At 37.0% G+C, this 60,948-nt stretch overlaps 2 protein-coding genes and 1 pseudogene across 7 annotated transcripts; all 3 read right to left on the reverse strand.

Annotated features, from left to right (window-relative positions):
- Nucleotides 1–18,668: 18,668 nt before the first annotated feature.
- Nucleotides 18,669–23,453, reverse strand: LOC147543777 (uncharacterized). Its single transcript, XM_086635507.1, has 5 exons — nt 22,746–23,453; nt 22,619–22,682; nt 22,350–22,450; nt 19,787–21,353; nt 18,669–19,282 (listed from the first exon to the last, which is right to left on the reverse strand). The coding sequence occupies exons 1-5, from the start codon at nt 23,451–23,453 to the stop codon at nt 18,669–18,671; spliced, it is 3,054 nt and encodes a 1,017-aa protein (XP_086491633.1).
- Nucleotides 23,454–36,424: 12,971 nt separating this feature from the next.
- On the reverse strand, nt 36,425–37,336 carry LOC147543778 (abscisic acid receptor PYL2 pseudogene; annotated as a pseudogene).
- A 12,606-nt stretch (nt 37,337–49,942) lies between these two features.
- Nucleotides 49,943–57,688, reverse strand: ABCC8 (multidrug resistance-associated protein 6). Of its 6 annotated transcripts, none has more exons than XM_086637642.1 (13): nt 57,492–57,684; nt 57,068–57,442; nt 54,205–56,156; nt 53,793–54,113; nt 53,598–53,684; nt 52,895–53,515; nt 52,628–52,792; nt 52,234–52,528; nt 51,543–51,757; nt 51,137–51,442; nt 50,966–51,029; nt 50,626–50,865; nt 49,943–50,374 (listed from the first exon to the last, which is right to left on the reverse strand). In XM_086637642.1, the coding sequence occupies exons 2-13, from the start codon at nt 57,090–57,092 to the stop codon at nt 50,247–50,249; spliced, it is 4,419 nt and encodes a 1,472-aa protein (XP_086493768.1). In that variant the 5' UTR covers nt 57,093–57,442; nt 57,492–57,684; the 3' UTR covers nt 49,943–50,246. The 6 variants fall into 6 exon arrangements, with proteins under 6 accessions (XP_086493768.1, XP_086493771.1, XP_086493772.1 ...); XM_086637645.1 differs by having other exon boundaries at nt 54,205–55,958; nt 56,098–56,156; nt 57,068–57,595; XM_086637646.1 differs by lacking the exon at nt 57,492–57,684 and having other exon boundaries at nt 54,205–55,867; nt 56,017–56,156; nt 57,068–57,142.
- Between the last annotated feature and the right edge of the window lie 3,260 nt (nt 57,689–60,948).

A 60,948-nucleotide genomic window follows, 5' to 3' on the forward strand; every position in this document is an offset into this window, starting at 1 on the left:
GTTTGAGAAATATAGCTGACCAATTTAACAGGGTCAAACGGTCTGCACAACAGGAATAACGCCCACGCCCAACTAGATGGTCCAGGGTCAAAGGGGTGCCCCAAACAGTAACATATATAGGCCCAAGAACATGAAATTAAGATGGGCCCAGAAAGTTATAGGAAACAAGTGTCAAAGGACAGACCCAAGATTGTCTTTGAGTGGACACATGTTGAGATGAGAAAATTCCATTCACTATAAGACATGCCAACTATAGAAGAAAGGGAAGGTTTGGGATTGACATGTGCGGCGGCCACCGGAACCCTCGTCATTCCCTCTTTTAGGCCGGAAAAGCGATGTTGAGGACTTCCTGATCTTGGGTTCAAAAGACAATGAGAGGAAGTACACATGGCTTTAAGCTCAAAGTGAAACATACAATCCAAGAAATCACCAACACAAAGAGAAATTGGCAGGAGATGATTATTGCTATCTGAAACTTTGAGCTCGGCGGCGAGAAAACCATGAAGGTAGAATTCAAACAAATCTAAAATTAAATACTGATTAAACACTGATCTACTACCATCCTACTAAGATTAAGAAATAAACCTTCTGAAAACACAAAACAAGAAGATGAAGATGTACCTAATATAAAGAAAGTAGGAAGCACTCTTTTAACTCTAATACTCTAGATCTTGAAATAAACAGACTTATTAAGGTGGTGGTGAGAGATAATAAGTAGTAGAGATGAGAACAAGAAAAACCTAGTAGAAACCCTTTTAAAGGCAAGCCAAGCCATTTCCTCCGATCAAAGATCGAGGCATAGAATAACTTCTAAAAAACTAACATGGAACAGACACAAGAAACATGAAATTTTTGGTAGCTACAAAGGATTCTTGAGAAAGATTAGACAGAATCTCTCCCAAGATGCTTGCTTCCACCTTTTTTTTACTTCAAATTTGATTTTCCAATCCTAGATCTACTTTTTCTCTGTAGAAGTTAGAGAGAGAAAATCCTCTCAATCAAATAATTCCTTGTGTCCATTTTGAGCATGAAAGTGAGTTTTTCGTCCATGATTCGTAAGTAACAAGTGGTAAGTTCAAGATGGCAGTTTTGCCTCTCCAGCAAAATGAATCAAAATATAATTTTTGAATTCCTAGTCCAAAAATCTACACCTAACCACACATTTAGTCCACCTTAATATTAATATAGGATTTTAAGCCAAAATAATAATTATAATGGATATTTAGTCCAAATTGACCCATCTCTATAGAAAAAACAGATCTCTATCATTTCTATTTAATCATAGTACTCATTATAACCTTTTATATAAGAAAAAACTCACTTTTGAAAATCAATCTCCAAAATTCTCTTTCTTTTTTTTCTCAGATTTTTTCGATTGATTTCAAACTTACTGTCTGTTTCGCAATATACACGTTATTTAGTATCAATTACGTATATTTCTACAACAAAACACATTTAGTATAGTTAAAGTATGTCTAGATGTCAAAGTTACAGTGTTTTTCTGTTTATTGATTCTTGTTTTGTTTCATAAATAACGTGTTATTATTGTTAAAGTTTCATACTGTATTTCATGTTTTTTATATGTGTCATACATAACACATTATGTATCAACAATGTTTCTTCCAAAATGGAAAAGGACTAAATTTCCTAATTTCTGAGAAAATTGGACCTGAATGCCTGTTTGAATTTTATTTTGAGCCTAAAATCCGTGGACCGAAAAATATAACACGACTCACTTATTATTTGTCTTCTTCCAAATTTCAAAAAAGAAGTTGATTGACTTGGGCCTGCATGTTTCACATCTCTGTATACGCATAAACTAAACTTTAATGAAACCCTGAAAGATCTTTGTTGCCTGATCGCTGACATGGGAGACGACACGATTCTCCTAAGCACCTTGAGCTCATGACAAGATTTTCAATGAGCGTTTTTGCACATTATACTTTGTATTATAACTGCGAAAAGATTAGGAATTACAATTGAAATCAGATTTCCAATAAACAACAAACTTTATTTCATTTATATTTTATAAATGGATTTAACAGGTCTTTGACAAATTTTGTTTTGTTGAACTTAGGTCTTTAACAATTTATTGGGGTGATGTGTGTTAACTCATTTGACACAGGCCAAATGGAGTAAGGTTCTTACTGAATCATGTGTCACGGCTAAAGAGATGTCCTACTAATCCTTGACCCCCGAGGCTAGCAATCTGGCGCGAGGCAGCGGTACGATGTCAACCCTAAGTGTATAGCAAGATGAATCTATTATAGAAGTGAGCAACTGAACCAAACCAAGTTGAACTGAACCGATCGGTTTTTGGGCCAAACAGATTCCTATTTTAGTAATAAATTCTAAATTATCTTTATTATCTTAAGTTAATAACAATTTAATAAAGTTTAAAGTATTTAGTAGAATCGCCACTTATTGGTTCGATTTCGGGTCAAGCTAAAATCGAAAAAAACCGACTGTCGCTCACCCCTACTAAAAAGCAGCACAAGAGGACCGCTCGCCAAACTTCAACAGTCACTTATGCAGTAGGGTACCGACAACCCTAATGCCGTGGGAGCAACCAAACAATGAACTACTTTGTTTGGAACCGTCGAGGACTCGAGAATAACCCGACAAAGAATCCTCTAAATCAGTTCCTCGGTGCTATTAAACCAGACCTGATTTTCTTATCGGAAACTTGCCATACTACTATATCTTCTTTACCTTCATTTAGTAAATTTAATCTTGTACATTATTTTCAAGTCCCGTTGGGCCGTTCCCGTTGGGGATCTTCTTCTATTGTGGTCGAATACTTTAACTATCACTATTCACCATTACCCAACCAAATCTGATTCACACTACTATTCTTACTAACACTGACCCTAAGGCCTGTATTTGGAGCTTCATCTCTCTAATAGTTATATTAGGCTCAGCTTCCCTAGTTATTCAGATCGATGCAGGCACAATTCTTGTCGAGGTATGTAACTAAATGAACTCATGTCAACATCTAGTACCAATAGATGTTTGGTAATATGTGCTATCTAAATCAGAGGCTTCTTGTGACAAACCATAAATTACATAATGAAATCTTTAGAGGTTATATTGTGCATTTTTCCTACATCTCGGATTTTGTGTCTGAGTGAGTTCTCACTTTGCCATGGTATGCAGATTTTTTTCCCTTTTTGTTTCTATGATTTTGTGATTCTACTATTCTAGTAGGGACAAAACAAATGTCTTAAAAACTCAGAAGATGTGAAATTTATAGTTAGCTAGACATGCATGCTTGAGTGAATATAGTAGAGTTTCTTAGGGAGAGATCTGGGCCTCAGGCCTCTAGGTCCAGCCCGCTTGGTATTCTCTCCCTCCCATAAGTTTAATATGGGCCTTCATTTGTAATTTCTAATCTTTTCTTTGTTATTAGTATTATATAACTTTCTCTTACCGGTAAAACCTTATCTTAAGAGCCAACAATCCTTGGTTGGAGTGGTAAAACCTTATGAGCCAACAATCTTTGGTTGGAGTGGTAACAGGTAATGTCTTCCATCCTAGAGGTCAAGGGTTCGAGGCACGATGAACAATTCAAAAAAAAAACCTTATCTTAAGTAGCATATAAAATTTCGAAGTCGATGTCGTACTTAGATATTTAGATGTCTTAATTGCACGTCTTAACCTAATACCTAGTCTTATCTCTATACACGTATTACCTAAAAGCAAGAAACTTACATATCCACTGACATGAAGATGATGAATGATCTAGTTCATTCTAGTATTGTGTAGAAGACGCGGTTGTTAATTTAGAAGATGAATAATACTGTATCAACATGACTAATGGTGACACTCCTATGTCAATAATCCTCATGTATATCAAAAATACACCAAGGTATAAGAATCGACCACGTGTATAACTCTTTCATTAATCATATTAATTATTAAATAATTTTATAATAATATTATTTTAATTTAATTAAACAAAACAATAAGAGCCAGGTGTCTTTTCTTCTTCTTCACCATTATTATAAACTTGAAAGCTTAGCTTTCTCAAATTTCAATCCTTTGAGATACTTTGGATTCGACGGTGGTTGATGACTTACGTAGATTAAACTATTTGCATGGCTAACATAGATTACTATTTAAATCTTGTCTCCATCTTCACATTCCTAGATCTCATATCACTTTTTAAAACCCTAATCATCTACAAGATAATAAAAACAATTTCAGAATTATTCAATGTTGTTGGAGAAATACTCAATAAATAAATATTTATCAATTTTTAAATAAGATTATCTATTTATTAAGTTTGTATACATGAACAGTGAGTCAACTTATAAAGGTGTACTTATATGTAGGTGAATACTTGTTTATTAGTCCATGCATTCACATGCAAATTTAAACCCTAGATTTTGGATTAGTGATTACCCAAAAGAGGAAGAAAGATTTGGTCCTTTTTTTAGTTTAATAATAAACCCTAATTAGAAATCTTACTTAAGCAAGATAGATTTGCCTCCATGACTCCGAACATAGGGACATGACCCTGAGATTATGATTATGGATTTAATTTATTAATCTAATCGATAAATTTTAGCATTACGTGTACTTACCCTAATTAATCAATGTGGTCCTAAACTAAGTAATTAAGAATTAGTGGCATATTAATTCAAAGTCGGCATTTCTCCAACCCCCAATGTCTGGATGATAAAATCGGATTAAGTGCACGTTAATCATCAATTTGATCCAAGCTTTATGTGTGTATATGTACGTGCTGTTTTGCATATTCATTTCGTCATATATTTGACTCAATTTATGGTCCTTTGATGTCCCTAAACGTTTTTCAAGGACCGTAAGACAATTTGAAGTTTGGTTAATATTGTCAAATGGTCGGTATAACATGCCAAAACTCATTAGTACAGTCAACATAATGTCGAGATTATGGTCAAACAAAATTTTAGAAAATCCACTTGTTATCAATACTAAGGATTGGTTTATGTCAAACAATGTAAATTTGAAGGCCCAACTTTCAAATCGATTTGATGTTTTTGAGAAGGCTAATCACATGTTATTGTGTTTTGAATCTGTAACCATGAACAAAAATTTTAAGTTTCTAGTTATCTGCCGATACTATAGTTTTTCTACAAGCTGATATTGAACAAGTCCGAGCTGTAAATGTAATTCTCCATCGCTTTGAAGCTTTAACAGGTCTCCGCATCAACAGAGACAAGACTTCAGTTATAGGTGTTAATACGGAACCTGAATTGCTAGAAGAAATCAAAGGCATTATTCATTGTCGTCAAGAGACCCTTCCTTTCTCTTACTTGGGTCTTCCTCTTGGGAAATCTCCCAAATGCAAGTCTTTCTGGGATCCGGTCATTGATAAAATTCAAAAGAGATTGGCTACGTGGAAATGCAAATACTTATCTAAAGGAGGGCGAATGGTTCTTATCAAAAGTACATTAACAGCCATTCCGATATACTATCTCTCGTTATTCTTGATGCCAGTCTCTATCAGTAAGAAGGTTGATCGTATTATCAGGAACTTTTTATGGGGAACAACTGCAAATAAAAGAAAATATCACTGGGTAGCTTGGTCTAAAATCAACATCAGCAAGAAATCAGGTGGACTTGGTATTAAAAACTTGGCATTGATGAACAAAGCACTTATTGGCAAATGGGTTTGGAGGTATGGACAAGAACCTCATAGCTTTTGGAGGAAGATAATTGATGAAAAATATAAGGGAGGTGCTGCTCCGTGGTTCCCAAGCGACCAAATAACATCCAAAAATGCTGGCCCTTGGAGAAGAATATCTTCCCTGACCCCTATTATCATGAAGAAAACCAAACTAGAGATCAATAGAGGTCGTCAGCTTAGCTTTTGGTTGGACGACTGGACGGGCAGAGGGTCTTTTAAGTCTAGATTTCCTACTCTATGGAGAGCTACCAAGAAGAAATTTGCATCTATAGAGGATAATTTGGGTGGCGCTTTCGTCGATGATTCATGGAATCTTCATTTTTCTCGGCCAATTAGAACATCAGAGATTAATCCCCTTACTTCTCTCCTTGAGTCCACAACGGAAGCTTCATCTTCCCTCAATTCCTCGATTGACTCACGTAAGTGGCTCCCTTCGAACCATGGTTTCTCGGTCAAATCTTTATATTTAGAGCTACAACATCAAGTTGCATCCTCACAACAACCAGTTGCAAGTTGGATTTGGAACAAATGTATTCCTTCGAAAGTCTCTTTTCTTCTCTGGGCTATCATCCATAAAGCTGCTCCAACGATGGACAAGATTATTCGAAGAGGCTTTATAACTCCAAACAGATGCTCTTTGTGCAAGTCCAATTGTGAATCATCTGATCACCTATTCCTTAATTGCACCTTCACTTCTAAGATTTGGCAAGCTTTAATCCCCTCTCATGATACAAACAGTAGCACTCAATCAATCTCCAACTTCTTGATAGAATGGAAACCAAAGAAAGTAACAGATAGAAAATCCTTCCTCCATCTTTGTACCCCTCCGCCAATCATTTGGGTCATATGGTTAGAGCGTAATTATAGAGTTATGGAGATAGAAAGTGACAGAAAAGCTACACGGGATAATATCATCATTCAAGCTAAGAGCCTAATTCACTATTGGGCAACCAATCAACTATGGAGCAAGTCGACCCCTTTTAGCCAATACATTAGGAATTGGGATGCTTTATCTAGGCTATAAGCCTAATGTATCTATATTTTCTTGTCTTTTGTCTGTGTATTGGATGGTTAGCCATCTAGGCTTCTGCCATTGCATTGTTTTTTCATTAATGATACTATTTTATCTTCTCCAAAAAAAAAAAGTTTCTAGTACACTATAAAAACTGCACAGCACAAAACAATTGAATCAAAAGAAAAAGAAAAATTAGAATTTGTATTGTGCATTTGTAAATGTTCAATAAATTTTTGCAACAAAAGAAATGTTTAATGAATTTTCATATGTCCTTTGCATTTGAGAGTTTTTTTACTTGTCTTTAAATTTGATTATGTCAACGGTTAAGTACATTCGAAAATGTCCCATGCAATATTGAAAATGCAACGTACACAAAAAATTTGCCAGATGATATTTGCAATATTTACAAATCATGTTTTGCTCGCTACAAAGAAAATTATTTTTATCTCCAAATAAAACTAGTATATACAGATATCACTTAAGGAACTAAAAAAAAAATTAAGGGACCAAACTAAACATAATTTTTTTCATTCATCTTCAAACTCCACCGCTAATAACTACAAGCATGAGCCCAACCACCACCAAACACGACCAAAACTCAATCACTATTTAAATTAGTCATTGTTGTCATTTTAACGGCAAAGGTCATTATCGATGAAGTTGCATTAATAGAAGAGGTTGATACTGAAGAAACTCGAAGAGTCCAACTACTAAAAATTCTTTGACCCAAATAACAAAATTTTGAGTGAACACATGTTTCAAAATGTAAAATAAACTTTTTATTGCTATTCTTAAAAATGAAAACTGATTTCTAAGTCAAAGTCGTTATCTTTATTTTTAGGGTTATTTCCCTAATGGCCCCCTACTTTGTGACCAGCTTCCCGCCTAGCCCCCTACTTTACAAGAAATACCCATATGGCCCCCTAAAACCGTTAACTTTAACTTTCCGTCACTCTCTCTCCTCCATCTCTTTTTCTCTCTCTGCCATGTCACGCCACCTCATCTAGTAGGCCACCTCATCACCATCTCCGGCAGAGGTCGCCGGCCGGCCAAATTTCCGGCCGGCGACCTTCAAACTAAAATTTTTTTTTTTTTTTTTTTTCTCTCTTCCTCTCTCTCTCTAAAATTACTCCGGCGAAGGGAGACCTTCGCCGGAGTGGTCTGTTCTTCAATGAACAGACCGAGATCTGTTCTTCAATGAACAGACCAGGTCTGTTCTTGAAGAACAGACCGAGATCTGTTCTTGAAGAACAGACCGAGATCTGTTCTTCAATGAACAGACCAGGTCTGTTCTTGAAGAACAGACCGAGATCTGTTCTTGAAGAACAGACCGAGATCTGTTCTTGAAGAACAGACCGAGATCTGTTCTTCAATGAACAGACCAGGTCTGTTCTTGAAGAACAGACCGAGATCTGTTCTTGAAGAACAGACCTGGGTCTGTTCATTGAAGAACAGACCACTCCGGCGAAGGTCTCCCTTCGCCGGAGTAATTTTAGAGAGAGAGAGAGGAAGAGAGAAAAAAAAAAAAAAAAAAATTTTCTTTTTTTTAGTTTGAAGGTCGTCGGCCGGAAATTTGGCCGGCCGGCGACCTCTGCCGGAGATGGTGATGAGGTGGCCTACTAGATGAGGTGGCGTGACATGGCAGAGAGAGAAAAAGAGATGGAGGAGAGAGAGTGACGGAAAGTTAAAGTTAACGGTTTTAGGGGGCCATATGGGTATTTCTTGTAAAGTAGGGGGCCAGGCGGGAAGCTGGTCACAAAGTAGGGGGCCATTAGGGAAATAACCCTTATTTTTATCACAAACTCAGGTTCTTGCCAAACAGAGATGCTTTCGATGATGGAATTTTCAACCACTTTTTTATCCTAAAATTTAGTCTAATGTTTATCATTTTTTCACAAAAAAAAATCTGTTGATAGACAAATGTTTTTAGGATTTTTGAGTTTAAGGTCCAAAAATAGGGGGGGTAATTAGTCATATATCCACTCCTAAATCAATAAATAAAATAAAACCAAAATAAACCGAAAATGTAAAATAAGTCCAAAAATTCACTATTAGGTGGGCCCCATGCATCAATCCTTTAATTTTCTCTCAATTTTGCCCTTTCATAAATATTTTTTAACCATTGGTAAACTAAAGGTTTATAATTGTTGAGTTAATACAATTATTCTTTCTATAAATTTTATGAAAGAATATTTATGGTGGATATTCAATGTTCATCTTTATTTCCAAAACTTATATTTTTCTAAAGTAACCTACCAAATCAATGGATATTTACCTAAAACTAGTTTCTCTCTCCCAAACACGAGTTTCTCTTTCTGTAACTATATGTTCTTTGAATTCAAGAAAATATATTATTTCCAAAACTGATATTTGTCTAAATTAACCTACCAATTCAATGAATATTTACCTAAAACGAGATGCTCTCTCCCAAAAACGATTTTCTCTCTCTGTAACTCTATGTTCTTTGAACTTCAAGAAAGTATGAATTTGTGATTTGTTTTTTATCTCTACCTCGATCCAATTAAACATCTACAAATTCTTTTGTGAGGTTAAAAAGCAAACTATTTTGCGAGCATCTTACTGATTCTACTAGCATCTGATGAATGAATTGGACAAAGTAGTTTAAAAAGCAAATACTATTTAGCCAACATCTTATTGATTCTAATAGCAATTTTTACATTCTATTAGCATCGGTTGAATAAATTTGAATATAGTAGTTTAAAAAGCAAGAATATTTTGCTAGCATCTTATGAATTTGTTACAATAGGTTAACAAATACTTTTTAGTAATTTTATGAAAAAATATTTATGGTGGATATTTAATGTAAATATTTATTTCTAAAACTTATATTTTTCTAAAGTAACCTACCAAATCAATAGATATTTACCTAAAACTAGTTCTCTCTCTCCCAAACACAAGTTTCTCTTTCTGTAACTATATGTTCTTTGAATTCAAGAAAATATATTATTTCCAAAACTGATATTTGTCTAAATTAACCTACCAATTCAATGAATATTTACCTAAAACGAGATGCTCTCTCCCAAAAACGATTTTCTCTCTCTGTAACTCTATGTTCTTTGAACTTCAAGAAAGTATGAATTTGTGATTTGCTTTTTATCTCTACCTCGATCTAATTAAACATCTACAAATTCTTTTGTGAGGTTAAAAAGCAAACTATTTTGCTAACATCTTACTGATTCTACTAGCATATTTTATGAATTTGTGATTTGCTTTTTATCTCTACCTCGATCTAATTAAACATCTACAAATTCTTTTGTGAGGTTAAAAAGCAAACTATTTTGCTAACATCTTACTGATTCTACTAGCATATTTTACATTCTACTAGCATCTGATGAATGAATTTGATAAAGTAGTTTAAAAAGCAAATACTATTTAGCTAGCATCTTATTGATTCTAATAGCAACTTTAACATTCTATTAGCATCAGTTGAATAAATTTGAATACAATAGTTTAAAAAGCAAGAATATTTTGCTAGCATCTTATGAATTTGTTACAATAGGTTAACAAATACTTTTTAGTAATTAAAATATATTATGTGAAATTGTTTTTGTTACATTTTCAGTATTTTACTAGCATTTTCTTGATTCTGTTACCATCTGATATGAATTTGTTACAATAGGTTGATTCTAATAAAATTTTATGCTGGTAGAATCTTATCAAGTCTAACAACATTTTTAACATTTTATTTTAACGTTTGTTTTTTCTTACTCTTCACTACTGTAGATGATGAATGAAACCATCAATCGATTCTCTCTCTCTCCCACTCGATGCTTTCACATTTTTCACTCGGTTTATTTGGGCGTCAATGATGAATGAAATCAAAACCTAGTTCATATATTAGAAAGTGACGATGCTCTCTCTCTTCGGTTTGCTTTTGCCCAATTCTAATAGAAATATAAAAGAAAGTATTCTGCTAAACGGTAAAGGCAACTATTTTTCCGGAAGGAAAGTTTGTTTTTGAGGAAATCATTTAATGAATCTCTAAATATTATGGTATATATTATTTTAGGTTATTTTTTTAACTTAGGATAGGTTAGGCAGTAAAAGAGAATGAGAGGATAGACATGTAATTTACTTTGAGTGGATTTATTTTCTATTTCAGATTATCTTTGGTCTCTAGACTCATTGATCATGCGATTTTGGACTTAAAACACATCCCCCGATGTTTTTATACATGAAAATTCTTGCATTTACAAAACAATGGAATTTTCAAACACTACTTATGACTCAAACGTATATAACTTACAAATTCTTGCATTTACAAAACGACTAGAAAATACTAGAAAAAATTGAAAAAAATCAGCCTCAAATAAAAAAAAATATACGACAACTAAAAACAGACTAATTTTCGACAATACGGACCAATTTTTTTTTATCTTCTACAACGTTTATCGACCAAAAAATGTACCTTCCTTAGTCGATCTCTCATCCTTTTCACGAGATAAAACTCTACATCTTAAAAAACTCATAAAATCCTAGCTAAAACAAGCAAATTCTACCTATATAGAATCCTTAATTTCATTTGTGTTGAATGACAGAATTTTCAAGAGAAACCAAAAATACCTAGATGGAACGATCATGATCTTTGAAAAACACACTGACAACGAAAAATCTATTTCCATAACTATAAATAAAATAGAAAAACTATTCTCATTAGTATTGTACTAGGGTATATCCCGTGCCCTAGTGTCATGTCCCTTTTTGTCAAGCCTTGTTGGTATTGCCAAGGGACATGTCTTTTACTTTTATGCATTATAATAAGTGTAGCATATGCCTTGCGCTAGGCCGGCATATGTCTTGAGCGTACATAGTAAGGTGCCTTGTATATAGGTAGCTTCCTTAGATAGCTTCTCTTGGCACGGAGACGTAGATGTCTTTATTTCCAACAAAGGAGTATGCTTGGTTGAAAGCATTGATGTTTCCTTGTGAGAATAGGTGAAACATATATTTTGCACTATGTAGGGGAGTGGATGGTAAACTTTGAGTGGAAGACCCCTACCTTCCAAATAGTGGGCAACCGAAGAGTCATAAGCTTCCCTAGCCTTTTGGAAGCTTCTTTAATCATATGTTTGTCTTTCCTTGTAAGCTCTCATTATTCATCAATATAATCTTGTTGCCTTCTTTTGTAGCTATCGTTGGTTGTTTGGAATATTACTTTGTTGGCTGACTTGTACCGAGAGCGCGCACAAGTGTCGCACGACGCCTATCGAGAGAAAAAGGCCGTGACAATTGGTATCAGAGCATAGGATGGCATCCCCAAGAACTACGAAAGAACGGTTGGAAGCTTTGGAGGAACGGGCCGCGCGCTTGGAGGAAGTGATCGTAGGCGTCCCGTTGCTCGCAGAGAAGCTAGACGGATTGGAAGGTCGACACAATGGTGTGGACATGACGGTGGAAGCTATGGGAGCATCCCTGGAGGATGTACAAGTGCAACTTAGCGACCTTCGAGAAGAGCAAGGTAGCATAATCGACGAGTTGAAAGCACAGGTGAATGTGTTGATGAGGATTCTAAGTACCCAAGACCGAGCCGGAGCGGCAGAAGCGCATCCTCCTCGAGTGCGAGTACCCGATCCAAGATCCTATGGAGGAGCCAGAGATGGCAAGGAGCTCGAGAACTTCTTGTTTGACATGGAGCAATACTTTCATGCCGTGCGATCCGAAGATGAAGACACCAAAGTCTCGATGGCCACGATGTACTTGACGGGGGATGCTAAACTATGGTGGCGCACACGATATGAAGAGATACAAGCCGGACGTGTCGTCATAGATTCTTGGGAGGTTTGAAAAGAGATCTCAAGGCTAAATTCCTTCCAGAGAATGTGGAGTATATGGCAAGAAAGAAGCTACGGAAGCTCCAGCACACAGGTACCATTCGGGAATATGTGAAGCAGTTCTCAGCGCTCATGCTCGATATAAAAGATATGTTAGAGAAGGATAAGCTCTTCTGTTTTCTTGAAGGCCTAAAGCCATGGGCACAGACAGAGCTCCAAAGGCAAAGGGTGCAAGACTTGGCCAAAGCGCAGGCCGCCGCTGAGAGACTCACAGATTTCGCAACGAATGACCAACAGAGGAAAAAGCCTACAGGCACTGGAGGAAAGCCCAATCCTGGAAGGGGAAAAGGCCATGGTGGTGAGCGGAAACCTTACCCCAACCGGGATGGCACAGGGTCGAAGACGGGCGCTACATCAAGAGCCAAAGCACCTTTGAAGTGCTTCCTTTGTAGTGGCCCCAATCACATACGTGATTGTCCATCTCGAGCCGCGCTCAATGTATTGAAGGTGTCTTTTGGCAGCAAAGAGGACAAGGAGAGTATGCATGATCCACAGGAAGATGTGGATAACGATGATGATGATTCAAAGATGGGTGCGCTCCAGGTACTCAATGCTCTTGCGGGCCAATCAAGTGAGAAGCCTAAGGCCTCAAGGGTGCTGATGTATGTTGAATGTAAGATTAATGGCAAGACTACCAAGGTGATGGTAGACTCTGGAGCTAGCAATAACTTTGTAGATGCTGTGGAGGCTAAGCGGTTGGGTCTAAAGCTTCATAAGGATCCAAGCCGCATGCAGGCCGTTAATTCGGCACCAAAACCAGGAGATGGGGTAGCTCGAGATGTACCCCTCGAGATTGGCAAGTGGTCTGGTAAGACTAACTTTACTTGTGTACCTTTGGATGATTTTCAGGTCATCATTAGACTAGACTTCATGATGGAGCACAAAATGGTGCCGATGCCGTACTTGGGTAGCATATGTTTCCTTGGAGACAAGCCGTGCATGCTGCCAGTAGTTGCCGAGAAGAGTCGAGGCGACAAGATGATTTCAGCGATGCAGCTACAGAAGAGGCTAAGGAAGGGAGAGTTGACATACTTGGCAGCCTTGAAGATGGAGACTACAGGAGTAGACGCAGAACTTGTACCTGCCAAGATCCAGACCATCCTGAAGGAGTTCAGGGATGTTATGCCAGCAAAGCGTTCAAAGTCTCTACCCCCACGACGTGTTGTTGATCATCAAATAGAGATTATTCCAGGAGTCAAGCCACCTGCAAAAGCTCCCTACAGGATGGCTCCACCCGAGTTGGCCGAATTGAGAAAACAACTCGATGAGCTATTGGAGGCGGGATTATCCGAACTTCCAAAGCTCCTTATGGTGCTCCAGTGTTGTTCCAGAAGAAGCACGATGGTAGCTTGCGGCTGTGCGTGGATTTTCGGGCTTTGAACAAGGTGACTGTGAAGAACAAATACCCGATTCCACTTATAGCGGACTTGTTTGATCAGCTCAGTTCGGCAAAGTACTTTTCGAAGTTAGACTTGCGCTCTGGGTATTATCAAGTCCGTGTTGCAGAAGGTGACGAGCCAAATACCACGTGCGTAACGCGATATGGGGCGTTCGAGTACTTGGTGATGCCTTTTGGCTTAACCAACGCACCTGCCACGTTTTGTACGTTGATGAATCAGATCTTCCATGAGTTTCTCGACAAGTTCGTGGTGGTGTATCTTGATGATATTGTTGTGTATAGCCACAGTTTGGAAGATCATGCAAAGCACTTGAGAGAAGTGTTTAGGGTCCTAAAGGAGAACCAGCTATATGTGAAGGAGGAGAAGGTGAAAGCCATCCAAGAGTGGAAGATGCCAAATTCAGTGTCGGAGCTCATATCGTTTCTCGGACTTACGAATTACTATCGCAAGTTCATCAGGAGATATTCAGCCAGAGCGGCACCTTTGACAGATTTATTGAAGAAGGACAGGCCCTGGGTTTGGTCGAAGGAATGTCAAGAAGCATTCGAGGATATGAAGAAGCATGTTGCTAACGATCCCGTATTGGCATTGCCCGACACTTCCAAGCCTTTTGAAGTTCACACCGATGCATCTGATTTTGCACTTGGTGGGGTGCTAGTGCAAGATGGTCACCCAGTTGCATACGAGAGCCGCAAGCTTTCCGAAATAGAGCGGTGTTATATAGCTCAGGAGAAAGAGTTATTAGCTATTATTCATTGCGTAAGGGTCTGGAGGCATTATTTGTTGGGGTCGAAATTTCTGGTGAAGACCGACAATGTTGCAGCCTCACACTTCATGACTCAGAAAAAGCTCACTTCCAAGCAGCCTCGCTGGCAGGAGTCATTGGCCGAGTTCGATTTTGATATGGAGTACCAACCAGGAAGGATGAACAATGTTGCTGATGCACTGAGCAGGAAGGCGGAGTTGCCCGCCTTGGTTACCACGGGACAGAGGAGCAGGTCCCAGTTGAAGACCATCATTATCGACAAGATTCGTGAACGGTTGCAGAGTGATAAAGAAGCCAAGATCTTGGTCGATATGGTGAAGGAAGGGCGTTCCACAAGGTTCAGAATCAAAGAGGATCTGTTATATACCACAGGTGGACGTCTCTATGTGCCTCACTCTGCGGAGCTGAGGCGGGAGCTTATCAAGGAATGTATGATACGGTCTGGGCAGGCCACCCTGGCTACCGACGTACATGTGCGTTACTTGAGACAACATATTACTGGCCGAACATGAGGAAGCAAGTTGAAGAGTACGTGCAGACTTGCCTCATTTGTCAGCAGGACAAGGTGATGCGGAAGAAACCTTTGGGACTTTTGGAGCCATTGCCGGTGGTGCAACGTCCATGGGAGAGTGTATTTATGGATTTCATTAGTGGCTTGCCAAAAATGGGGGAGTATTGATGGGCCTAAAAGGTTACCCTAAAAGGTTACCCTAAAAGGTCTCTACCCGCAAGTATACGGGAGTCAAGTAATAGTTCCGGTAAGACCGGTTCGTTCCTCAGAGACTAAGTTAAACTAAATTCTAACCTTAAAACTATTGAGATTTTCAAAAGTGGTTTGATGAAGGTAAAATAAAAATAAAATATAAAACTCGAAAAATAAATAAATAAAGAAATAAGTCGGTATTCAGAAAAAGGGAACCTAGGGTTTTCGAATCCGTCTTCCTAATAATTCTAACGACAAATTAATTTTGATCTAATTAGAGAGTTCTTTAGATAACTCAGGTTTTAGTCCATGAACGGTCTAAAAACCCAGAAGATTTTATCGTTAAATTGGTAAAAACTTTAATAAATTATCGGGAAAATAATTATTATGACTTCATCTAAAACCCTAGATATAAAAGACTTAACTACTCATGCTAGAAACGATAAATATTTGAAGTAATATAAGAAAAAGAAGAAAGAAACTTACTTTTCTGTGATTTTCCCACCAAACAGAGCCTAAGGAATTGATTTCCTTCTGTTTTTCTCGGAAATTTGCCAAACGCACCCTCTGGGAAAACGATTTTCTCGTCTTCCTGGAAATGGTTTCCCTCTGGGAAATTTATTTTCTCATCTTCTTCAACCTTCTCTCTCTCTCTAAACTTTCTGTTTCTTTCTCACTCTTTCTGTAATCTCTCTCTCTCTTTAATCTCCCTCTCTCTCACTAAGAAGTAGAAAATAACAAGAGAAATCAAAAAATCAAGAAAAAATCAAACTAATTTCTTAAAACCGAGTTTCTGTCTCTCTACAATAGCTCTCTGTCTCTCTCTCTAACTTTCTCTCTTTCTCTGTAATCTCTCTCCCTTTCTCACTAAGAAGCTAAGATTAACAAAGAGAAATAAAAAAATCAAGAAAAACTAAGTTGATAAAGCTCTCAGTTTCTCTCTCTCTCTCTCTCTCTACTTTTTTCCTTTTCTGTTCTGTTCTATATATCCCATTCTCACTTCAGCCGAGCTCTTCTGTTTTTATAGACCAACAAACAAGAATCGAATCCTCCCAAATCTCCTCCATCTCTCTCTCGGTTTTCTCTCTCTCTCTCTAAAACCGTGATGATCCTCCCTCAGCCGATAAGATTTCCTCTTTTCCAATCCTTTCTGTTTCTTCATTCGGTTATAAGATAACTCTCACATCTAAACAAATATCTTCGGCCAGCTAATCCGATCTCCATGATACTCCCGGTTCTGTTGCAATCCGACCTGTTTAGGTGCGGTGATGAGCTCGGGTGCATGGGATTACACCCCTCCCCCACTGGATAACCAGGAGTACACCATTCAGTAACCGAGGATAGCCCGAAATAATACAAGCCGTCAGATTCACCTCCCTGTAGCGTGCCATGTGTCCCTGATAGTATGTGTTGACTTTTAGTCAACTGATTTGACTCGGACTTTGACCTTGAATATTTTATTGATCCGGACTCCGATTTGACTTCCGTTTTCGCCTACGGGCTCGTCTTGGACTCTACTTTCCATCCGAACATCAATCTTGACCAAGAAGTCAGAATCAACAAATGACCAAAATGCCCCTAGTCTGCATTTTTTCCGACTTTATCCGTTTTGCACGCGTAACTCTGTAAAAAGGTACCTGAACATAAAAGAGAGTAATTCGTGAGAGTAACTGCTCTAGAGAGACTAACTCGTCTAAATTAAGAGACTCAGATGGGACATTTCCATGTCTCATCAAACATCCCCAAACTTAGATTTTGCTAGTCCTCGAGCAAAACCGAATAATAAAATTAAACCCATTTCACCACTTTCGTAGGGACCCACGATTGCACTTAGCACGTGCAACAAGCCGTTAAACCTCTAGGTTACCCAAGAGGACGAGTTTTGTCTCGTGAGGGTTTGCAGTGAATATACCCACAAAATTCAAAGATCAAAGATGCAAAAGGGTCTAAATATGATGTGGACTAAAAATGTTCATCCGGTAGATTTTCGAAAGTTAATAGAAATGAAATCTAAATCAATCGAACCATACAAACGCTAAAAATCTTTTCACTAGTAATCAAGACTCGAAGTGCACGTGACCAGCCAATATAAGTATCATTTCGGTTTTGAAAAGACAAGACCTCGATTACCGTCTCGATACATTTCGCCTCGACTACTGCCTCACGGTCATACACTCAAAAATCAAAGTCACTCAAGAATGGTTCACTCTATGTGTTGGTATGAATATGAAGAAAACTCAACACATGAAAAAGACGGACTAAAATTCTGTGGACGACTGATCTCAAAGAAGGAAACAACCACTAATATGGAATGGGGAAGCTAACCAACTCTTCTCACCTGATCTACTATCTAACAATGCTTCCTAGAGGTCAATAGACACTAATGATGATGTGACTAGAACACCTGAGAACTCAACGTCTTCAAAACTTCACGAACTACTTCAAGGGACTCAAACAAAACCACATAAACATTTTTTTCTTTCATTTTTTTTTTTTTTTTGCTACTGACTGTGGTAATAAAACTCAAAATACATAACATACTTTCTTCACATTATTCTTTCCTTGGATAAAATTCTATTCACTTTGCTTCATGCCTCACTCTCAGGGTTCTAAATAATGATGGCGTTCTATCTTTCTCTAGTTGACACTGTTTTCAAGTTTCTCAGACTACAAGAGAAGGTTTGCACTCCTGATGACATCCCTAGTGGTTGTAAAATTTGAACTCAAGAGATCAACTAAGTTCTAATGAATACTGCGAGGTTGAGTAGCTCTTCATTCTACTCAGAATTAGCTCAGAAGAGATCACTCGAAACAAAAAGAAAGGCTCAGAATCTCACATGGGTTAAGTCTCCACTAATGATCGATTAAGTTCTCTTAGAAAAATCTACTCTTCACCTATCTAATACTCACATGGCTAGTGCACAGACAACTTCAAGACTCAAAATTCGTGGAAAAACCCTTAGCAAAAGCATAGTACAACCAACTAGACTCTATAACTATTAACAAGCAAAAACAACTAGACTCACGTTTCTAATCCAAAATAAAAAATTTTGAACCCTTTTGAATTTTTGAAATAAGGACTAAAAATTCAATCCCCCATCCCCAAACTTAAACCGAACATTGTCCTCAATGTTCTGAAGACTATGCAAAATAACAGGAATAGGGAAAGATGTTACTAGATTCAGAAGTCCTATGCATGGGTTGCCTCCCAGAAAGCGCTAAGTTTAACGTCTTCAGCCAGACGAAACTGATCATAGCAGATCAGTTTTGATAGACAGGATCTTCGATAGAAACGTCCTCTGTATCGGTCAACATCTCTAAAAATGGTTTCAGCCGTTGTCCATTCACTTTGGACACACTACCATTTCTGTCTTCAATGTCAACCGCACCATAAGGATACACAAACTTGACCGTGAAAGGCCCTGTCCATCTAGAACGGAGTTTACCAGGAAATAAATGCAAACGTGTGTTATATAATAAAACTTTCTGACCCGGTGAAAATGTTTTTCTTAAAATAATTTTATCATGCAACATTTTCATCTTATGTTTATATAACCTAGCACTCTCATATGCATCATTTCTTAACTCCTCCAACTCACTGAGTTGCAACTTTCTCTCTCTACCCGCCTTGTCAAGCGAAAAATTCAATTGCTTGATAGCCCAATATGCTCTGTGCTCTAACTCAACGGGTAAGTGGCATGCTCTGCCATACACTAGTCTATATGGAGACATTCCAATAGGGGTCTTAAACGCTGTACGGTAAGCCCATAGTGCATCGGTTAGTCGTAAACACCAATCCTTCCTATTGGTGTTAACCGTTTTCTCCAGAATGCGTTTAATCTCCCTATTCGACACCTCGACTTGACCACTAGACTGTGGATGATATGGGGTAGACACTTTATGGGTAATATCATATTTATTCATTAAAAGCTCAAACTGCCTATTACAAAAGTGTGTGCCCCCATCACTAATAATTGCCCGCGGTGTACCAAAACGTGAAAGTATGTTTTCCTTCAAGAAAGTGATCACAACTTTGTGATCATTCGTTTTGCAAGCAACCGCCTCTATCCACTTAGACACATAGTTAACTGCCACTAGGATGTACAGATTTCCAAATGAATTTGGGAAGGGACCCATGAAATCGATGCCCCACACATCGAAGACCTCAACTACCAAAATAGGATTAAGGGGCATCATGTTCCTACGTGAAATGCTTCCCAACTTTTGGCATCGTTCACATGCCAAACAATATGCATGGGTATCCTTAAATATAGACGGCCAGTAAAAACCACATTGTAGAATTTTGGCAGCCGTCTTTTTACTACTAAAATGCCCTCCACATGCATGATCATGACAAAAGGAGATGATTTTCAATTGTTCCTCATCAGGAACACATCTCCTAATGATCTGGTCGGGACAATACTTAAATAAGTATGGGTCGTCCCAAAAGAACCATTTCACCTCAGCTAAAAATTTATCACGATCTTGCTTGGTCCAGTGTTTGGGTATTTGACCAGTAGCAAGATAGTTCACTATATCAGCAAACCAAGGTAATCGGGAGACACTAAAGAGTTGCTCATCAGGAAAGCTCTCTCTCATGGGTAACTTGTCTTTGACATACTCGACTACAAGTCTAGACAAGTGGTCTGCTACTAAATTTTCGGAACCCTTTTTGTCCCGAATTTCTATGTCAAATTCCTGTAGCAGCAGTATCCATCTAATCAGCCTAGGTTTTGCATCCTTTTTAGAAAGGAGATATTTTAATGCAGCATGATCAGAGAATATAATGACCTTAGACCCAACGAGATATGATCTGAACTTCTCTAAGGCATATACTACAGCTAACAACTCTTTTTCAGTGGTAGAGTAGTTTAGCTGTGCATCATTCAACGTCTTACTGGCATAGTATATAACGTGAAGAAGTTTATTCTCACGTTGACCTAACACGACTCCAATGGCGTAATCAGATGCATCACACATGATCTCAAATGGAGTACTCCAGTTGGGAGGTTGAACAATAGGGGCGGAAGTAAGCATAAGTTTCAGTTTTTCAAAGGCTTCTAAGCAAGGACCATCAAAGACAAATTTGTTCTCTTTTGCCAAAAGATTACAAAGAGGTCTAGATATCTTGCTGAAATCTTTGATAAATCGCCGATAAAATCCCGCATGTCCTAAGAACGATCGAATATCTTTGACCGTTTTAGGGATTGGGAGGCTCTTTATCAACTCAACTTTTGCTTTATCTACTTCAATGCCCTTTTCAGAAATGACATGCCCTAAGACTATTCCTGAGCGAACCATAAAGTGACATTTCTCCCAATTAAGAACTAAGTTCTTCTCTTTGCATCGAACCAACACGAGTGTGAGGTGATGCAGACACTGATCGAATGATGAGCCAAAGACTGAAAAATCATCCATGAAGACCTCGAGAAACCTCTCTACCATATCTGAAAATATGCTCATCATACATCTTTGAAAAGTGGCGGGTGCATTACACAACCCAAAAGGCATCCGACGATAAGCATAAGATCCAAATGGACAGGTAAAAGTGGTTTTCTCTTGGTCTTCAGGAGCTATAGGAATCTGATTATAGCCAGAATAGCCATCTAAGAAACAGTAGTAGCTATGCCCAGCTAGTCTCTCTAACATCTGATCAATGAAAGGAAGAGGAAAATGGTCTTTCCTCGTGACCGTGTTCAATTTCCTGTAGTCAACACAAACACGCCACCCAGTGGTCATCCTGGTGGGTATTAACTCATTTGACTCGTTCTTGACTACAGTAATGCCAGATTTCTTGGGTACAGTTTGAACAGGACTGACCCAAGTACTATCTGAAATAGGGTATATGATACCCGCACCTAATAATTTCAGGACTTCAGCTCTAACTACCTCCTTCATGTGAGGGTTAAGTCTACGTTGCATTTCCCTTGACGATTTAGCATCCTCCTCTAGGTAGATATGGTGCATGCAAACAGAAGGACTTATACCCTTTAAATTTGATATTGACCACCCTAAGGCCTCTTTGTGGTTTCTAAGGACATCTAACAGTCTACTGTCCTGTTCTTTTTCTAACTCAGAAGCAATAATGACAGGTAGAGTTTCAGATGGGCCTAGAAATGAATACTTTAAGTTGTCAGGCAAGGGTTTCAATTCTAAGGAAGGTGGTTTGTCTATGGATGTAGACAACTCTGGGATAGATGGACCACTGGACTCATTGGTTGATGATAGTTGATTTGTCTCTAAAGTTGGCGAGTCAATTGGCTTTGACAAAATGAGGGGTTCAACTTTCGCTTTCCACTTATCAGTATCCAGTAATGGGGTAGAATCCAGCAAAGCATTTACCTCATTGATACTTCCCTCCTCATCAAAATCTAAGCCAAAATGAGCCAACAGTGTTTCTAAGGGATCCTCCGATAAAGTTTCAGGTAAAGAATCCTGAACAAACATATCTATCAGATTCAACTCGGTAAAATCCTCAACATCATCTGGAAAAAGTCCAGCTTTATAGATGTTCATCTCTACAGTCATGTTTCCAAAAGACAATTTTAAGAGACCACTCCTACAATATATGACAGCATCAGATGTAGCTAAGAATTGTCGTCCTAAAATGACTGGAATCTGACTTTGGGTATCACGAACAGGGTCGGTATCCAAGATGATGAAATCTACAGGAAAGATGAATTCACCAACTTTTATTAAAACATCTTCCACTATTCCACGTGGTCGTCTAATAGACCGATCCGCCAACTGGAGAACTACAGGAGTGGGTTTTATTTCTCCTAAACCTAACTGTAAGTACACCGAGTAAGGAAGAAGGTTAACACTAGCACCTAGATCTAATATTGCTCGTTCGATCTCATGTTCCCCTATGGTGCATGGTAATGTAGGACTTCCTGGGTCTTTGTACTTAGATGGAAGGGTTTGTTGGATAATAGAACTCACTTGATTAGTCAAGAAGACTTTCTTATGCAAGTTCATCTTACGCTTTCTAGTACATATGTCTTTAAGGAACTTAGCGTAAGACATGATCTGTTTAATGGCATCTAATAATGGAATGTTAATACTAACCTGTTTGAACATTTCCATTATCTCCTCAAACTGAGATTTCTTCTTAGGTTCTACCAGACGCTGAGGATAAGGGGCTCTAGGAACATATGGCTCAGGCACAATGGGTAGGTTTTCAGACTCAAGAGCCTTCACAGGCTCTTTACTAGGGGTATTAGTTGATAAGGTTGGTGGTTCAGAGTTCTGTTCATTATCTTCGGGAACTCCTACCTTATTGTCAATTGTCCTACCACTTCTAAGGGTGGTTACTGCATTGGCCTGGTCCATTTTACCCTTCGGGTTTGGCTCTGGTTGACTAGGAAATATACCCTGTTCTCTCTGCCTAAGGGCTTCTGTAAGTTGACCTACCTCGGTTCTTAGACTGGATATAGTCTGGTTGGTCTGTTGTGCAAACTCCATTTGGGCCTTAGCTAATTGCTTCATGGTTTCCTCTAAAGACTCTTTGTTCTGAGAAGGATATTGGGTACTGGATTGACCCTGGTTTTGAGCATAAGGATTCCTAGAAGCATTAAACCCAGGAGGGTTCATTGAACTACTAATCTGGCCCTGACCCTGACCCTTTGACCAAGAAAAATTGGGGTGATTTCTCCAACCCGGATTATAAGTGTTCGAATAAGGATCATATTTCTGACGGTTATCTTGCCTAGAGTTTAGATAAAGAGCGTTAGCATGCTCTTTCTCGTCAGGAACAAAAAATAGGGTACACTTATTTCCAGTATGAGATGGGTCTCCACAGACCGAGCACGGATAAGAGATGGATTCATTTCCAACACTCATGACTTGAGTGGGATCCTCCCTGAATGCTTTAGGCTGACCAAGTTCTAGGGCTGCTATCCTTCTCGTCATGGCGGCGAGTTTAAGATCTGACTCATCAACTCTATAGATGCCAGCTTTATTCGGAGTAGGATTAGCCCTAGTAGGAGGTCCTCTAGAAGTTTCCCATTGCTGGGATTTCTCAGCTAGATCTTCTAGAAAAGCCATGCAATCATCGGCAGATTTATGAGTAAAACCGCCACCACAGAATGATTCTACCATGGATGTAGTTGGGTAATTTAGTCCGTCATAGAGAATCTGAACTAGTCTTATCTTTTCAAAACCATGGTGTGGACACTGTAGTAAGATTTCTTTAAATCTCTCAAGATATTTATAGAGAGATTCTTCTTCTTGCTGCACAAAACTGTTAAGACTTTGCCTTAAAGAGGTAGTTTTGTGTTTCGGGAAGAATTTCAGAAGGAATGCACTGCTCAATTCTTCCCATGTAGTAATGGAATGGGGTTGTAAGGCATACAACCAAGATTTTGCTTTCTCCTTCAGTGAGAAAGGGAACAACCTAAGTCTCAATATTTCGTCAGGCATATTGGGGAAATTCATAGTCCCACAGATTTCTTCGAAATCCCTAACATGGTAGTAGGGATTCTCGTTCTCAACCCCACGGAAAACAGGGAGCATTTAAATAGTGCTCGGTTTCAACTCGAATTGAGTCGTGCATTGGGGTAACTGTATGCATGACGGTTGGCACGTTCTAGTGGGATTCATGTAATCCCTGAGTGTCATAGGCTGACTTCCATCCCTGGCTTGGTTTAGATTCTCACCCATAGTGTCACTCAAAGAGAGATTCGCTAAAAGATTACTTAAATGTGCTTTTCTACTGATGAAACGACCTTTCTTATCACGATATCTATTGGGCATAAACCAGAGCCCAACGACCAAGGATATTCGAACCAAAGAATCACTACGAGGAACCTATAGGAAAGCAAACACAATCAGTCTGACTCCACCAAGCAACCTAAACAAAATCTAGACAATAGACAGGTTTGTCAGATTCACCCTACAAATCTAGACAGCTCCGACTTCTCCACAACACTTGAACTTTGACTGTTTATAAAGGTTACTCGATCAGAGTAGTCGGTAGACAATTCTCCAGGAAGACAATCAACGATGAACGTTGTGACAGCCGTCTTCCTTCGGCAAACGTTTCCTCTTCTCGAGGCGGCCTTTTTGACAAGAATTGTTTACAAACTTTCCTCTGAGAATGCCTAGATAAAAGTCAATTTCTTGAGTTGTTTTTGAAGGGTCTTATGAGCTCGATACCTTAGGGGCTGATGTCTAAATAATATTTTAGCTTTTTAAGTGAGGTTTGGGTTCGTGAATGTTGTTACCTATGTGGGCAAGAGAACGGTGATGAAATCCGTTTCTTATCTTGTAACTAGGTTAGTGCCCTTACTAGAATGATTACACTAAACAGTTCGGTCACAGCAATTAAGCACACGAATTCACACCATAAACCCACTGACAGGAGATTCGTGGGTGTTCAAGAAATTTACCTCCCGTTCAAGACGGGCGATGACCTTTGTAGATGACCCGCGAATGTTCTGACCCGAGGCTCCGTTTTGATTTTCGATTACAATTTAATTAAGCCCTCCAATTTAGGGTCAAAACTTTAAAACCAAAAATAAAAAGAAAGTCTCTCTCTCACCAAAAAAAATAAAAAATAAAAATAACAAAAAAATGTAAATTCTTCTTCTTGAGCTCCTCTCCTTGTTGCGCCTTCTCCTTTGCTCCTTTGTGTTTTTCTACACCAAAAACGGAAAAGCAAGTAAAAGTGTCCAAAAATATAAACTTACTAAAAAATAGAAATAAAATTAGATTAAATTTAAACTAAGTCCCCGGCAGCGGCGCCAAGAACTTGATGGGCCTAAAAGGTTACCCTAAAAGGTCTCTACCCGCAAGTATACGGGAGTCAAGTAATAGTTCCGGTAAGACCGGTTCGTTCCTCAGAGACTAAGTTAAACTAAATTCTAACCTTAAAACTATTGAGATTTTCAAAAGTGGTTTGATGAAGGTAAAATAAAAATAAAATATAAAACTCGAAAAATAAATAAATAAAGAAATAAGTCGGTATTCAGAAAAAGGGAACCTAGGGTTTTCGAATCCGTCTTCCTAATAATTCTAACGACAATTTAATTTTGATCTAATTAGAGAGTTCTTTAGATAACTCAGGTTTTAGTCCATGAACGGTCTAAAAACCCGGAAGATTTTATCGTTAAATTGGTAAAAACTTTAATAAATTATCGGGAAAATAATTATTATGACTTCATCTAAAACCCTAGATATAAAAGACTTAGCTACTCATGCTAGAAACGATAAATATTTGAAGTAATATAAGAAAAAGAAGAAAGAAACTTACTTTTCTGTAATTTTCCCACCAAACAGAGCCTAAGGAATTGATTTCCTTCTGTTTTTCTCGGAAATTTGCCAAACGCACCCTCTGGGAAAACGATTTTCTCGTCTTCCCGGAAATGGTTTCCCTCTGGGAAATTTATTTTCTCATCTTCTTCAACCTTCTTTCTCTCTCTAAACTTTCTGTTTCTTTCTCACTCTTTCTGTAATCTCTCTCTCTCTCTCTCTTTAATCTCCCTCTCTCTCACTAAGAAGTAGAAAATAACAAGAGAAATCAAAAAATCAAGAAAAAATCAAACTAATTTCTTAAAACCGAGTTTCTGTCTCTCTACAATAGCTCTCTGTCTCTCTCTCTAACTTTCTCTCTTTCTCTGTAATCTCTCTCCCTTTCTCACTAAGAAGCTAAGATTAACAAAGAGAAATCAAAAAAATCAAGAAAAACTAAGTTGATAAAGCTCTCGGTTTTTCTCTCTCTCTCTACTTTTCTCCTTTTCTGTTCTGTTCTATATATCCCATTCTCACTTCAGCCGAGCTCTTCTATTTTTATAGACCAACAAACAAGAATCGAATCCTCCCAAATCTCCTCCATCTCTCTCTCGGTTTTTTCTCTCTCTCTCTAAAACCGTGATGATCCTCCCTCAGCCGATAAGATTTCCTCTTTTCCAATCCTTTCTGTTTCTTCATTCGGTTATAAGATAACTCTCACATCTAAACAAATATCTTCGGCCAGCTAATCCGATCTCCATGATACTCCCGGTTCTGTTGCAATCCGACCTGTTTAGGTGCGGTGATGAGCTCGGGTGCATGGGATTACACCCCTCCCCCACTGGATAACCAGGAGTACACCCTTCAGTAACCGAGGATAGCCCGAAATAATACAAGCCGTCAGATTCACCTCCCTGTAGCGTGCCATGTGTCCCTGATAGTATATGTTGACTTTTAGTCAACTGATTTGACTCGGACTTTGACCTTGAATATTTTATTGATCCGGACTCCGATTTGACTTCCGTTTTCGCCTACGGGCTCGTCTTGGACTCTACTTTCCATCCGAACATCAATCTTGACCAAGAAGTCAGAATCAACAAATGACCAAAATGCCCCTAGTCTGCATTCTTTCCGACTTTATCCGTTTTGCACGCGTAACTCTGTAAAAAGGTACCTGAACATAAAAGAGAGTAATTTGTGAGAGTAACTGCTCTAGAGAGACTAACTCGTCTAAATTAAGAGACTCAGATGGGACATTTCCATGTCTCATCAAGTATACTTCTATTATGGTGGTGATTGATCGTTTTTCAAAGTATGCAACCTTTATTCCAGCACCTGCTTAGTGTACTGCGGAAGAAATGGCGTTCTTGTTCTTGAAGCACGTAGTGAAATATTGGGGTGTGCCCCAGACTATTATCAGCGACCGTGATGCCAGATTCACAGGGCGGTTTTGGACCGAGCTCATGAAACTCTTAGGGCCACAGCTGAACTTCTCGACAAGTAATCATCCGCAGACAGACGGCCAGACGGAGTGTTTCAACGCTCTTCTTGAAGAATATCTTAGGAACTTTGTTAGTGCCAACCAGCAGAATTGGGTGAATCTATTGGACGTAGCTCAGTTCTGTTTCAATTTGCTGAAGAGTTCTTCTACCTGTAAGACACCATTCGAACTGGTAACAGGGTAGCAACCGTTAACTCCCCACACGGTTGCAAGAGGTTATACAGGTACTAGCCCTCGAGCATTCACTTTTGCTCAAGAATAGCAGCGGACAGCAGACATAGCTAAAGCACACTTAGAGAAAGCAGCAGCACGCATGAAGAAGTTCGCAGATGAGAACCAGAGGCCACACAACTTCAAAGTAGGTGACTTGGTGCTCGTCAAGATAAACAGGGATACTTCTCGGTTCGTGAAGAAGCTACACCAAAACTTGGTGAGACGGTACGAGGGCCCCTTTCCCATCATTGCTCGTGTTGGAAAGGTTTCGTTCAAAGTACAACTCCCGAGATATATGCACACCCTGTCTTCCATGCCAGCAACTTGAAGCCGTTCTACCAGGATCAGGCGGATCCCCAACGTGCCAACCAACAGAGATCTAATCCAAGACCGGAGCTCCAGCCAACCAAGGAGGTGTAGAAGATAGTAGCTGATCGTCGTGCTCAAGCTCATCACTATTCGCCACCGGAGATCGAGTACTTAGTGAAATGGAAGAACCTGCCAGAAGCCGAAGCCAGTTGGGAACGCGCCAGCTCCTTGCTCGACAATGCAGAAAATATCGTGGAGTACTTGGCAGCGAAGTTGCCGAGGACGACGACATAACAAGTGGGGGAGTTTGTCATATCCCTTTTTGTCAAGCCTTGTTGGTATTGCCAAGGGACATGTCTTTTACTTTTATGCATTGTAATAAGTGTAACATATGCCTTGTGCTAGGCCGGCATATGTCTTGAGCGTGCATAGTAAGGTGCCTTGTATATAGGTAGCTTCCTTAGATAGCTTCCCTTGGCACGGGGACGTAGATGTCTTTATTTCCAACAAAGGAGTATGCTTGGTTGAAAGCATTGATGTTTCCTTGTGAGAATAGGTGAAACATATATTTTGCACTATGTAGGGGAGTGGATGGTAAACTTTGAGTGGCAGACCCCTACCTTCCAAATAGTGGGCAACCGAAGAGCCATAAGCTTCCCTAGCCTTTAGGAAACTTCTTTAATCATATGCTTGTCTTTCCTTGTAAGCTCTCATAATTCATCAATATAATCTTGTTGCCTTCTTTTGTAGCTATCGTTCGTTGTTTGGAATATTACTTTGTTGGCTGACTTGTAACGAGAGCGCGCACAAGTGCCGCACGACGCCTATCGAGAGAAAAAGGCCGTGACACTAGGGCACAGACACTTATATCAATCAAATGTTACATAATTTATTGTTATATTTTATTCAGAGATTTTTATTAGTTATTATTTTTGTGTTTCTTTTATCTTAAATTAGTTATTATTTTATTGAGAGAGTGAGATTTTAATTTCTTTTTTTAACCCTTGAAATTTATTTTGTTTCTTTTTTTCTTAATTTAGTTATTTTCTTACTAAGAAGGAAATGATTATTGTTTTTTAAATAGTAACTTTATCTCTACGAAGAACTATATTTTAAATTTTGAGAAGAGCTTCTAGACAATATCCTTTATTAAAAAAGGATGTTTGTCCCGGTTATCGTTTTCCCTTCTGTTTTATATAATAGATGGTACAAGATTTAGTAGATTTTGTTAACTGTAAGATAATTTAGGAATGTGAGAGGAGGGGGTTGTTCTGTGATGAATAAAAATTAAAGTCCTTAACTGTTAATTGGTAATAATTCAAGAATGTCTTAGGACGCTCCGCAAATACGTAAAGAGTGCTTTCTAAATAACTAGCTCTGTGAATAGCTCTTAACAGCTTTGTAAATACCAGTTGCCACACAAATCTGGAGAGAAACATAAAAGAGAAAGTAGAAAAATGAGAGAGAAGGTAAAATTTAGAGAGGAAAAAAAGCAGAGATGTAATATTATGTAAAGTACAACTTATTTATTTTCAAGAGAGAATCTGAGCCTTATTTTTGAAATATCATTGGACTTTTGGCCCAATCCCGATATAGTGTTCTCTTTAAATTTCTGAGTTGTTTTCTACATCTTTCAACAAAAAAAAAAAAGAGTTGTTTTCTACATATTTCAACAAATATTGTAAGTCTACCAACAACTGCCCATTTGTTCGTGTGTCTCTCATATTTTTGAGCTGGGCTACATTTAAAACTCATACCCTCTATAGGACATTTTTACATTTTTTTTTTGATAAGTTATAGGACATTTTTACACGATATTCAATAAGTTTGAAAATGTGTAGAAGTAGTCTCCCCAAAAAGGAGAAACTAATGAAGAAGAACACTTAATTAATAAAATCTCACTTCATCAAAAAAAAAAAAAATTAATAAACTCTCACATGATCCTTAAGGGTGCTCACATGTATCCCAAGGTTATGTGGAAGGCAAAGTACCATAAAGTAGTACCCGGAAATTGCTCACTCACTTGAGAAAAACCGTTTTAAAAGTCTATATCTCACTCTCTCAGCCACCTTCACCTAAGTTGAATTGAGGCCATGAATTAGAAAATTCAAATGGTCAATTTTTTCCTTCCAAACTCACATGAGTGTACAACCATAAAAACAATTTTGGTTTAAAGGTCAGCAAAATGATCGCAGATAAAGAATTATTTTATTAGTGAACAATACAATTACATGGTACTTTGTTTACTCATAATTCAATTTTTCTTTTAATTATGATGACAATAACTCTCCTTTTTAGTTTTTAGGGTTATTTTCCAAATGACCCCCAACTTTGTGACCAGCTTCTTGCCTGACCCCCTACTTTAGCAATAATTCCCGTATGACCCCCTTTTTCCGTTATCTTTAACTTTTCGTGACTCTCTCTCCTCCATCTCATTTTCTCTCTCTGCCACATCATCTGTTACGCCACCTCATCATCTTCTCCGGTGAATGTCGTCGGCCGACCAATTTTCCGGTTGGCGACCTTCAAACATAAAAAAAAAAAAAAATTTCTCTCTCTTCTCTCTCTCTAATTTTTTTTTTTTATTTAAAATCTGCCCTCTCTCTCTCTAAAAACTCCGGCGAAGGGAAAACCCTTCGCCGGAGGTGGGTCTGTTCAACGAACAGACCTTCTTCACGAACAGATCTGTTCGTTTGAAGGTCGCTGGCCTGAAAATTGGTCGACCGGCGACCTTCACCGGAGAAGATGATGAGGTGGCATAACAGATGATGTGGCAGAGAGAGAAAATGAGATAAAGGAGAGAGAGAGTAAGGGAAAGTTAAAGATAACGGAAAAAAGGGGGCCATACGGGAATTATTGCTAAAGTAGGGGCCAGGCAGGAAGCTGGTCACAAAGTTGGGGGCCATTTGGGAAATAACCCTAGTTTTTATTGGGCAATTTTGAAGTCAACATAATTAGCTACAATTCACTTGGTCTTGTTTGCAGATAATAAAGTCATTACTGTACTTAATGTCGGACTTATAGTTTTACTCTAGATCTACTATGTCACAGTTTGTACCATATCGTCAACGGAAGGTGTCATTGTGTCAATGTCGACCATCAATGCTTTGGTACTGGAACGAGATATCACGTTCTTTATCATCAAACTCTGAAGACAGTTGAGAAATAATAGAGTCATCTCCTGTTAATCATCCCCAGTGTACTCATAAGAAGAAAAGGAGAGGCATCAGACTTGCTAACATGAACACCAATACGAAATAAGTATGAGCTGAATTTGTCATGCCATGCCCAATGAGCCAGCTTGAAACCATATAAAGTCCTGTGAAGGCAATAAATATACGATGGATGGAAAGTATCAACAAATCCAAGAGGTTGTTCCATGTAAACTTCCTCAATCAGATCCCCATGAAGAAATACATTCCCTCACATCCAACTGAAGAATAGACCATCCACAAGAATCTGCGATAGATAAAATAATTCGAATAGGCGTAGGTTTGACCATAAGGCTGAAGGGCATCAAAGTCAAGTCTAGGTTTCTACAAGGGATTGCGAAAGTGTCTCTAGTCGACGTTGAGGGTAACGTCTAGACGAACCACAGTAACAAAAGGTGCCTCTTGGGCAGAACCATCCATCAGATCAAATATGGGAATGGGTTCAGTGCTAGAGGTAGTGGGTGTAGGCGATACAGAAATTAAGGGATGAGTGTCGAGAAAGCTAACTAGATACAAGATCGGACGTTTTAAATGTATAAATAGCTTCATCAAAGATAACATGGTGAGAGATAAATACCTTCTTGGTGGTAGGATCTAGGCATTTGAAAACCTTATAAAATTAACTATAACCAATAAACACACATGGAAAGCTACAAGGAAAAAATTTGTTAGGCGCATAGAGTCACAAATAAAGGAACCAAAGACAGCCAAAAGAACGCAACATGGAGTAGGAAGGTGGCATACTCTATAGAGTGGCAAAGGAAAACACAACCTAGAGTACTAGCATAAGCATTTGATTAGTGGAAAAAATTTCTGCTTGAAAGGCTTTAACTCAATAAATAGCGGGTAACCTACAATGAAATAAAAGACTCAGTCCAGGTCCAGTAACGTGACAGTGCTTGTGTTTTAGACAAGCATATTAAGCAAGTGTATAAGGGCAAGAAATACGTTTGTCTATGTCGTTTGCACTTTAAGAACTTAAAGGTTGGGTATTTCGAAATTCACCTCCCTTTTCTAGCTGAAGATTTTTTATTTTAGATTCTAAATGATTTTCTACTAGAGATTTAAATTTCAAAAAGACTTGAAAAAATCAAATTTAGAAGAAAGTGGATAAAACCAAGACTATGATCATCAACGAAATCACATAAAATTCGGAACCATTAGAATTAGGAACAATGGAGAACCGACCATAAATTAATGTGCTAGGAGCATTTGAAGAAGAAGCTCATTTATTATTGAAATAAATGAAAGTGTACGACTTTTACTCATATTACAAGAAATACAAGTAGAAGACATACCATTCTTGGAGAAAACTGAATTAAATAATCCTTAATTAAAATATTTAATACCCTAGAAGGCATGTGACCAAGACGAAAATGCCATATAGCAAGCGTTACTTTGACTGAAACTGAGGTGTAACTAAAAAATGATGAATGAGCTTCATCCAAGAAAAACAAATATTTCCGCCTAGTTCCAATGTTGAGAATTCGTTATCTCCTGAAAAATAACAAAACCATATTTAGAAAAGATAACAAAACAGTGAAGATCGTCAACAAGTTTGCTTATAGATAATAAGTTGAATGGTGAGAGGCACACCATTACCGATAAACTCTTATAACTAAAATTGGGAGTTAAGTGAGAAAAGTTATCGGAACCTGACGTCATATGATGGGAGGCACCACTTTCGACATACCAAAGTGAATCTGAGTATAGTGATGACGAGACACTGAAGAACAAGGGGAGGGTTCAATAACATTGGCAGCTTGGGATTCTCAATGTGGAAGAGATTGGTCATGAGCATGTGGATGAGGTGAATCACAGGTCCAACGAGAAGGGGATTCTTGGTGTCGTCATCGTGGTGATGACTAATTACGACGACAAAGAGAGTCTTGCTATTGGAGGTGTGGTGGTTGACAAGTGAGCAAGAAGCACCAGTCGGCAGAACGGTCGGGCTTCTTGCACTACTTGTAAATAAATGCCACTGATGAGTGATGACCGAGAGGGGCGTTTGTCATGACGAGGGGGATTGAGAGGAGTGTTTGGAAACCGATATTCACGATGATCCGAATGATGTGTATAGGCATCAACACCTTCAGTAATATGAGGAACGAGTCAAAAACATTTAATAACACCATCTTGACCCTGAAGTATAAAAATTAGGGGTGTACATTTAGTATCCGAACCGGCCAAATAGATTTGGGCAGTTTGGACACCAATCCAATGGTTATCCGGATTGGTTTGGATACTAAAATATAAAAACCGAGTGGTTTGGTTCGGTCTATGGATTTGTTTGACGGATAACCGAAGAAACCGAACCAAACCATTTATTATTACTTTCTATATATTATATATGTGAGAATATATTATTCAATTGTTTATCATTTTTTCTCTTTCTCAAATGTTGATAATATGTGTCGAACTAATCACGTACATGTAGACTTAAGGGTTTGTGAGATAATAATATTTTTTAGCACGTTCTAAGTATAATTGTAGCTAGTTTTAAAGTTGAAAATTCGGAAGTTTGTTCTTGGAAAACTTTTGACCTTTGGTTCGGTTATTCAACCGAACCAAACCCTTCATGCATAGTTTGGTTCGACAACCGAACCAAACCATGAACGGATTAGTTCGGATTGAAATTTATAATAATTGAACCCTTTGGATTGGACTATGGATAGGCTCAAAAAGTCGGTTATCCAACCGATGTTCACTCCTAATAAAAATCAGTAGAGGTGGTTTAAGGAGAATATATCGAACTGGAGTCTCCTAATCTAGGCCGAGACCATTCGAAACCAATATACTTTTCCAGCTTCGGAAATATGATGACATGTGGTGGCTTAAGTTTCACGTAATTAAAAACCTGTAGTTACGAGCATAATCCGCTATTGATGAATTGCCTCACTTAATACGCTGAATTTGTTCCTTGAGTTGAAGAGAGTGACTGATGCATAGACTAGCATAAGTTTGATTGAGCTTATCCCTAATATTAGCTGCTCGGGTTAAGCCTCTGATATCTGTCATTGCCTCTTTGGAGATAGAACTAGAAATGATCGAAAAAATAAGACAATATGTTGTTAACCAAGATTCATAAGGAGGATTAAGAGTTAACGAACCTGTAGGAAAAACTAGTGTGGGTTTAGGAGGAGAAACCGTATTATCAAGATACAACATGGGGACACAATAAAGAAATTCTAAATCAAGTTTCAAATTTATCATAGAGATAAGGTACATGTAGAATATCATAGTTGGTGCCAAGGGAGATAAAGTAGCAATTAAAATAGAAGAACTCGGTGAAGATTCCATAGCACATGAACACAATAGCATAACCTTGTGAAGAAAGTAACCGCAAAATACTCAAAACCTCGATATAAAATCGGATAAAGAAAGAAATCCAAAAGCCAAAGACCTCAGTGCAGATAAACGAGACAAGATAGTGATGAACTCGGTTGGCGACAACCGAAAAAAAAATCAGCAAGGATCGAAGTTGTTAGAGAACGACTCTGGATATCATAAGAGATTATGAATAGGTTTTATGTATGAGGAAAATCATGAAATTCTCTTTTGTGTTTTATCAGGTTACATAAATACATACTTTACATATATATATATATATATATATATATATATATATATATACATACATACATATATGGTATAATGGAAAATATCAAGTCCAATATTGTCACAATCCTTAGCCAATGTTTTCCCTAATTTGACAATTATTAGTTCTTTGAAGTTTTTCTGAAAAACCTGAACTCAATTTGGATTTAGAGAAAGGGAAAACGCGTGAGTGAAAATTCAGTATATGGTTTTAAGGAAGAAACACAATTTGGATTTCACTTGGAAGTTTTTTTTGAAAAACACAAACCTAATTAGGGTTTAGAGAGAGAGAACGAGAAGTGAGAGAGGGAAGATTGTTGAAGAAGATGATGAATGTTGAAGTTGATTAAAATTGTTGAAGAAAATGAAGATAGAGAAAGAAGATGAACATTGATAAGAGAGAAACAAAAAAAATGTAAAAGAGACAGAAATAAAGAAAAATGTAAAATTAGGATAAAAGTAATTACTTGACAATATTCTCACGATAACAAAGAAAAAAGACTAAACAGGAATGCTGAATAAAATTCTGGCCAATTGGGTGAATTGGTCACATTATGATTAGGGAAATATTACAAGTACATAGAAGTTTTACTTCATCTTTGACATGCGCGCTAACTCACTTTCACTAGAGTAATTATATAGAACAAGAAAAACTAGAGACTCTTGACATATATCCTATGTGGCTTGTTGTAATTCGTGTTTTTAATGATTCTAATCTACTAAATAATGAATCACGGAAAGTTCTTTCAAAGTTTGACTACAATCTGATTCTTTACCCAGATGAGTCATGCCAAAGATTTAGTAAAAATTGTGTGTACTTGTAGCATTTTTCTTATGATATCATGGTCATTACCCTTAAACTTAAGATAAACATATTTTCTTTCTCCAATCCTACTACTTTCCTTTTTCTCAAAAAGATAGAGATGGCAAGAATATAATCGATTTCGAAATATCTATATAGAGAGAGAAAATTTCCAGAAAATTTACATATCTTCTTCCTCTGTTTCTCTCCAAAATTTACAAAATTTTTTTTAGAGAGAGATATTAGAAGTTTAGAGAGAGAGGGGAAGAATTTTCAGAAAATTTTTAGAGAGAGAAAGAGAGGAAGATTACTTCAGAGAGATAGAGAGGAAAAAGATAATCAACGTCCATGGTATTCTGAAGGTTTTAGAGAGAGAAAGAAAAAAATTCCAGATTTCGAAATATTTGTATAGAGGGAGGGGAAGAAGATAATCAACATCCATGATTTTTTAAAGTTTTAAAGAGAGAAAGAAAACGAGAAGAGAGAGTTTGCTCGCGGGATTCCAAAATTTCGTTTGATTTTCAAACCAAGGGCAAGAGGGGGGAGAAAAAGAAATGAAGATCAGAAAAAAATGAGCTGTCCTGACATTTGGACTGGAAGCTCATTTCTGGCCGAAAATGGTGTTCCTGCTCGTTTCCCCAAATTTTGGATCCCTCACTCATTTTTTCTTCAAAAAACTATACTACCTACTCTAGTCTCTAGCTACAAGAGATCATACCTATCAAAATAATACCATCTTTCTAGAACTAATTATTATAGTCATACCTATCAAAGTAGTACTTTGGGGCGTGAAACCAGTTACCATACTTTTTTTTGAAATCAACCACTTATTAAGTCGAACTCAAACAGTCAAACTAGCTCAATCTTTTCTTTTGTCAAAATTGTAAGATCCAAATATCTTTGGAGAGACACATGCACACTCAATCAAGGTAATTAAGTTTCACAACCCACACGTACTCAAATTTTTATTTGATTGGAGCGGGTATCAAGTTGGTTTGGATCCTCTAGGTTTCGAGCTCGAGACACAGATACTCTATCACCTTTAGAAAAGAACAATCAAATCAACTATATGTATATTTACTTTGTGCAAAGAACATGACTAATGTTACTTCACATTAACCAAGAAAGGAAGATAATTTGAATAGAACCCCATAACATTATAACAAAACTCACCCACCAGTACTAAAAATAATCAATTGTCCAGCTTGCTTCCTTCTACCCTTCACAATCTGGAAGTTCAAATAATACCAAAAACTAACCAAAATCAAAAGATTTCAACAGAAAAAAGGAAAAGAGAAACTTCCACCATTGCTACCATGCATGGATCCTTTACCCTTGAATCATTCACATGGAAGCCATGGCAACAACTGCAAGCTTTTGAAGATTCAACTTCACAACAGTATCGGTGAACATTTTTGTATCTTCTTCGGTGTTCCCCTCGGGTATGTCAACAATATAAGACTCCAAAACAATACTATAAACTTTTCCTTCTTTTGAAACGAACTCCTTAACCGAAGTAATGGAACGATAATTATTTAGTCGATGCTCACCTCCTACAACTCTAAAACTCAAGATATGTTTCTCATCATCCAAGATTTCTAGTCTTTCGGTACTCGTAGAAGCTGGTAAGCCTGATATGACAGTAACTTCGCGAACACTTCCTACACCTCCATTACCATTTATCATTCTGCAACTCTTAATGAAATGTTTGTATTTTTGAGGACTATCAAAACTCCTAACAAGAGGCCATACAATACTAACCGGAGCATCGATATGTTGAGTTATTAAAGATGTGCATGTATTTGGGGTGTGATTATCAAATTTATGGTATTGATTAATATGAGATTCAAGTTGTGTAAATTCTTCATTGGTTAGACCATATGAAGATTGGTTAGAATCCATTAGGGTATTAGGAGGAAAATGTGAGTAGTAAGGATGAGTGTGAAGCTAGAATGAGGGATAGAGATTAGAAAATGGAGGGTAAGAGAAGAAATATATAGAAGTACTGTTTGTGTGTGTTGGAGAAAGAGAATATGAGTTACCTCTCCTCTCTTGAAAGGGTAATGAGGGTAATGAGGGTTTTAATGACCAACCTTTGTTTCTTTCCTTTTGATGATATCCGTGTATCTAGAGTCAACTTCTTAGCAGCTCATCAACTTAAGAGAGCTAGGGGATTAAGATTTTAATGTATTGTGTGTCCAATGATAAGACATTTGTTGATATTAAGAGTCTCCTAAAATGTGGTTGATATTTTTTAGATTTTGAATTTGTATACAAAATGGCCATTGACATTTCGTAAAATTTTTAGAGATATTATCACAACATTTGGCGTGATACTTCCTAAGGACGGAGAGCGGACTCTAACTTTCTTACACTCTTGTAGAATGTCAATTGACATTCCAAAAATAACTTTACCACAGCCCTTTATTGATACCGAATTGAATAATTTTAACAAAATATTCTACTTATTTATGATAAAATGGAGAAATAATAGTATATTTTATTTAACATTTTATAATAATATATTAATAATATGTATTTAAATAATAATATTAAAAATACTGTTTTCAATGTAATTGGAACCCTAATTTGAAAAATATTCTAATTTTAGAAAGTTTTCATCTCCATCTCTAGCAAACTAAAATCACTAATGAAAAACTGAATATATGAGTGAAATTGTTATGGTGATAAAGGTTTCTGTCTATTGGAATTGTTAGATTTTTTTTTTTTTTTTTTTTTGAGAAATCGACTACGATCTACGTTAGTCGTTACAAGGCATTGATACATCATGAAGATGTGATGAGCACGATAACCGCCTAATTTAAACTATAATGAAAGAGGCTTAATGGCCGACAATGTGAAAGAGGCCTAAAGCCCGACAATATGAAAGAGGCCTAAAGCCGGACAAATTTATTACAATATTTACTATATATATTGCTTAAATTACATGGGATAAATCTTGATAGCAAACTGCTTCCAGCGAGACTCGATCTCACGACTTCATGGGTTTAAGTGGGGTGTCCAACCGTTACACCAAAGGGTGGTGGATAAATTGTTAGATAATTAATGGTAAATGGTGACGGAATAAAATTCAAACGACGTTGCCTATTTTTCTTGGTCTTTGGTATAGGAAGAGCATCATTTGGTATGGGCAATGCATTAAAGAGGTTCAATTTATGTATTTGCTCTTCCTATACCAAGTTAGTTTAAGGAGAGTGTTATAAGAATCATTTAATAAATAGTTCTAAAATATAAGATCTTGAATAAAAAGTAAGAATAAATTTAATACTTATTCGTTTGTATAGTTTTTTCAAACACAAACAACTTAACCGTAACATAGGTCACTACTACCAACATCACCATTAACATAACAAAAACTACAAAATGCAGAAGTTTACTATTATTACTATCTTATACAAGCTCTTAATGATGCTTCAAAATTTCATGAATGAGAAACTATCATTAATGAATGGGGCAACCAACACCAAGACATAAGAGTCCTTCGACTTAAACGGAGGCACGAGTTAAATTATGGCATCGAGCCATCGACTTAAACGAAGACATACATAATGAAGATAATATGACTCCGCTTATCAATATGGAAAAAAATGAAGATAATATGTCTCATTTAAAAAAAATTCTTATTTTGTCTTTTTCTATAGTTGAAAAAATAGTTTTAGTGTTTAGGTCGTTTTTTGTTCCAGTCCGTAAAGATCTTCAATTGGCTAGAATGAAAACGATTAACATTTTTGACCAAAGCGGATGAAGTTGCTTTATTTTTCAACCACTCATCACAAAAAATACGTCATAGTTTATCTGTTGTGGACGGAATTTGTTTACATTTTCAATTTTGGTTAAAAAATTTCAATTTATGTTAAGTCGAAACTTCTTTTTTGAAAATGTCGTTTATATATTTTCTAAGTTACATCATGTTCAATTAGTTGATTTATACTGTCTTTCCAAGGTTTTTAGGGTTTCCATCTCCTTTTTTTTTTACCGTATAAAGTTTTAGAGGAGGGACCCATTATTTTATTCCAACCGATTTTGGGATATTTTGAAAACAAATGAAATGTGTCCCTCCCTATACTAAAAGGGATGTTTTCCCTATCTAACGCACTTCTTATACTAACCACTGTTCTTCCTATATCAAAGACTTTAGTGTTTAGGGAAAATAGATAAACTATGACGTATTTTTTGTGATGAATGGTCGAAAAATAAAGCGACTTCATCTGCTTTGGTCGAAAATGTTGATCGTTTTCATTCTAGCCAATTGAAGATCTTTACGGACTGGAACAAAAAACGACCTAAACACTAAAACTATTTTGAAAATGTCGTTTATATATTTTCTAAGTTACATCATGTTCAATTAGTTGATTTATACTGTCTTTCCAAGATTTTTAGGGTTTTCATCTCCTTTTTTTTTACCGTATAAAGTTTTAGAGGAGGGACCCATTATTTTATTCCACGGATTTTGAGATATTTTGAAAACAAATGATATGTGTCCCTCCCTATACTAAAAGGGATGTTTTCCCTGTCTAACGCACTTCTTATACTAACCACTGTTCTTCCTATATCAAAGACTTTTTCTTTACCAGATAGATACTTTCAACCATAATTTAAGGTGATGTACGTTGCCTGGAAATTCATTCATCACAGAAGCTAACAGATTGTCATTGATTAACTGAGTTATATTTTTGGAGATTAGGCGACTGATTTTCAGTTTGTGAACAGCTTGAACTTGCTTATGTACTTAGGTGCAGTGTATTTTTTTGTTAAATCTGAATATAAAATCTTCAATAAATAATATAAAATTTACTTGTAAAGTTTCAGTACTTGCATGTATGTACTTCTATAATCAATTCAGACTTTAAAACAAGCCTTTTTACAAATTTATACTTGTTTTGGAAGCTGAAAAGACATATAAATTGGATACAAAAAATATGTTTTAAGATTTTAAGATAAAAACATGCAACTATATTTGCTACAACTATAGTCGCTACATATTCAAATCTTCATTATTTGTTTTCTTCACGCTCTACTTTGCCAATTTTTTTAGTTCAACTTTCATTATGGATCAAAACTTAATGTCAAGATAATGTTACTTCCTAATGTTTTAGACAAAGATTAACCTAAAATCTAAATGGATGCCTAAAGAAATTATAAATTTATGATAATAGTTTGTATGGAGGGGGAAGGTTGTGTTTGAAGCATTTATTTTACATTAATTTGTAGATAGATTCTTGTGATTTTCATATTTCTAATAAGCATGTCAGGTGGCAGATTTGTCCTTTATCTAAAAGAGGAGTAGTTGAGAACTCTAATCAATGAAGGAGCCTCGGATATACCCAAAAGAAGAAAGTTTTCTACGGGAGTTAAAAAATTATTGAGTAGGATGTCCCGATAGTATTCATAGCATATCCTTTCAACAAAAAAAAAAAAAAAAAAAAAAAAAAAAAAGAAAAGTATTCATAGCATATACTTATCCAACATTTTACAAGTAATAAAATAGTAAAAAGGATCTCACTTTTTTTTTGATGAAATAAAAAGGATCTCACTTTTTTTTTTGATGAGATATAAATAAAGTAAAACCACAAAATTCTTACTAAGGTTAACTAACTTAAAGCGGAAATAAAAGAAGGTACTACATTCCATACTTTTTTCTGACAATTATTTCTACCCCATTTGGCTAGAGCATCTGTTTTGGAGTTGCATTCCCTGGGAGCACGAGTAAAAATGATGTCTGTGAACTGATTCTTGAGATCTAGAGACTTGGAGATGATCTGTTTGGATTGCCAGTGTAAACCATCACTCTGATCATTGATGTATTTGATGATGTCTTGATTATCACTTTCGATGTGAACATGTTGGATTTGAAGTTGGATCGGCCATAAGATACCGTAGTGTATGGCTAAGCTTTCACATTCTTCTGAATTTTGTCCTCTGACAGTGTCTGTGATAGCTATGATAAAATTTGCTTCTTCATCATGGATAATACACCTATTCCAGCTGGTTCCGTCAATTGCATAAAGGAAGCATCCACATTAATTTTGAGAAATGGTGTCGATGGAGGTCTCCATTGTTGTTGCCTTGGTTTTTTCCTGCATTTATTGGTTACTGATGATTCAATTTTGAGTGGTGTGGTGGACGTATTGTTGATACGGATGATCATCTGTATTGGTGTTTGTTTTGGTGAGTTAAAGCAATTCTTGCACCTAGCTTTCCAAATAACCATAGAATTTTTTTCATATAAAGTTGTAGTTTCCTCATTTAATTGTTCCCATTTTTGAATCCATTGCTTAACTGTAGTTAATTGTTCAGATCTAACCTGAAAGTGAGACCATATTGCTCTGGCATAGCTACAGTGTAACATCACATGGTCTATAGTTTCATTTTCATCACAGTATGTACAATTGTATATGTTACCAATATACCTGGCAATTTTGTCCCTTACTGGTAGACTGTTTGTACAACATTTCCATAGAAATAGTTTTATGCGTGGTATAGTGTTCATATTCCAAATGTAGAACCAGTTCGTTGTGTCATGCATAGGTTCATTACTCACAGTTCTCAAATAATTATACATTGATTGAACAGAGAAGTTACCTTATTTAGTGAGTGTCCATTTAGCGGTATCCTCCTTATCATTCAGCAAGTTAATACTAAGAATCGCGCTGCAAGTATTATTATCAAAATAATTATTAAGAAAGTTAGTATTCCAGTTGTTATTTGTAATGAGCTGGGCAACTCATTCGAGGCTAGAGTTATTCTGATTGTTTATGGGGGGAGGGTGGTTCGGGATCCAGAGATCGTGCCATATACTAATTTGTGTACCTTTATTGATATCCCAGAAGACCAGACCTTCCATATGACTGAAATGTTTACTGATAGCTTTCCAAGGCCAGGAATGATTAACCTTAAGGGGGGAGGGTTTATTAGATTCAGGGAAATACTTGGCTTTGAAGACTTGGACCCAAATGGATTGGGGGTTGTTGAGAAGACGCCAATTAAGTTTATTGAGGAAAGCATGGTTATCCAGAAGCGAAAGACGGATACCTAGCCCACCTAATTTGCGTGGCTTACAAATGGCGGGCCAGTTGATGGTGTGAAGTTTTTTGGATTTTCTCCCCCAGAAAGTCCTTTGGAGGGACTCGATGCTGTTACAAATGCCTTTGGGAATGGCAAAGCATTGCATCTGGTATCGGGGAACGACCGCTGCAATAGTTGGGATGACTATTGAACGACCAGCTTGAGAAAGAAGGTTGGTTTGCCACTTGGAGAGTTTGTTTTTAATTTGGGTTAAAAGGGAGTTGAAAGCTTGTTTGTTTCTATCGATGAAAAGATATGTGCCAAGGTACTTATCTCCGGACGAAGATTGATGGACTTTAAGATTGCGAATCATCATTCTTTTGAATTTGGGGTGTGAATTTTTGGTGAAAAAGATATTGGATTTAGCATAGTTAATCATTTGACATGAGGCCTCACTGAATTCTTTAAGAATTTGTTTGAGATTGTGCACATTTTCAAGAGAGTTTTGGCCGAAAATAACGCAATCATCAGCAAATAAGATATGCTTAATGGTGAGGTTAGAGTTGGGGATGGGGAAGCCGACGAAAGGGATTTGGTTGTTTTTGTTTTCCAGCATACGACTAAGACCTTCCATGGCAATAGTGAACAGAAAGGGACAGAGGGGGTCGCCTTGCCTGATACCTCGACTAACCTCGAAGGCTAAACCAGGACGACCAGTGATGAGCACTGCTATGGTGCTGGAGTTTAGACAAGCTTTGATCAGATTGATCCAGTGAGGAGAGAAACCCATGAGAGTCATGATTTTCTCGAGATAGCTCCATTCGATGCGGTCAAAAGCTTTAGACATGTCAAGTTTGAGGCCGAAGTAGCGTTTAAACCTGCGGATCTTCTTAAAGGAATGGACTAGTTCTTGGCTTATAAGGATATTGTCCGTGATTTGCCTACCAGACATGTACGCGGCCTGAAAGGGGGAGATAAGATCTGGAAGGAAGATTTTGAGACGGTTAGCCATGATTTTAGTGATTATCTTGTAGGTTGTAATGAGCAGGCTAATTGGTTTGAAGTCGGACGGGGTTTGAGGTGTTTTGGTTTTAGGGAGAAGACAAATGTGTGTATGATTGGACTGAGGTGGGAGGGACGTCGTGCTAAAGAAATGAGTGACCATATCAATAATGTCATCCTTCACCGTGTCCCAGTTGGATTGGTAGAAAAACATGGGGTAGCCGTCTGGCCCAGGAGTTGCCTCAGGCTTGAGTGAGAAGATGGCCTTTCTAATCTCTTCAACCACAGGTGTAGAGATAAGGGTATCATTCTGAAGGGGATTGATTTGGTGAGAAAAGCAATTCAGTAGATTGGTGGAAAAACTAGAACCAGCCGAAGTAGAGATGTTAAGTAGATGATTTGAGAAGATGGTAGAGATTTCTGCTTCTTCATTGGTCCAAGTTTTGTCATCTTTTTTAATGGAGTGCATTTGATTTTTTCTGTTCCGAGTGACAGCTCTGGCGTGGAAGTACTTGGTGTTCCTATCCCCCAGGTTAATATTGGCAATCCTGGATTTTTTTTCATAAACTCTCTTGCTGGAGGAGAAGAGTTTCGATTTGGGTGAAGGTCTCATGAAAAATTACCGGGTCTTGGATGTTCTGGATTTTGTTTGTGAGCTGCTTAATGTTAGTGTCCAGGTGACCGAAGACCTCTTTGTTCCACTTCGACAAGCGGGTGGCCAAAGAGTTGAGTTTGGACTGGATTTGATTAGGAATAGAAGTCCAATTTGATTTGATGAATTGCGCACAGTTTGGATGAGACATCCAAGTACGGATGAATTTGAAGGGTTTGCGACCCAAGGAGGAGTTAGGTTTGGTAGTGAGAATGATGGGATTATGGTCAGAGCCCAGAGTGGGAAGATGAGTGAGTTTGGATTGAGGGAAGATGGAAAGCCAATTATGATTGACTAGAGCTCTATGTAGCCTCTCCTGAATAAGATTGCCCTTAAATTGTTTGTTTGTCCAAGTGAAGAGATAGCCAGAGTATCCAATGTCATGGAGACCTAGGCTATTAATGACCTACTTGCATTTATTCATGCTTGAGCATTAGGCCTCTTTCCCTTCTAATTTTTCAAACGAGTGCAGAATACAATTAAGATCGCCTATTACTAACCAAGGGTCTCGATTGTCAGGGGGTGTGGCTAGCTAGGTTCTCACACGGTCTCATTTTGTTGTTGCTATATGGGCACCCATAAAACCCAGTGAGATAAAAATGATAGTTATTATCAATTTGGGTGCCTTTAGCATGGATCGTGTTTTGGTCCGTGTACAAGATGTCCAGAGTATAGTTAGGAGACCAGTAAAGAGCCAACCCACCAACTTTGTTCACGGGACTGACCTTATGGTGGTTATAAATGTGTCCAATATTCAGAACTTTGTCCAAGTTAACATTTATGCATTTGGTTTCGGACAAGAAAATGAAATCAGGATTATGCTCTTTAATTACACGCGACAAATGCTTTCTGTTGGTAAAGTTTCCACACCCCCTCACATTCCAGGCCTGAAAGGCCAAGTTTATTGGGTTGTGGTTGTCTGTGGACTGTTGAGAGTCCATGGGGCCACTAAGAAAAAAGAGTTTAAGACCACACCAAAATCCAAACCAGACAGAGATAAAAGAGGCAAACAGAGTAAAATAAGAGCACCTCCAACTGGTCCTGAAATTGATGAAAGGCACCCTAGGCTCCAGCTTAAGCCTAAAAGGCCAGCAGAAGGGGGATGGGCTATAGTGGTGAAGAGAAGAAAAAAAACAAGTCTAAACACACAGAGATTCTACAAGGAGCTAGCCAACAGAAAGGATATTCAAGACAATCAATAACCACCTAGCTAATTAATCAAGATCATAACAACAACAAAAACAGTAGAGTAAGCAAGATCTCTAAACTTTTATAAACAAATAGATCATCGGTTAAGAATTACTTTCCTGATTGGCTAATAGAGACATTGTTTGCCGATTTGGGATATGGTTCACGCTCGCCGTTACGCACAAGTTTCTTCGTGTAGATTTGATCTTCTAACTGCTGCGAATGGACACCGGGGCACTTTAACCCTAAAAAATTGAGGATGATTGCTTGAGGGTGTAGTTCTGTTGGATTCTTCTAAGGAAGTAATAACTAGGATGTATATAGAAAAGGTTGATTTCTAGTGGATTAGGTTGAAGGTTTAGGCTGGATTTGGGTGAGAGAATGAAAAGGAATGCGGGTTTATTGGACAGAAGAAGGGGGAGCTCTTCTTACACTGAGATGGCGTCATGCAAGTTTCTAAACAATTGAGGGATCTCATGTATACTAACCTAAGTAGTGGGAGTTACTTGACTGTGGGTATTATTAGATGAAATCAAGCCTTTATGTGTATCTGTGATTGGCTTTAATTTCGTGGGTGGATGTTTATATGTGGTAGTTGGTGGTTGATATCTGTGTTTGCATGTGAGATTTAATGGTGAGATCGTGTTGGATTTGCAGTAGAAGATAGCAGTTTAAGGTTTTGGTTTGGGGAAAAAAGGAGAGTCTCTCTCTCCTCAAAAAGGAATCTCACTTAGAAACTCTTTTTTTTGTTGAGAGCACTTAGAATCTTGGGATATAGATAATATTGTTGAAGAGAGTTTTTTTTCCTTTTTAAATATAATAATTTCAAGATCACCTAACTAAAAGAGGAAAGTTTAGTACATTCAACGAGGAATAAAGACTTAGTCAATCAGGTTTGACGTAGGGGACATTTATTTTTTGGTCCAAAAATTAACTAACTTGTCTCTTGCTCCCTAATCTTTATCTTCCTCAAACTCATCCCACCACAGATTCCAACCACCAACAATTCCGGTTAGCGCAGATTCCGACCACCACCTTCATTTCTCACCTCTTTCTTTCTCTCCCTCTCTCTCTCTTTCTCTCTCTCTTTCTCTCTCCCTCTCTCTCTCTTTCTCTCTCTCCCTTCTTCTTCTCTCTTCCTCCTCGTTTCCCTTTCTTTCTCTCTCTTATTTCTTGAAGAAGGTGATGAACTCTTATGTCTCAAAGTTGTTTGAAGATGAAGCAAATGAAGATTAACAATTTGACGATGATGAAGATGGAGGTGGTAAACCTCCTCCATGATGATGTTGATTTGGGGATTTATCTTTCTTCATTAAAAAGAAAATAAATTTCTTGCTATAAACCCCCCAATCAGAAATTCAGATACAAACCCTAGATCATCGAATAGATCAAAACTCATTGGAAATACACACACCTAGAATAAAAGACCAAATTCAAAAACGTTTGGAAAATCAACGAGGATCTGAACTCTTCCCGCGTACAAATATTTTGAAAGGTAAGCAGAATTGATTTAGGGCGAGTGTCAAATCCTAGAATAATTCCCAATGTCTCTCTCTCTAGGAAAATATGTCAGAGAGAAGATTTGAAGCAAGAGAAAGAAGCTTCCCTGAGTTGTCCAAGGAAGAACAATGTTGTTGTGGGTCTCAGGATAACATCAACAATTTACTCTTAGAGATTAGTTACACAAATGTCGAGACTGTTCATTGGTGAATATCATGCAGAAGATATGATCCTTCGATGAATTCTTTTAGGCCCCGACTTTGAAGAATAAAGAAAAATCTTCTTCAAGAAATAAGAGAAAGAAAGGGAAAAGAGGAGGTGAGATATGAAGGTGGTGGTCTGAATTGTTGGTGGTCAGAATATGTGGTAGGTGGATGAGGTTTGAGGAAGATGAAGATTAGGGGGCGAGAGACAAGTTAGTTAATTTTTGGGTTATTTCCCAAATTGCCCCCAACTTTGTGACTAGCTTCCTGCCTAGCCCCCTATAGACAATACCCAGATGATCCCCTTTTTCAGATTCTGTTATAACACCGTTAACTAGTCATCACCCCCTCTCATCCATCATATCACCTCTCTCTGCCACCTCATCGTCTTCACCGGCGAAGGTCGCCGGCCGGTGACCTTTAAACATAACAAAAATTATTAATAATATTTCTTTTCTCCCCTCTCTCTCTCTAAAAAAAATTAAATTTTCTCTCTCCTATTTCTCTCTCTAAATACTCCGGCGAAGGGTTTCCTTTCGCTGGAGTAGGCCTGGAACAAACCTTGAACAGATCTGTTGAAGGTCACGAATAGACCTTGTCTGCTCCAGACTTACTCCGGCGAAGGGTTTCCCTTCGCCGAGTATTTAGAGAGAGAGAGAGAGAGAAAATTAAAAAAAAATGTTTTTTTTAGAGAGAGATAGGAAATATTTTTTTTATGTTTGAAGGTCGTCGGCCGGAAAATTGGTCGGCCGGCGAACTTCGCCGGTGAAGATGATGAGGTGGCGAGAAGATGAGTTGGCAGAGAGAGGAGATGATGACTAGTTAACAGTGTTATAACGGAATCTGAAAAAGGGGGCCATCTGGGTATTTTTGATAAAGTAAGGGGCTAGGCAGGAAGTTGATCACAAAGTTGGGGGCTATTTAGGAAATAACCCTTAATTTTGAGTCAAAAAACAAATACGCGCCCTAAGTCAATCATGGTTGACTAAGTCTTTATTCTCCAAAGCTGCGACCTCGTCCTTTTTGGGTGACAAGAGATTAAAAGAGGATTCAATATTTTTTTTTTTTTTTTGATGAGAGAAACATCGCATTACGAAAACCAAAAGTACAAAGTACAAACCAAGAAACTAGAGAAAATCAGAAATAAACGTAGGTACAGAATTCCACACAGTTCTGCAAGCGTTCCTTCTTCCCCATTTGACCAGCGCGTCTGCCGGAGTATTGCATTCAATATACGTAGGTACAGGATTCAATATTTGTGGTTGTGGATTCAATATAGTGAGAACTAGTTCACGATTTGTGAGGCAAAATTAAACCAATATGTTTGCTAGGTTAGGTTACGAACTATCAAAAACGAAGTTTTCATTTTGTACATACCAGATCACCAAGATGAAGGTCAAGAACGCTCTGAGATGTTCAGAAAGATTAACTATGTATTAAGAAGTAGTGCATAGCATCGCGTGAACATTACGATTTTTATGTTTCACACTTCGGCCGAATCCTAAACTATCAACATACATCACTACTTCGCCCGTAAACAATTGTTATGTGACTATGTGTTGTGCCAAGATCAAAGTGACCTATAATAACCTTAAGCAGTCAATTCTTTTATTGCAGTGTTTAATTTATAGTATATTGGCGCTATATTATTCATTCAATATGATATAAGTATATTACTTAGAGTATCACTCAACCAAGGACTCAAATAACAATTAATATAAATAACAATTACCATTGATCTAATTTAATCAAATAACAATTGTCAATTGCATTGACAGTTTTAAATGATAATGATGTCTTTAGGACCATCCAAGGATAAAATGGCTATACATATTTATATGTATAGCCATAAAATACTAGGATAAAATGTAGTGGGGTGCCACCATGCAAGCAACTATTCCTTTTAAATGGTCCCCTGCACATAGGGCAAGACTAGTGGGTGCTCGAGAAATCAGGAGTAAAACAAGGAAGTAGTATCATGAAGAGAAAACAAATTTTCAACCAAAAAAAAATGAAAGAGAAAACAAATGGCTATCCTTAGGATGTCTCGGGGCTATTCTAAAATTATTTGTTTGACTGCCAGCAGTGCGTAGGCAAACAGTAGTACTAGAGGACCTGAGTAGAAAGAATTTGGTTGAGGAAAAGTGTTAACAGGTATTTGAGAACTTGTAACTAAATTAATAATGATAATAAACTTATGTATTTTGAAGTGTTTGTTATGTTAAAGATGGTGTTGATGACTTGACGGTGGTGATCGATATCAGAGTTGAGATTGTTTATATTAGGAAAACTACAAGAATGAATTATATTATTACTATCCTTATACTTCAGAGTTATTTATTAAATCATCTCCATGATGCTCTCTTTGATTGAATTTAGTATGCGAAAAGCAAGTACATAAATTGGTCTTCTTTAATGCACTCTTTGTATTAGAATATCAGATGATGCTCTTTCTATACCAAAGACCGAATAGAAACATAGAGAAAGAAAGCATACGAAAGTGTTATCATACAGAAAGACGAAAGAGCTAAAACGGAAAATGTGTCGTCACTGTCTTTGAAAGCGAGTTGTTAAGATTCGGGAATCATGCAAAAACATCCAACAAACTCTCTGCGTGATCTTTCTTTACTTCACTAGATTCTTCCCTATGCCCTAATTATCTTCTTTTAATTACATTGTTCTCATAAATATGTGGGGTTAAATAATCTCTAATGTTAAACTCGAGATTCATACTAAAAGTACCATTTTGCTTTTGAGATCGGACTCGTAAGAGTTACTACATTTGAATGACATTGATACTAAAAGTTCCCTCCCTCCTTATAGGCCAAGAAAGACTGGAACAGAACTTCCATTTGCTTGTTAAAGTTGGTTTAAAAAGCCCTAAATTTTAAGAAATTTGCTTCCCTTTAATATGGTGTTTCATTGATTTAAGAAGTGAATAATATATCATACATTGTTAAGCATATTTTATGTTTGATTTCGAGTAAATTTTGAGTATTTTGGATTGATTTTCGATGATGAAATGAATCTTCCCTAAATTCTATCGTTCCAACTAGTCTTCAATCATCTTTATGTAACAAACTAACAATAGATAAACATGTAAACAAACACTGATAGTACCTATTGAACTTCCATTAAGTATTTCAGTTATTACAGTTGAAACTGATCTTCATCCCAAACTAGTTTTCGATTTGCCAATTTAGTGATGTTAACAACACACAGATTTCGTGATATAACTATCTGATACAGGAATCAACACTCAAAATACTAATTCTGCCACGTATAAATTCTCACAAATTGGTGGCATCGACTGGTTTCGGGGTATTTCATTTCGTATTCTCGAAATTATACATTTATATTAACAAACGTTCTTATGCTTGGAAAAATTGAAGTCCTTATCTGTTTCATGTTCGTTCATGGAGATTTTGGAGTGAAGTACTCCTGCAACTAGCCCAATACTCAGCCACGAGCTTCGAGAATGAGGAATTAGTTTCCATTAGTTTCGAGGGTTCATCATATTCAACTAGCCTTCCTGCAAAATATAACATCACATAATCAAAACTCAAATATACGTATAAATGATTACAAAATCAATTTTCGTCTCATATAATAAGTTCCAAGATGTAAATAAACATTTGTTCAGTTTTGGAACTCTAGCTAGCACGTTTGTGACAGGAGAGAGCCCACCTTGGGGCGTGGGAGGGCACGTCACAACTCTCACCATATTTTCGCTTATAATAGTATGTGAAAAAATGATACAGAAAAAAAATCTGACTTTCATACCATAAGAAAGAACCATGACCATGTCACTATCTGTAACTGTCGGAACTCTGTGGGCAATGGTTATAACCGTGCAGTTCCTGAATTCCTGCCTGATAACTCTCTGTAGAATAGCATCGGTAGCAGAATCAATGGATGCCGTTGCTTCATCTAAGACAAGAATTTTGTTCCGTCTAAGAAGAACCCTTCCAAGGCAAAAAAGTTGTCTCTGACCAGCACTCCAGTTGTCGCCGTCGTCGGTCACTGCCAAACCAACGAAAATTTATGTCAAGAAAACATTAAATTTTCTTTCAAGAGTACAAGTGGATGAAAAAGATGTCTTTGGCTCTTGTGTCGAACTCACCCGGTGAATCTAAAAGGTTTGGAAGATTTGTAATGGTGGCTTTTAGTTGGCACTTCTCTATAGCCTGCAATTTACAATGTCATAAAACCGTATATAAAAATTTCCAAACTCTAAATATCAACACAAGATAAACAAAATTTGGACATTTATAGGAGCAGTCGGTTATATTACCTCCCATATCTCTTGGTCCGTGTACTGGCCGAGAGGATCAAAGTTAGTTCGAACAGTACCCTTGAAAAGAGTTGGTTCTTGAGGAATGATACTAAGCTTTAATCGTAAATCCTTTAGACCCATCGAACAAATGTCTAGTCCATCTATAATAATACTCCCACTCTCAGGTTCTACAAGACGGAACAAAGCACTGATAAGCGTAGTCTTTCCGCTTCCAGTTCTACCAACAACTCCAATTCTTGTCCCTTCTTTGAAAGTGCAAGTGATTCCTTTGATAACTAGAGGAGCATTGGGACGATATTTGATCTGCAATTGTGAAATTTCAATATCAAGTAATGTTGGCACCGCTAGGTAATTTTAGTACACATATCACTAATATTAATATCTTAGAGTATATACAACAAACCTTAAGATCTTGCAATGTTATTCTTCCTTGTGAGGGCCATGAAGGTGGGGGCCTCTTATCATCTACAATTGCGGGAGGCTCAGAAGGTATATGCATGAATTGTTTTATGCGTTCAACAGAAATTATGTAGTTGGCTAAGTTGCAGTACCATCTAGTGAAAAATACTTGAGTACCAGTAAGCGTCAGAGCATAGGATAAAGAAAGCCCCACAAAACCTGAAATAATTCCATATAGCAAGTTCAGATTTATGTTGTCGAATGCAGTGCCTTTAATACTCAGACGATCAGAAAACCTCTATTTAATTGGCTCCGCCTTTCTGATTTGGTCCTCATAAAGGTAAGGTGGTTCAAATTTTTTTTGGTGTTCACTCATTCAGGTGTAGACACATGGACGAAGGGTACAATCATAACCAAGAATATAATAGCTAGGTCCTCTTCACTCACTGTCAATTGGTTTTGGGGTTGGACGACCACAAACTTAACATGATGTCAGAGTTAGGCGCACGCATGGCAGGTCTGATAGTAACACATGTTCCACACCACTCAACAAAAAGGGCACGTGTTAGGCTCAAATAATTTCATAACTATCTATGTACTATGGGTTTCTTGCGCAAATAATATATATATATATATATATATATATATATATATATATATATATATATATATATATCAAAGAGACCATGACCTACCTGGAGCTAGAGTACCCGGAGGAAGCAAAACGAGTAGAAGAGCAGCTGTGAATAATGTAAGATTCTGGAGTGCTTCCACTCGTATGACTAACCACTCTATAGCAGCATTAGAATGAAAGAAAAGCTTAGCATCCGTGTCAATGAGATTCAAGTAATTATGGAAGAACCTTTCTGTCATCGTAAAAGCTCTTATCGTGACAACACCTAGTGATGTTTCAGCTGCATAGTTCATAACAGGAGCTTTCGTCGTTCCATTAATCCGTATCAGCTCCCTTGCAGAAGCTAAATAATATCCCTAGAGGGATTAAAACAAGAAATCCTTAGGATCTTTTGATATATAGAGTCCAAAAGTTAATTACAAAACCGAAAAAGATATCAAGATTTACTCATTCACCTGAACGTATTTTACAGCTAACATAGCGAGGACACCTACAATGACTACAGGCCATGTCACTGAGGCCATTATAGCTATGGTTGCCACAATCTCAACTGTGCCTGCAATTACAAAACCGATGGAGAAAGGTATATCGAAATCCAAGACGCTCAAATCCGACGATGCCTGTAATATTGAAGTTCGATATTATGATGCGAAATGAGGATCCAAGTGAATAATTATTTGGTTTAATCCACTGGTTAACAAATATAGGCAACACGATTTTACCCGGGTCAAAATCCGTCCAATGGGGGTCGAATCAAAGAAGAGCATTGGAGCATTAAAAACGGAACCGGTTAAGTCAGAGAAGAAGGCTTTTGAAGCCTTCAATCCAAGAAGCGCAGCAAAGTAAGATCTTAGGTAAACAAAGACGGCACTAAGTGCTGATATTCCAGTATAAACTCCAATTAACATGACACTGCCAATTTCGGGTATTTGGATGCCTATTGCTAACCAATAGGTAGAAGCAACCTGAAGACCAAAGAAAGCTGATTGCGTCAAGAAACATAAACCAAGAAAAAGTGACCCCTTCGAGACAAGGATATAATCAACGAACGGCTTCCATCCAACGTCTCCAGTTTCCATCTCTTCGTCTTCTGTTAACTGGATCCCTTGAATACCCTTTGTCGAAATATCCCCCTCACTATTTTCTTTTACAGGATAGCGTTGCGTAGATTCGTCAGTCTGTTCCGGGTACATCTTTTCATTCTCATCCAAAGTTCGAGTATTTTCATTATGAATTGATGTCATTGCATTCTTATGGGCATTAACAAGCAGTTCGAATGCTGTTCCAACCGTTAAAAGCTCGTTGTAGCTTCCTGACTGAGTCACTTGTCCGCCTTCCATAACCTAGAAAAGTGATAACAAAACAATCAGCGTTAGAGAGTTTTCTAACGAGAAAGAACAAATAGATGGCGATTTCAAGCCTTACCAAAATTCTGTCAGCTTCAGCGAGAAACTCGACTTGATGGGTAACTAGAATAACAGTTTTATCCTTGAGAGCACTCATGACACACTCCTGAAATCACTTCATTCAAATTAAAAAACTAAACATGGAATTATACAACAAAAGTCTATGAAAAATATAAAATCAAGATTCTAAAGAAACAAAAATGCATTATCTTACATTGAAAAGGATAGAAGCGGTATGTGCATCAACGGCACTGAATGGGTCATCAAGGAGATAGATATCAGCATCGTTATAAACTGCTCTAGCTAGCTGAATTCTTTGCTTCTGTCCTCCACTCATGTTGAGGCCTCTCTGACCAATTTCCGTTTGATCGCCATGGTTGAAAGTCTCGAGATCTTTATCCAAGGCACATGCTTTTATGGTCTTTTCATATCTGATCTCGTCCATTGGCTTTCCAAATAGTATATTATCACGAATTGTTCCACTCTGAATCCATGATGTTTGGGCAACATAAGCGACGGACCCAAGGACATCAACCTAGAACCACAAGGAGCTTTTGTTAATAACTTTAGCGTAAAACTTGAACTTGGTAAGACTTTTTCGTACAAGATAGGTTTTGGTAACTCACAGATCCTGCGATTTTCGGTATTTCCCCTAGAAGAGAACAGAGAAGAGATGATTTCCCAGCACCAACAGGCCCACAAACTGCAAGTTTCTGTCCTCTTTTTACCACTAGATCAACACTTCTCAAGGTTGGAACGGCTAAATCAGGTTCCCAACTAAAAATGCCGGATTGGATCACAATATTGACATCCGAATACTGTGTTTGGTTCCTTTTCGAAGTATTTTCAACTTTCAGCTCATCATCCAACAAAAACACGTTAAGACGATCTAATGAGACCTTCACTTGAATAACAGCAGAAAGGGCTTCAGGGATCATTCTCACAGGTTCTGACATACACCGTAAAGTTGCGAGGATCGTAAAAATGGTGCTAGCATTTAATGGAGCACTTTTTAGAACGACACTACCCAAAAAGACGACAGCAGAGATCAAGGTAGGAGACATCCAATAAAGTGCAGTTCCGTAAGATTTCTGAATTTGTGACTTCGATAACCACTTGAACTCTACGTCTCGAAGATACTCAATCGTGTTCTTGAATTTATCTTCCCATGACTGTAATTTGATGATCTTCATATTGTTTAAAACCTCGGAAGTGGCTCTAAGTCTTTCGTCTTGAGCAACCATAAATTGTGATTGACAAAGTTGAAGCATCTTAGCAAAGGGAACGTTTAGAAGTCCACAGAAGAATAGAGGAACTAACCCCGGAAGTGACCCCAAACCGACTATCAAAAATAACACCCCGATAGCTAAAAACAATTGAACCATGGAAGTCCACACAGAATGAAACCAAAACGGAAATTCACCCATTCGATAAGCATCTACCCCTATGTAGTTCACTATCTCTCCGGTTGAATGTCTTCTCCTACCGAAACTAGAAAGTTTGAGTTGCTTTTGATAAATGGCTACCATTAGACACGATCTCATCCTCAGACCGAACCTTCTTGAGCTAAAGTACCAATGCCTCTGAGAAAGGGATTCTATAACCTTGATAATAACCAACAAACCAACTAAGACAATACCCTTGGACAAATTCTCCTCTTTCCGGTTTGAATATTGAACAAATGCGTAGAGTAACAACGGAGAAACAAGGACAGAGAGAGTCCTAAGAAATGCATAGATTCCTACAAGTACCATTTCTTTCAAGTAAACTCTAGCTAGTGCCCAAAGAACCAAATTACTATAATTTTCGGAGCTTTGTTGATTCTTGAGAAGCTCCCAAGCACGAAAAAAAGCCTGGTAAGCAATAAGAGCTTCATCTTCGGGTACTAGATTAGGTATATCTTCAAGAGCTAATACTTTAGAGTGGCCCAAATGCATCAAAGAGTTTAGCCACGAAAATGTTAATCGACTTAGGAGAGTAGACTCCCCTAACTCTGATCTGTTATTCTCTTCTTTTCTTATCAATAAAGGCTCAGATAAATTGCGGTCATCTCGAGTATTATGAATAACTAAATGTCTGAAAAGTCTGACAGCACAAAAGAGAAGCAATAAACTTACTGGCCATGAAATAAAATCGAGGATTTTGAGCTTTTGCTTTCTTACTAAGATTTCCACGTATAGTATTGATGTCAGTAAAGAGAAGGATACCCACCAAAATAAAATAAGAATTTTCGCCCATCTTATTGCTGGTATGATAGGAGAAACAGACAAAGAAATCCATATAAATCCCCTGACAAGGTAAAGCACCCAACTCAAATTTAAAGACCCATTTTTCTGAAATATAACACCTAAAGAAATACTAAAATTTGTGATGCTAATAACTGCACAACAAATTGAAACGAATATTAATAACCAATTCCTTCTCGTGTTACAACTAACCGAATGTTTCCTAACAGAACTTATAAGCCAAGTGAGAGATAATGTGAAGATGAATAAAAGGTTTAATGCATCAATTATAACTCGATGAGTGCACGAAGACCCCAAATCAAGCTCTCCTTCACAAATCCAAGCCAATGCCCCTGAGAAACCACAACAAGCTTTAGCGAACCACACAAAACATAACAGAACAAGAGAAACAAAAAGGAAGACGAATAAAAAATTGTTCTTTGTTATTATTATTGTAACCCTCTTTCGATATTGTGTTGCAAATATAAGTCATTTATCAACAATTGAATGGGAAAAAGAAGTTCATGACGCTTTTTATAAAGATTCGTTTTACGTATTCATGGCAAATGTATAAAAGAACATGAACAAAATAAAATGGGCAAATAAAGAATTCTATTTACTTCGTCGGAAATAATTGAATATTTTCTAATTCTTACCCATTGTTTAGAGCAAAGAATCCAATTATCATCTATTAAGCTAGTTTCCAAAGTTGTGTTTTCTATAATTCCGTTTTAGCACTTCCAAGGTCGAATAACTACACGATCGAGAATTAGATAATTTATTTATAAAACAGAAAATAAAGATCACCCACTTTTCTACTTTAGTTTTTGTTTCCTACTTAAGTTCCAAAACACAACAGGAAATGCTCAAAATTATAATATCAACAAGGAGCAAGAAATTCATCATTAACAAAATAAAACATTAACAGCAAAATGAATGAATGCCCTAAGTTTAATACACAGAGAAGCAAAAACAACCTACTTGGAAAATCTAACCTAATACTCATAACTCCATAAGTCTATCACAAACAAATACTATATAACTATAAAAGAAAGTCCCAGAGATGGGTAGCTGAAATAAAATACAAAAAGACTTCCTTATTAACTTTTTCTGGGGTTTTCCCATAAATCTTTATAATCACTTTAAAACCCCCAAAAATGAGAAAGTATCTTCAGTGTAGCCATATAGATTAACCACATTGCATGAAGAAGAAAAACAGTACAAGAAACTGAAAATCAGAAAAAGAAAATCAAGAAATGGGTACCTTCGTTTCCCTTGAAGAAATCCATCAATGGGTGATTGCTTCCTTCTGCTTGACTTATTTAGTTCATCTGCTCATAAAAGAAAGAAACAGAATAGCCAGGAGTATCATTATATGAGATGTGAGATTTTGGATTCTGTGTCTTTCAATTAATGTTGAGTCACAAATTAATTAGCTAAATCCAAAAGATCACATTAATGATTTGTTTTTGGTTCATTCGACGGATTTATATTCTTATCCATTATAACATTGGGAGGTTCTAACATTTTATTAAAAGCAGGATTTGTTAGATTCTAACACAAGTCATTTTTAACTTCACAAAAAACACGAGTAATTCATTTTTTTTCCTTTTTTTTTTTTTTTGAAAGTTCTAACATACTAGGTCTTTTATAAAGATTTGCAACAAAAAAAAAAGCAAGTTTGATACGTGATCAACATAACTTTGACTACTTATATTATAATACAATAAATTTACATCATGTTTCTGATGAAAAACAAGCAATCATGAAAAATTGCGAGATGATTTGTTATAAATGAAGAACAAATTACAAAGTCATTTATAGGGATTTAGCTTCTATAGAACACTGAGAGTCCTAAGCTCATTGCCTTACCGCTTCTCTTTCTAATTCCAAAAGACACTTGGAACCCATCATAACAGAAGTCATGCCTTGTAGACAACGAAGACCAGCTTTGTTTCGGGAGCCCTCAATGTCAGCCCTGAAGATCAGTTAAATGAGTCGGGCCAAAAAAATTTGTGTCGAAACCGCAAACGCTTTCATGGGTCGCAAACCGGGTTAGATATCTACGCATATTCAAGACACTTTCAACACAACAGTTAGTTAAATTGTAGCAAAAGTTTTCTTTATCAAATTTGGATGGTACAAAAATGATAATGAAATCTTTTCCATAACCTTAGGGGCTTGTTAGGGTTTTTTTTAAAACATAGAATATGTTACTAATAGCAAAGAGTACGATTACAGTATATATGAGATATTAAATGTGGAATATATTTCCAAAATCTATTGTCCTGCTTTTTCCTAATCGTTTGTAAATTAGGTGAAGGTACGGAAAGAGAGGGATTCATACCCTCGTGAACAAAAGCCTACATAGTCAGGGACGAAACCATGACTAGAAAACGGGGGCCAATATTAAATAATATCTTTGAATATTTGTAGAGTTAGTATGACAAATTAAATTGATGATTTAATTTTAAAAGATCAGTTAAATATATAATTTTTTTTGTTTCAGTTAAATTTTCCTTTCAAAAAACTTTAAAAAGAAAAGGTTTGAGATTGAATTTTTATTTGAAAAAAGAAAACATAATTTGTTGTAGATCAATCCTATATTGATGGTGAGACGGAGTGTGGCGTTCCTCTTAAGAGGTTAAGCACCATTCTCTAGTGAGGCCTTTTAAAACCGTGAGATCCAGTTGTGTCAAAGGGGACAGCATCACTAGCAACCCAGAAGGTTGATCTGCACCATCCTGTAACATGTTATCATCACGATTTGCTCTACTGTGATGTGGTCTTGGGAGGGTGTGTTGTAAAGCAATCCCACGTCGGTGGTGAGATGGAGTGTGGTGCTCCTCTTAAAAGGTTAACCACCATTCCCTAGTGAGGCCTTCTAAAACTGTGAGGCTCAGGTGTGCCAAGCGAGCAATATCACTAGCAGCCTAGAAGGCTGGTCCGCATCATCCTATAAAATAATTGAAATATAAAAAATTGATCTTTATATGATTTTTTTTTTTAAATTTGATTCATGTGATAAATTAACTAAGGCCATCAGTTAATAAGGTATTAACAAAAAATATTATAAAAAATAAAGTATTAGAATTGATTTATGAGATAAATCAACCAATGCCATCGATTGATAAAATATTAACCGAAACATTTATCAAAAAATAAGTATTAACCAGATTTGCTTTAGTAGGTGTTGATTAAAAAAGAAAAATCAAAACCCTCAAAAAAAAAATAGTAGTAAAAGATGATCCTAGGATTCAAAAAAAAAAAGTAGTAGTAAAAATTTTGAGTTCGAAGTTTTACTTGAACAGAAGAAAACATTATTGAAATATGAAAAAATTGATTTTTATATGAGTACGTTATTTATTTATTTTTTAGAATTGATTCATGAGATAAAATTAACTAAGGCCATCAGTTAATAAGATATTAACAAAAAAAATATCAAAAAATATAAAGTACAGTATTAGAATTGATTTATGAGATAAAATTAATTGATGCCATCCATTAATAAGGTATTAACAAAAAAATTTATAAAAAAAAAGTATTAACAAGATTTGCTTTAATGGCAAACGAATTCATCGTCTTGCTTAATTTGTTCATACTTCTTATATCCAAGATGAGAACTCTCAAATGTTTGTTTCTTTAGTGAGCTACTTTGTTCCATTTTTTTTACTAAAATCAGATAAAATGGAGAAAAGAAAAACAACAACAACAAAACCTGGCAATGGTGTCAACTCTTCTTCAAATGGAGAAAAGAAAAACAGCAACATCGACATCAACAACAACAACAACAACAACAACAACAAACAACAACAACAACAACAACATAGCAACCTCACAATGATGTCTCTATATAAAAAAAACAAGTCAAAATCTACAATTTGTTTAGCAAACTCATGAATTTTTCACTAGCAAAAGTCATTCGTTTGAGGGAGAATATTAGAAAGGTTATATAGTTCCACATTGTGCAATTGTTTAAACTTTTCTCTTGTACTACTACTTATAAAGATCTTATGTAATAACTAGGAATATCAATTCAAATCAACACAATTCTCTTTTCTTACGTTTACTTTTATTACCAGAGATTCGAGCGGCTTGCTGAAAAATAAGCCAAATTTCGAGTCATGATTTTCTCACATAATAATCGGATTTTTAGAGACAGACATTTGAACGAGGCCAACTTGTTTTTGTTGTGTAAAAAACCCAACTAGAAAAGGGTTGACAGACTAATTAACAAAATATAATACTCGTAATGATAACATAATATATATATATATATATATATATATATTATTGTTATTATTATATAATTATTACATTATAATCATAAAATTATTATCATGCTTTTTCTTTAGTCATCTTTTTTTTTCTTGGAATGAATAGTGACACGGCGTAAACAAAAGGTAAATGGAGTGAGCAAATGGTACTTTGGGTCGCGTAAAAATTTACGAAGCAGATAGTAAAGTGCTTTATACATATTTCAACAAAAAAAAAGTGCTTTATACATAATGTTTTTTGTACAAAGCAAATGATACTAAGCTTTAAACATTACAATTACTTTGCAACTTAGGGATATGCATAGAGTAAAATCAATTTGTCCAAAGAAAATGGTAAAATGCCTAAACAAAGTTTTTAGACAGAGACAACTCAAACAATATAACGTGTACGTCTTTTTTGTTTTTTGCCAAAAAATAAATATTTTTTCATTGGTTGAAATTAGCTCTCCCAATCTTATCTCTAAGGGCTAAAATTAGCTCAATGCCTCGTCTTTTTCTAACTTCTTACATTTCTCACTCTCATCTTGTTTTTTTATCTCTCATCATCTCCGACTCTAGCCAACATACTCATACAGAGTCATACTCATAACCATTTATTTATCTCTCATCTTCCATCATCTCTATGGTCTCTATCATCTTCTACAGACTCCCTCTGTGGCATATCAATCTAAAGTAGAAAAAGCAAGTCTTTTGATTGGATTTGTAATTGGAGTATTTATCGTAGTTTTGATTGATTTTCAGACGGAATCTATTTTAGGGTTCGGTTGGCTTTTCAGATAAAATATATTTCAAGTAAATAGATGTTTAAAACGAAATTGAATTGGGCTTGTGATAGGATTTTCTTATGGTCTTTATTTTGATTGAAATA

The sequence above is a fragment of the Eschscholzia californica genome, unplaced genomic scaffold, assembly GCF_041429995.1.
Source record: "Eschscholzia californica isolate CP2 unplaced genomic scaffold, dmEscCali1.0.p SCAF_4, whole genome shotgun sequence".
NCBI lineage: Eukaryota > Viridiplantae > Streptophyta > Magnoliopsida > Ranunculales > Papaveraceae > Eschscholzia > Eschscholzia californica.

Coding starts and splice junctions, on each gene's coding strand:
- LOC147543777 (XM_086635507.1), bottom strand. CDS start 23,453: ATGGCTTTTCTAGAAGATCTAGCTGAGAAATCCCAGCAATGGGAAACT. Junction 22,451..22,618: donor CTTATCAACTAATACCCCTA/GTAAAGAGCCTG, acceptor TTCCATTATTAG/ATGCCATTAAACAGATCATG. Junction 19,283..19,786: donor GAGATGTGTTCCTGATGAGG/AACAATTGAAAA, acceptor CATATCATCCAC/AGTCTAGTGGTCAAGTCGAG.
- ABCC8 (XM_086637641.1), bottom strand. CDS start 57,092: ATGGATTTCTTCAAGGGAAACGAAG. Junction 52,793..52,894: donor TTGGACGGATTTTGACCCGG/GTAAAATCGTGT, acceptor TCAATATTACAG/GCATCGTCGGATTTGAGCGT. Junction 52,529..52,627: donor TAGCTGTAAAATACGTTCAG/GTGAATGAGTAA, acceptor TAATCCCTCTAG/GGATATTATTTAGCTTCTGC.